At 35.6% G+C, this 72089-nt stretch overlaps 1 protein-coding gene across 2 annotated transcripts; it reads right to left on the bottom strand.

Moving 5' to 3' along the window:
* Window positions 1-16974: 16974 nt before the first annotated feature.
* Window positions 16975-71848, bottom strand: HSPA4L (heat shock protein family A (Hsp70) member 4 like). 2 transcript variants are annotated; one of them, XR_009533153.1, is made up of 20 exons: window positions 71507-71848; window positions 60467-60524; window positions 58363-58503; window positions 54706-54828; window positions 51812-51911; window positions 51317-51450; window positions 49067-49311; window positions 48848-48924; window positions 47832-47983; window positions 47255-47361; window positions 46137-46270; window positions 44309-44508; window positions 38204-38302; window positions 36133-36270; window positions 32332-32457; window positions 31926-32033; window positions 29380-29499; window positions 24813-24974; window positions 18738-21565; window positions 16975-18500 (listed from the first exon to the last, which is right to left on the bottom strand). XR_009533153.1 is itself a non-coding variant. In XM_060105791.1 (19 exons), exons 1-19 carry the CDS (start codon window positions 71611-71613, stop codon window positions 21374-21376), a joined length of 2523 nt encoding a protein of 840 aa, XP_059961774.1. In that variant the 5' UTR covers window positions 71614-71848; the 3' UTR covers window positions 18557-21373. The 2 variants fall into 2 exon arrangements, 1 of the variants encoding a protein (XP_059961774.1); XM_060105791.1 differs by lacking the exon at window positions 16975-18500 and having other exon boundaries at window positions 18557-21565.
* Between the last annotated feature and the right edge of the window lie 241 nt (window positions 71849-72089).

Raw genomic sequence — 72089 nt, 5'->3', positions numbered from 1 at the left:
CCTCAACCACCAGAACACAGGCACTAGTCCCCCCCACCAGGAAGCCTACACAACCTACTGAAACAACCTTAGCCACCGGGGACAGACACCAAAAACAACGGGAACTACGAATCTGCAGCCTGCAAAAAGGAGACCCCAAACACAGTAAGATAAGCAAAATGAGAAGACAGAAAAACACACAGCAGGTGAAGGGGCAAGATAAAAACCTACCAGACCTAACAAATGAAGAGGTAATAGGCCGTCTACCTGAAAAAGAATTCAGAATAATGATAGTAAAGATGATCCAAGATTCTATTTCCGAGATCCAAAATCTTAGAAATAGAATAGACAAAATGCAAGAAACAGTTAACAAGGACCTAGAAGAACTAAAGATGAATCAAGCATCGATTAAAAACACAATAAATGAAATGAAAAACACTCTAGATGGGATCAATAGCAGAATAACTGACGCAGAAGAACGGATAAGTGAGGTGGAAGATAAAATAGTGGAAATAACTGCTGCAGAGCAAAATAAAGAAAAAAGAATGAAAAGAACAGAGGACAGTCTCAGAGACCTCTGGGACAACATTAAACGCACCAACATTTGAATTATAGGGGTTCCAGAAGAAGAAGAGAAAAAGGGACTGAGAAAATATTTGAAGAGATTATAGTTGAAAACTTCCCTAATATGGGAAAGGAAATGGTTAATCAAGTCCAGGAGGCACAGAGAGTCCCATACAGAATAAATCCAAGGAGAAATATGCCAACACACATATTAATCAAACTGTCAAAAATTAAACACAAAGAAAACATATTAAAAGCAGCAAGGGAAAAACAACAAATAACACACAAGGGAATCCCCATCAGGTTAACAGCTGATCTCTCAGCAGAAACTCTACAAGCCAGAAGGGAGTGGCAGGACATAATTAAAGTGATGAAGGAGAAAAACCTGCAACCAAGATTACTCTACCCAGCAAGGATCTCATTCAGATTTGATGGACAAATTAAAACCTTTACAGACAAGCAAAAGCTGAGAGAGCTCAGCACCACCAAACCAGCTTTACAACAAATGCTAAAGGAACTTCTCTAGGCAAGAGACACAACAGAAGGAAAAGACCTACAATAACGAACCCAAAACAATTAAGGAAATGGGAATAGGAACATACATATCAATAATTACCTTAAATGTAAATTGACTAAATGCTCCCACCAAAAGACACAGATTGGCTGAATAGATACAAAAACAAAACCCATATATATGCAGTCTACAAGAGACCCACTTCAGACCTAGAGACACATACAGATTGAAAGTAAGGGGATGGAGAAAGATATTCCATGCAAATGGAAATCAAAAGAAAGCTGGAGTAGCAATTCTTATATCAGACAAAATAGACTTTAAAATAAAGACTATTAGAAGAGACAAAGAAGGACACTACATAATGATCAAGGGATCGAACCAAGAAGAAGATATAACAATTGTAAATATTTATGCAGCCAACATAGGAGCACCTCAATACATAAGGCAAATACTAACAGCCATAAAAGGGGAAATCGACAATAACACCCTCATAGTAGGGGACTTTAACACCCCACTTTCACCCATGGACAGATCATCCAAAATGAAAATAAAAAAGGAAACACAAGCTTTAAATGATACATTAAACAAGATGGACTTAATTGATATTTATAGGACATTCCATCCAAAAATAACAGAATACACATTTTTCTCAAGTGCTCATGGAACATTCTCCAGGATAGATCATATCTTGGGTCACAAATCAAGCCTTGGTCAATTTAAGAAATTTGAAATTGTATAAAGTATCTTTTCTGACCACAATGCTATGAGACTAGATATCAATTACAGGAAAAGATTTGTAAAAAATACAAACACATGGAGGCTAAACAATACACTACTCAAAAACGAAGTGATCTCTGAAGAAATCAAAGAGGTAATAAAAAAATACCTAGAAACAAATGAGAATGGAGAAACGACGACCCAAAACCTATGGGACGCAGCAAAAGCAGTTCTAAGGGGGAAGTTTATAGCAATACAATCCCACCTTAAGAAACAGGAAACATCTCGAGGAAACAACCTGACCCTGCACCTAAAGCAATTAGAGAAAGAAGAACAAAAAACCCCCAAAGTTAGCAGAAGGAAAGAAATCATAAAGATCAGATCAGAAATAAATAAAAAAGAAATGAAGGAAACAATAGCAAAAATCAATAAATCTAAAAGCTGGTTCTTTGAGAAGATAAACAAAATTGATCAACCATTAGCCAGACTCATCAAGAAAAAAAGGGAGAAGACTCAAATCAATAGAATTAGAAATGAAAAAGGAGAAGTAACAACTGACACAGCAGAAATACAAAAGATCATGAGAGATTACTACAAGCAACTTTATGCCAATAAAATGGACAACCTGGAAGAAATGGACAAATTCTTAGAAATGCATAACCTGCCAAGACTGAATCAGGAAGACATAGAAAATATGAATAGATAAATCACAAGCACTGAAATTGAAACTGTGATTAAAAATCTTCCAACAAACAAAAGCCCAGGACCAGATGGCTTCACAGGCTAATTCTATCAAACATTTAGAGAAGAGCTAACACCTATCCTTCTCAAACTCCTCCAAAATATAGCAGAGGGAGGAGCACTCCCAAACTCATTCTACAAGGCCACCATCACCTTGATACCAAAACCAGGCAAGGATGTCACAAAGAAAGAAAACTACAGGCCAATATCACTGATGAACATAGATGCAAAAATCCTCAACAAAATACTAGCAAACAGAATCCAACAGCACATTAAAAGGATCATACACCATGATCAAGTGGGGTTTATCCCAGGAGCGCAAGGATTCTTCAATATATGCAAATCAATCAATGTGATACACCATATTAACAAATTGAAGAAGAAAAACCATATGATCATCTCAATAGATGCAGAGAAAGCTTTCGACAAAATTCAAGACCCATTTATTATAAAAACCCTCCAGAAAGTAGGCATAGAGGGAACTTTCCTCAACATAATAAAGGCCATATATGACAAACCCACAGCCAATATCGTCCTCAATGGTGAAAACTGAAACCATTTCCACGAAGATCAGGAACAAGACAAGGCTGCCCACTCTCACCACCCTTATTCAACTTAGTTTTGGAAGTTTTAGCCACAGCAATCAGAGAAGAAAAGGAAATAAAAGGAATCCAAATTGGAAAAGAAGAAGTAATGCTGTCACTGTTTGCAGATGACATGATACTATACATAGAGAATCCTAAAGATGCTACCAGAAAACTACTAGAGCTAATCAATGAATTTGGTAAAGTAGCAGGTTACAAAATTAATGCACAGAAATCTCTGGCATTCCTGTACACTAATGATGAAAAATCTGAAAGCAAAATCAAGAAAACACTCCCATTTACCACTGCAACAAAAAGAATAAAATATCTAGGAATAAACCTACCTAAGGAGACAAAAGACCTGTATGCAGAAAATTATAAGACACTGATGAAAGAAATTAAAGGTGATAGAAATAGATGGGGAGGTATACCATGCTCCTGGATTGGAAGAATCAATATTGTGAAAATGACTCTACTACCCAAAGCAATCTACAGATTCAATGCAATCCCTATCAAACTACCACTGGCATTTTTCACAGAACTCGAACAAAAAATTTCACAATTTGTTTGGAAAAACAAAAGACCCCGAATAGCCAAAGCAATCTTGAGAATGAAAAACGGAGCTGGAGGAATCAGGCTCCCTGACTTCAGACTATACTACAAAGCTACAGTAATCAAGACAGTGTGGTACTGGCACAAAAACAGAAAGATAGATCAATGGAACAGGATAGAAAGCCCAGAGATAAACCCATGCACATATGGTCAACTTATCTTTGATAAAGGAGGCAGGAATGTACAGTGGAGAAAGGACAGCCTCTTCAATAAGTGGTGCTGGGAAAACTGGACAGGGACATGTAAAAGTATGAGATTAGATCACTCCCTAACACCATACACAAAAATAAGCTCAAAATGGATTAAAGACCTAAATGTAAGGCCAGAAACTATCAAACTCTTAGAGGAAAACATAGGCAGAACACTCTATGACATAAATCACAGCAAGATCCTTTTGGACCCACCTCCTAGAGAAATGGAAATAAAAACAAAGATAAACAAATGGGACCTAATGAAACTTAAAAGCTTTTGCACAGCAAAGGAAACCATAAACAAGACGAAAAGACAACCCTCAGAATGGGAGAAAATATTTGCAAATGAAGCAACTGACAGAGGATTAATCTCCAAAATTTATAAGCAGCTCATGCAGCTCAATAGCAAAAAAACAAACAACCCAATCCAAAAATGGGCAGAAGACTTAAATAGGCATTTCTCCAAAGAAGATATACAGACTGCCAACAAACACATGAAAGAATGCTCAACATCATTAATCATTAGAGAAATTCAAATCAAAACTACAATGAGATATCATCTCACACCAGTCAGAATGGCCATCATCAAGAAATCTAGAAACAATAAATGCTGGAGAGGGTGTGGAGAAAAGGGAACACTTTTGCACTGCTGGTGGGAATGTGAATTGGTACATCCATTATGGAGAACAGTATGGAGGTTCCTTAAAAAACTAAAAATAGAACTACCATATGACCCAGCAATCCCACTACTGGGCATATACCCTGAGAAAACCATAATTCAAAAAGAGACATGTACCAAAATGTTCATTGCAGCTCTATTCACAATAGCCCGGAGATGGAAACAACCTAAGTGTCCATCATCGGATGAATGGATAAAGAAGGTGTGGCACATATATACAATGGAATATTATTCAGCCATAAAAAGAAATGAAATTGAGCTATTTGTAATGAGGTGGATGGACCTAGAGTCTGTCATACAGAGTGAAGTAAGTCAGAAAGAGAAAGACAAATACTGTATGCTGACACATATATATGGAATTTAAGGGAAAAAAATGTCATGAAGAACATAGGGGTAAGAGAGGAATAAAGACACAGACCTACTAGAGAATGGACTTGAGTATATGGGGAGGGGGAAGGGTCAGCTGTGAGAAAGCTAAAGACAGGCATGGACATATATACACTACCAAACGTAAGATAGATAGCTAGTGGGAAGCAGCCGCATAGCACAGGGAGATCAGCTCGGTGCTTTGTGACCGCCTGGAGGGGTGGGATATTGAGGGTGGGAGGGAGGGAGACGCAAGAGGGAAGGGATGTGGGAACAGATGTATATGTATGACTGATTCACTTTGTTATAAAGCAGAAACTAATAAAAATAAATAAATAAATAAATAAAAATCAAAAAGGACAAACATTTATCCAAGCTCACCAAGAAGAGAGAGCACCCAAATAAAATAAGAAATGAAACAGGAGAAATAACAGCTGAGACTACAGAGTTAAAAAAAAGTCATAAGATAATACTGTGAAGAATTACATGACAATAAATTTGACAACCTAGAAAAAATGGATACGTTTCTAGAAATATACAGCCTATCAAAACTGAGTCAATTAGAGGGACTTCCCTTGTTGCACAGTGGTTAAGAATCCCCCTGCCAATGCTGGGTACATGGGTTCGAGCCCTGGTCTGGGAAGATCCCACATGCCGTGGAGTACCTAAGCCTGTGTACCACAACTACTTATCCTGTGCTCTAGAGCCTACAAGCCACAACTAGTGAAACCCGTGTGCCTAGAGGCGATGCTCCGCAACAAGAGAAGCCACTGCAATGGGTAGCCAGCACACCACAACTAGGAGTAGCATCCACTTGTTGCATATAGAGAAAGCCTGTGCACAGCAACAAAGACCCAAGACAGCCATAAATAAATATTTTTTTTTAATTAAAAAAAACTGAGTCACTTAGAAACATAATTTGAACAGACTGATCACTAGAAGGGAAATAGAATCTGCAATTAAAAAAAAAAAAACTCCCTGCAAACAAATCTCCAGAACCAAATGGGTTCACTGGGGAATTCTACCAAACATACAAAAAACAATTTATACCTATCCTTCTCAAACTATTACAAAAAATTGAACAGGAGTGTACACTTCCAAATTTATTTTTTGAGGCCACCATTGCTGTCATACCAAAACCAAAGACACTAGAAAAAAATTACTGACGAATATCTGTGATGAATATAGATGCAGAAATCTTCAAGAAAATATTAGCAAACTGAATCCAAAAATACGTAAGATCTACACCATGATTAAGTTGGATTCATTCCAGGGTCATAAGAATTGTTCAACATACATACATCAATCAGTGTGTTACACCACATTAACAAAAGGAAAGACAAAATCCACATGGTAAACAGACACAGAAAAGGTAGTTTACAAAATTCAACATCCATTCATGATAAAAACTCTTACCAAAGTGGGTATAGACGGAATATATCTCAACATAATAAAAGCTATTTATGACAAACCCACAGCCAACATAACACTCAACGGTCAAAACTGAAAGCCTTCCTTCTAAATTCTGGAGGAAGACAGGGATGCCCACTCTCACCACTTCTATTGAACATAGTATTGGCAATCCTAGCCACAGCAATCAGACAAGAAAAAGAAATAAAATATATCCAAATCAGAAGGAAAGAGGTATAATTGTCATTATATGCAAATGACATGATACTATATATAGAAAACCCTAAAGACTCCACACAAAAACTACTAGAACTGATAAACAAATTCAGCAAGGTAGCAGGGTACAAGATTAATATATAGAAATCTGTTGCATTTCTTTACACTAACAGTGAAATACCTGAATAAGAAATTAAAAATTAAAAATCCCATTTAAAATCACATCAAAAAAAAGAAAACACCAAAAAACCTAGGAATAAACCTAACCAATGAGATGAAAGACTTACAAACTGGGAACTATAAAACACTGATAAAGGAAATCAAATATGATTCCAGGAACTGAATTTATGGTTACCAAATGGGAGGGGGTTATAAATTAGGAGTATGGGATTAACAGATACATCTGCAGTCACCCTATTTCTAAATAAGGTCACAATGTGAGGTACTAGAGGTTGGGACTTGAACACATCATTTTGGTGGAACACAGTTCAACCATAACACACACTTAACAATACTCCAAAATATATGAAGCAAAAATGGAGAATTCAAGGGAGAAATAGTTCTATCAAAATATTTGGAGTCTTCAGTACCCCTCTTTCAATAGTAAATAGCTCAACTAGACAGAAGATTAAGAAGTAAATAGAGAACGTGCACAATAAATTACTGATATACACAGTAAGTTGGGTCAACCTCAAAATAATCATGCAAGTGAAAGAAGCCAAAAGAGAATAGACTGTAATATTCTATTTATACAAAATTCTAGAATGAGATAAACTATTCTGATAAGAAATTCAAAACAATGGTTGCCTATAGTGGTATCAGTATTAATATACAGAGCATAAAGAAAATTCCTGGGATAACTGAAATGTTCTAATCCTTGAGAGGGCTTTATTACACAGGTGTATGCATTTGTGAAATCACATCAAATGTTAAGATTTGTGCATTTCACGTCATGTAAATTTTACCTTAAAAATGTAAAGAAATATCAGTACCTCTACTTAGCAATATGGGTGTTTAAGTATGAAGTTTACTGATAGCTACGTCTTAGAAGTTTGAAATGCATAAAAAACAAGATATATTGATGAATTGATTGGTAAGATAGTTATGTGATAGAGCAAATATAGCAATCAGAATGTTTGTGGTGAAGGTGAATTATGGATGCTCCCTACACAGTTCTTCCAACGTTTTGCTATGTTTGACGTTTTCAAAACAAACTATTATAAAAATATTTAAAGCAGTGTGCTTCATTTTCATCTTCATCTGGCATTTTTTCCTGCTTAACAATATTACATTTATTTTCTGCTTAACAAAACCAAAGATCAAGGAATAAATGGTTGCTATTTTAAGCCATTTAGTTTTGTGGTAGTTATGCAGCAATTATTGAAGTAATTGCTGACTAATAGAGAACACAGTTATTTTTACATTATCTCAGTTATCACAATTTGTAGTTTTTTTAATTAAAATACTGTTTGAACAAAAATAATCAATAAGCTCTTAAGAAATGTAAACTGAATAGGATTAAAAGCTTTAGAACATATCATTGGGTGTCTTGTGGATTCCTAGAGGTATATCTATTTCATATTTGGGTGACCTTGAAAAAGTGTTTGAATTTTAGTAATAGATTTCTCTATACTTGTAGTTTCTATAAATGCAGTTAATTTCCAGAGAACAGCTGATTTTTATATACTAATAGTCTCATTATAGGAAGACAGCCATGTGAAAATAGCTCCCAGGCAGAATATAGTTATCTGAAGATGGAAGCAGAAGTTGGAGTTATGCTGATTTTTATATACTAATAAGATCTTTTTCTTTGTGAAACTAGGACACAACATGCAATACAAGAGTATGGTAACATAATCACTACTTCCAGTCCACATGGAAAATTTTGTTGAGACAGTTGTTTTAAAGTTGTCTTTGAGTTTCTTTGAAAGTAAGAGCCATTTTATTTTAATACTTTTTATGTTGTAAAATATAGTATACATGCTGAAAATTACATTTCAACACTTCTGAACAGTTTGATAAATAAAGTGAACACCCATATTACAAAGTTCAAGAAATAGAATGTTGTCCGCACCTTGGAAGTTCCTTTCTCTTCCTGATCACAACCTTTTCTGTTTCTCCAAAGTTAACCACTATCCTGACTTTAATTGTAATAATCTTTGCTTCCTTATAGATTTATGCTTGTATACGCATCTCTAAAAAGTGTAGTTTCATTTTGCCTGGTTTAACACTTTATGTAAGTGGAATTAACATAATATGTATTTCATGTATGTGTATTTCTCATTCAACATCATGTAAGAATCATCCATGTTGCATGTAGCTGTAGTTTATTATTTTCACTCCTGTATGGTATCAGAGTATTAGAGTATGACTATATCAACGTTTATTTATCCATTCTACTATTAATGGACATTTTGCTTGTTTCTTGCTTGGGACCAAAGCCAATTATACTGCTGTGTAAATGTATTACCAGCATGTATCCTGGTGTCCATATGCATGAATATCTTAAATATCTTGAACTGTAGTGTGTGTAGTATATTCAACTTTACTAGATAAATGCCAGCTGTTTTCTGAAGTGGTTTTACTAATTTATACTTACACCAACAACAGTGAGAGTTTCTGTTCCTCCATACCCTTGTCAACACTTGATATTTTCAAACTTTGAAATTATTGCCAAGCTAGTGGGCATATAGTGTTATCTCACATTAATTTTAATTTGCATTTTTCCTGGTTACAAATAAGGTGATAACATTTTCATGTTTATTGATCATTCCTTTAGTGAATTGCTTATTCAAGGGTTTGCCCTTTTGTCCAATAGGCTGTCTTTTATTTTATTAATTTATTTTTATTATTTTTTTTGGCTGCGTCAGGTCTAGCTGTGGCATGTGGGACCTTCATTGAGGCATGTGGGATCTGTCATTGCAGCACACGGGCTCTTCAGTGCGGCATGTGGGCTTCTCTCGAGTTGTGGTGTGTGGGTTTTCTCTCTCTAGTTGTGGTGCAGGGGATCCAGGGCACGTGGGCTCTGTAGTTGTGGCGCGTGGGCTCCAGAGTGCATGGGATCTAGAGTTTGCGGTGAATGGGCTCTCTTGTTGAGGTGCATGGGCTCAGTAGTTGTGGTGCACAGGCTTAGTTGCCCCATGGCATGTGGGATCTTAGTTCCTGGACCAGGGATTGAACCCACGTCCCCTGCATTGTATGGTGGATTCTTTACCACTGGACCACCAGGGAAGTCCCTAGGCAGTCTTTTAAAAAATAGATTTGTAGGAATTTTTTGCTGGATTCTGGATACCAGCTATTTATCATTTATTTGTTTTTCAAATATCCTCTCCCACTTTGTGACTTATCACTCATTTTGCATCTTAATTGAATTTCTTAATTTCATGGCAGTTGAATTTTTCAGTCTTTTCATTTAGTATTGGACAAATCTTTTCCCACCTGGATGTCATGAGGTATTTTCTTCTAAAAAGTTTTGATACAAATATTGAATCATGAAGTTGTACACTGGAAATGAATACAATGTTGCATTTAATTATACCTCAGTTAAATGAACAAACCTGTAGTTTTGACTTTCACAGCTAAGTCTTTAGTCTACTTGGATTTGATTCTTCTTCTTCTTTTTTTTTTTTTTTTTTTTTTTTTGCGGTACACAGGCCTCTCACTGTTGTGGCCTCTCCCATTGCGGAGCACAGACTCCGGAAGCACAGGCTCAGTGGCCATGGCTCACGGGCCCAGCTGCTCTGCGGCATGTTGGATCTTCCCGGACTAGGGCACGAACCCATGTCCCCTGCATTGGCAGGTGGACTCTCAACCACTGTGCCCCACCAGGGAAGCCCCTTGATTCTTCTTTATACTGTGACATAGTACTTAGTTATGTGTTTTCCCCCATGTGGATGACAACTTTCCCCTGTACCTTTTAGTGAGAGTCTGACCTTTGTCCAATGTTCTATACAGTCACCAAATGAATGGTCTTTTTGTGGGCCCTCTATTCTGTTCCATTGCATTCCTGCACCAATATTACGCTACTTTAACTAAAGCTTCATAGCTTTATATGTATAATGCTGTAGCTGATACCCTGTTTTTATTTTTCTTTAAGAGTGTCTGCAGTTCTTGGCCTTTTGCATTTCAATATAAATATTAGCTTGTCATTCTCCAAAAGACACCTGCTGAGATTTTGACTAGACTTGCATTGCATTGAAATTGGAAGTGTATTGAGTGTATGTAGCAATTTTGGGAGAACTGTCATTAACAAGATCAAGTCTTCCAATCTTTGAACATGGTATTTTTCTTCATTTAGGTCTACTATAATGTCTCAGTAATGTTTTATAATTTTTTCTATGTAGATTATATAGAGACCTCTCACAGAGGTCTTTTTTTTCCTGAAACGTTATCTTTTAATCTTTGTGTTTTCCTGTTTTTACAGTATTTTTACAATGAGTATGTTACCTTTTAAAATTTTTATTTATTTGAGGTATAGTTGCTGTCCAATATTATATGTTTGAGATATACAACAGTGATTCATAATTTTAAAGGTTATACTCCATTTATAGTTATTATAAAATATTGGCTATATTTCCTGTGTTATACAATATGTCCCTGTAGCTTATTTATTTTATACATAGTGGTTAGTTTGTACCTCTTAATCCCCAACCCATAACTTGCCCTACCCCCCTTCAGTCTCTTCATGATAACTACTAGGTCGTTCTCTATATTTGTGAGTCTGTTTCTTTTTTGTTACATTCACTAGTTTATTTTTAAGATTCTACTTATAAGTGATATAATACAGTATTTGTCTTCTTCTGAGTTATTTCACTTAGTGTAATACCCTCCAAGTCCATCCACATTGTTGCAAATGCAACATTTCTTTTTTATGGCTGAGTAGTTTTCCATTGTATATATACACCACATTTTCTTTATCCATTCATCTGTTAATGGACATTCAGGTTGTTTCCATATCTTGGCAATTGTAAATAATGCTGTTATGAACATTGGGTTGCCTGTATCTGTTCAAATTAGTGTTTTCATATTTTTCATTTATATACCCAGTGTGGCATTGCTGGATTATATGGTAACTCTAAGTTTTTTAAGGAACCTCTATACTGTTCTCCATAGTGGCTGTACCAATTTACATTCCTACCAACAGTGCAAGAGGGTTCCCTGTTCTCCACACCCTCTCTGGCATTTGTTATTTGTAGAGTTTTTTATGATGGCCATTCTGACTGGTGTGAGGTGGTACCTTATTGTAGTTTTGATTTGCATTTCTCTAATAATTTGTGATGTTGAGCATCTTTTCATGTGCCTATTGGCCATCTGTATATCTTCTTTGGAAAAATGTGTATTTAGATCTTCTGCCCATTTTTTGATTGGGTTTTTTTTTTATATTGAGCTGTATGAGCTGTTTGTATGTTTTGGAGATTAATCCCTTGTCAGTTGCTTCGTTTGCAAATATTTTCTCCCATTCTGAGGGTTCTCCCATTCTGAGGGTTGTCTGTCTTGTTCATGGTTTCCTTTGCTGTGCAAAAGCTTTTAAGTTTCATTAGGTCCCACTTGTTTACTTTTGTTATTTTCATTACTCTAGGAGGTGGATCAAAAAAGATCTTGCTGCTATTTATGTCAAAGAGTGTTCCGCCTATATTTTCCTCTAAGGGCTTTATAGTGTCTGGCCTTACATTTAGGTCTTTAATCCATTTTGAGTTTATTTTTGTATATGGCGTTAGGGAGTATTCTGATTTCATTCTTTTACATGTAGCTATCCAGTTTTCCCAGCACCACTTATTGAAGAAACTTTTCTCCATTGTATATTCTTGCCTCCGTTGTTATATATTAGGTGACCATAGGTGCATGGGTTTATCTCTGGGCTTTCTATCCTGTTCCATTGATCTATATTTGTTTTTGTACCAGTACTGTACTGTCTTGATTACTGTAGCTTTGTAATATAGCCTGAAGTCAGGGAGCCTGATTCCTCCAGCTCCGTTTTTCTTTCTCAAGACTGCTTTGGCTCTTTGGGGTCTTCTTTGTTTCCATAGAAATTGTAAAATTTTTTGTTCTAATTCTCAGAAAAATGCCATTGGTAATTTGATAGGGATTGCACTGAATCTGTAGATTGCTTTGGGTAGTATAGTCATTTTTACAATATTGGTTCTTTCCTGGGCTCTCTACTCTGTTCCATTGATTACTGTAGCTTTGTGGTACAGTTTGAAATCAGTGACTGTGCTACCTCCAACTTTGTTCTTCTTTCTCAAGATTGCTTTGGCTATTCGGGGTCTTTTGTGTTTCCATATAAATTTGAAAAGTATGTGTTCTAGTTCTGTGAAAAATGCCCTTGCTATTTGATACAGATGGCATTGAATCTGTAGATTACCCTGAGTAGTATGGTCACTTAAACTGTATTAATTCTTCCAGTCCATGAACACATTATCCCTTTACATCTGTTTGTTTTGTCCTCAGTTTATTTCATCAGTGTGGTATAGTTTTCTGAGCTCGGGTCTTTTACTACCTTAGGTAGGTTTTATTCCTAGGTATTGTATTCTTTCTGATGGGATTGTAAATGGGATTATGGGTAGATTTTTAACTCAGAATCAATCTCTTCAATGCTTATGTTTGTTTTCCTTGATTAACTTTGGTAGAGGCTTGTCTGTTTTTAAAAATATTTTCAGATACAGGTTTTGATTCTTTATTCCATTTACTATTGATTTCAGCTCATTTCCTTCTTTACCTTTAACTTCTTTAGGTTCATTTTGCTGTTGTCTACCTTTTTACTGGTATTTTTAGGTCATTACATCTTTTACATCATTTTAAGTATACGCATTAAAGCATACAGGCATACCTCAGAGATGTTGCAGGTTCAGTTCCACATGGTAATAAAGTGAATATGACAAAATGAGTTTCACACATTTTTTTGATTTTCCAGTGCCTGTAAGTTATCTTTGGGACTTCCCCAGCAGTCCAGTGGTTAAGACTCATGCATCCACTGCAGGGGGCACGGGTTTGATCCCTGGTCGGGGAACTAAGATTCTGAATGCCATGCTTGGTGCAGAAATAAAATAAATAAATTAAATAAATGAATAAATAAAAATAGTTATGTTTACCCCATACTGTAGTCTATTAAGTGTACAATACCATTAAGTCAAAAAAATACGTACATACCTTACGTAAAAAATACTTGATTGCTAAAAAACACCTACCATCGTGTGACAGCACACGGTTGCCATAAAGCTTCAATTTGTAAAAAAACAGTGTCTGTAAAGCACAGTAAAATGAGGTATGCCTGTATAAAATTCTAAATTATTGCTTCAGCTGCATGTTACCAAGTTGCATTTTATATGCAGGTTCATTTACTTAAAGATTGCTGAGTGCTTATTATGTGCATGCTAATGTACTGCAATGAGAGAAAGAGTAGGTCCAAGAGATTGAGGTTTAAGGGGTACAGCTGCCATTTAAAGCAAGTTTATATTGTCGTTCAAGTAGAAGTATGTTCTGATTTTCAACGGGATTTGACTTTTCTATAAGTTCATATGGAGTTTCTTTTGGCTATGGTGTCATGTTTACTAAATATTGCATATTTATGTAAAATACTTTTACCTAATAGCTGAGTGACAGTTCATATAATTATATTAGATCTAGGTTTTAAAGTTCTATTCATTTCTCTTTATACTTATAGCCTACTACCAGTTATCACCGTTACTGTGGGCCTAAACTTCTTTTCGTAGTTGTCAAATCACTTTATATATTTAGAGGCTGTTGTTTCAGAGTTATGTTTCTGGTGAATTGGTCTACCATTATTAAAGCTCTGTACACCAATACTCCCCCCCTTTTTTCCCCACTGTAAAGGAAACTTAATCTGATTAATAAGCTTCTTTTGATTGGCATTTTCTTATATTTTTTCATTAATTTACTTTCAACTATTACATCATTATGTTTAAGAAGTGTATTTGTAAACACTACACATAGTTCTTAAACTGCTAAGTTTATGGTACTTACGTTGCCATAACTACTGATATTTGGATTTCTGTTACTTTATTTCTCTTGTTCTTTGCTTCTCTTTGCCTTCAATAGGGTTAATATTCTTTACTACCAATTCCTAGTTATTTGTTCTTAATTTAACGTGAATCTTGTTATGTCTAAAACCAATGCACAAATCCTTTTCAGTGAGGTTAAACAGGAGACCAAATGTAATTGTGAAGAAAAGTAAGGAAATGCTGCTCAACAGAACTGCTTCAAATTGCCTTTTGGCATTTGCAGGATGCATGAACCATCCTGAACCGATTTCTTTACCTTTCAGCAGAGGGGAGAGCTTGAGGATAAAGTATTAGGAGGTACTTACAGTCAATGGACATTCCTTCTTCACCTCGGGAATGTTATCAACTCTTTGCTGTTTAATCACTAGGGATTGTGGGTTTAAAAAAAAAAAAAAAAAAGAGCAAAATCCTCTCCAGTTCTCCCCCAAATCAGGATAAGATGAACAGGAATGAACTGCCAATTGTTCAGCCTTCTAGACTTTGAAAGTATTCATTTCCATTTCATTGGAAAAGTAAATGGGGGTATAAATATTTTTCTGAGTTGAGGATTTATTATTCTTCTTATTCTCACAAATTGTTCAAGCACTAGAAGATTAAGCACCAAATGCTGTAATCTAGACCAGGGGACCTCAGTTGTTTTCTTATCCCAACATGCTATTTGGCACATTTTCAACTGGAATAGCAATTCTCAAAAAGAGTTTAGGAGAAACTTGAGCAGGGAGCTCCTCTTTGTGTACTGAAAATTTCTGAAGTCTAGTTCATTTACCTCTAGATTTTCTCTTCTAATATAAAGTTAAGTTATTCGCTGACAACACAGTATCAGCAAACTACTATTGTAGTTTTCAGAATCTTTATCATTTGATGGTTTAAAAAGTTTGCCAATTTACTCAGAACCCTCACTGCCAAGCAAATTTATGTAAATGACTCTGATGACCTGTCCACAAACCACTAAGTCAGTGAAGTTCACTATGTGAACATTAAGCCTCAGGTGTGTAAAACTCATGGTTCAAAGAGTAAGTAGATAAGTATATTTATAATTACATAACTTCTTGACAATGTGCACTTGCCATCCAAAAATGAAATGCATTTATCAATTGCTATTTGTTCACTAGTATGAAGATGCCATTTTATATACATGTAAAATGTTTTATATACTTTGATTCTGTGAAATGTAAACATTTTATAAATGTTTGTGAACCAAAATTGTATGCCACGTATATATTAGTGTCGTATATAACATTTCCGACTTAACATCACAAACCATTCTCATGTCTGCTTATTGAAACTGTTATATGCAGTTTATAGACACATCACACTTGATTATGATTTTCTGCATTGCAGTGGTCACTCTGTGCTAAAAACAAACTGGGAAATTGAGAAATCAAATGCAGTAGTTTTCTTAAAAAAAAAAAATTAGCTAGTAGGTACTAAACTGCCAGAAGGTATTTTATACTAATGACTGGAGTCAGAGTCACTATGTGTATAAATTATTTTAATAATGGTTGGAGAAAGGAAAAATGACTTGAATGCCATTTTAGTACTAAACAATTCAGTAACTTCATTAAAAATCTGCTTCTGTATTAAACAACAATGGCTTCATCCTGCCAAATATAACATTTTTTACTTTTAATATGAGTCTCCTTCCAAGACACTAAGCCATAAAAGTATTATTTCAGGGGAAGAAACCACAACACTTTAAAGTTTCCTTTGCTTAGCTCTCCATTTCTAATTACATTTTTACATCTACATTCTGGGTGGGTCCATATGATTTCAAGAGCATGTTAACTCAAGGTCTTGGAAGCAAAAAAATTAAGAAATTCTGAAAAAAAACAAGGAGGATGCACAACACATGTATGTAGTCAGAAAGCAGCAAAGAATTGAAGTTGTCTGATCTTTAACAACTATTTTGAATTTCTGACCCATTTTGTTACATTGATATCTGGATTAAAAATGAGGGACGTTGGTTACTTAATACACAGTACTCACAAAATTGACCTCTTTTGGTCTAGAACTACTTAAAAGTATTCAAAGGCCAGAATATGAAAAAATCTATTAAGCCACTATTAAATTTTAGAGAAATTACATATGGAAACTTATAAGATGGCTTTTCAAGTATAAATTTAAGAGTCAAAAAATTCTTAACAGTAAGATATGGTTTTAAAGTAAAAAGAAGACAGGTAATAAAATTAGCTATCGAAGTGATCGTAAAAGTATTTTTTTAAATCCATGAAATAAAAGACTTAAAGAATAATCCAAAATAAAACAAAATATAATTGAGAGAAATATAATGATTATTTAAGAGTCCAGAACTGAGAGATAAAACAAGATAACAGGAAAGACTAAGATAATTTCCATTTATAGTGTATATACTATAATGCAATTAAACTATCTAAAACATGTTGAAGTTCACTAATCTCTTTATAGGATGGGTAATCAATACACTTCCCTAATACTCATCATGTGACCTAGGACATGACGTAAATTAGAGATTCCAAAGCAAAGATCATTACCATTTATTTTTGTTGTTGTTGTTGATATGGATTTTGACACCTGCCTGACAGACTAAGTCAAATGTTCCTGATTCAATTATTAGTTTTCTTTCTTTGACTTGAAAGCTTCAAGTTATTTAATAATGTATCTTAACAGACATGCCTTTTCTCTTAATGCTTACTCCAACAATATGCTAGAGGTACCCCTAGAGATCTGGAAGGTGAAAGAGCCATTACCACCTATAGGTACTGACTACTGCCATACACATTTAGGGGTTTTTCTTCTAAGCAGTTTGTTAATACTCTAAAACAGGTACCCTGTTATTGTATGAAACAATTACCCTTGAATTTAACAAGGGAAAAAAAACTTAAGACATCTGGCTATATTATAAACCCAGAGCTGTTTGGTTAGGAAACATGAGTATATGGAAGAATATTAATTTTAGTTTACTGTGTATTAGAGATGTGAAAGTAAAATAACTAAAGCTTTTGGTTGTTTTGGTTAAAGACCTGGTCTTGATCTGCATTAAATTTTATTACTTTTTATCAAAAGAAAAGATTATGTGCTTCCTGGAAGTTGTTTTAAAATTATACTTTGGCTTAACCTTGACAAAAAAAAAGGTACTTTTAAAACTGTTTTCTCTTTTTTGATCAAAAAGTCTGTCTCTTCTGAAATTGACTAAGAAGATTAGTTTGGTAAATGACTGATAGTTATAAAACATACTGTAGTTAAGAGGATAATAAAACATTAGACTCAGACTTTATAAGCATCCTTATACCTGTGTCATTTGAAAAGTCATCAGTGGCTGACTTTAATCAATGCCATCAGATTTTAAATACTGATGTATCAATACAATTAGATAATGCCTCTCATTAAGTTTTACAGAATCCACTATCACAAAACCAGATTCCACTTAGAAGTTCTGAAGTCTAACCACAAAATAACATCTACTTTAGAACTGAAGTTTTTTTGTTGTCAGATTCTAAAAGTTGAGAAACATGAAGTTATATTTTTCTATCACTTCTAAATCTATGATATATGTAAAGTTAATGCCAAGACTTTAATTGTTGTGGACTACCAAATACCAACTATTAAAAACAAAACAAAATCCTAATGGGAATGTTTGTAGGCCTAGTATTACAATTCAAATTTATGAAAACGGAGGGATGGTTAAATCTGTTTTGGGTCAACTGATCACTGTATTCAAATGTCTATTATCTTTAAATATAGTCTTTCAAAACAGTTGAAGCTGTGCTAATTTGGATAAACTGTTTTAACATATCAGTTTATTATATTGACAATTGATCCCCCAAATTCACTTTAAAGACTTCTAGCTAGGAAATATAATCATAAGTATACTAAAAATTGACCCCCCAAAGTCTAAGACATCTTTATTTCTTCTTAAAGTCTAATTTTTACCTTTTTTTTTTTTTTTTTTGCGGTATGCGGGCCTCTCACTGTTGTGGCCTCCCCCGTTGCGGAGCACAGGCTCCGGACGCGCAGGCTCCGGACGCGCAGGCTCAGCGGCCATGGCTCACGGGCCCAGCCGCTCCGCGGCATATGGGATCCTCCCAGACCGGGGCACGAACCCGTATCCCCTGCATCGGCAGGCGGACTCTCAACCACTTGCGCCACCAGGGAGGCCCTAATTTTTACCTTTTTAAAATTGAGATTATCTGTTATTCCAATAGCCTCATTCTTTGGTGTGCTGTTTGTATCAACAGTTGTTTTAAAACTTAAGTATTCTGTATATTGCTAAGGAATTAAAACATCGAAGACTTTCTTTTGTTATATTATTTAGCGATCTTTGTTTTTAAAATCACCACGTGATTGGCTATCAGGAGTTGATTTCTAAAACCAAATAATTTACACTTTTCCAGAGTCGTAGTGTATTAGATTAATACGTTAGATTAATCATTTCCTATTAATCCTATTAATCATTTCCTACATACTTAGTTCTTATTTGCTTACTACAGGAAAGCATCCTATTTTGCAATGTATTTTTAAAAATAACTTCTAAAATAGTGGCTTTTTATTTTGAAAAAAGATCTTTTTCATCTAAGCACTGCATATTTCATACAGATTAAAATTAAACTGAGCCCATGCCTTCTACCCAAAACTAAATTAAGGAGAACATTTTTATTACTGTATTCAATAAATAATTATAAGGTTAAGGGCTTTTGAAAATCATTTAAGTTGAATAAATGGGTAGGAAAAGCATACATATTATCTTTGGATATAATTAACTTATTAAATGAAGTGTTACATGACTGCAGGAATTGGAATGTTATAATTCTGACTAAAACACAGAACTATATAAACTGACTTACGGAACTGGAAAATGTCAGGATGTACTACACAATTCAGATGCAGAAAGGTTTGCTCCCACATATTCCCAATTAGTTTTGGAAGTACAGCTCCTAACAAAATGGGTGGAGATTTTCTTCTTAAGAAAAAGCTGTGAACTCCCTATGTGTACTGTTATATATTCCCTTTCATAACTTTTATGCTCTTACTGAAGTGAACCTATATATTCAACATACAAACGAAAAGTAACAAACATGCTTTTAAAAATGTATTTCATCATTACTAATGGATATAATTACTTCATTAGTTTGAAAACATTAAAAAATATATTGGGTCTATATGATTTTTTAATGCAAAAAAGGGATATCTCCCTCAAAAAGGATGAATAAAAATCCCTGCAAAATGCACTGCTCCATATTTTCCTTTCAGTGCAGACTACATTGTAGAAACAGAATCTCTCTTAGAGAACTAGTTGTGAGAAGTAACGACTATCCCTAAAGATATTAAATTCTCAATTTTTATTAAGAAAAGTCCATATTAATTTTTTTTTAATTCTTAATATAAAGATGATGTAGCTTTGGGGAAGACTGAGCCTTTCAAAATTTTAACCTATGTCAATCTAGTTGGTTGGCATTAAGAACACAAGTGCCCATGCATTGTCTATGCTTCTTTTTCTTGTAGGTTGAAAAGTCATTTCATTCTGCTCCCATATCAAGCTTCTGCACAGAACTGAACAGTGTGAACAAGTCTGGTGATGAAGCACAGATTAAGTCTTTAAAATATCTTAATTTCACAGCCCCTCAACCCATATAATTTATATATGAAGCACCAAAACTGGAGCCAAGGTCTGAACAGGTAACGTAACAGCAGGAACTATAATTTAATCACACCATATCATATTACACTATGTAACATTCTATATTTTGCCTGTTGATGTGTAACACAGTTAAGTTTATTACAAGCAGTATTTCCTAAGACCTATGTTATAAGTGCTTCTTTTCAAGTATTACTGCTTATTTAGTGTTTATATGTTAACATTAAGTAAATCAGTGATAAATGTATATAATGCAATACACATTGTGCCGTTTCTCCCTGCCCTCTGTTAACACATTAACAAAATCAATTAAGAAGACCAAAACAACTATTAAAACTAAAACAAGGTTATCAACATCACAGATGCATGTCTGAGTAGGTCAACAGCATTTCCCCCTTAACATGAAGGTATTTTCATCAAAAATGCTTCATCATTTTGGGGCCAGCATCACTTTAGCAGCAGCTGGTCTTCAGGACAAGTAGATCAGAAGTTTCAAGTGCTAAAGACACTGAATTACTCTGAGAAACATCAATCCACATGACTAATGAAGCTAACTGCTGGTGTCATCTTAACATAAAATTGTGCATTTTCCATTTCAATGTGTGATTTAGTTCATTTATATGATGAAAAAGTTTTGAAGTTCTCACGGCACACCAACGAGATGGACTAATTTGTCAAGGAACCTCTTGTTTTAATATTTAAATTATAACAATACCATAACTAGAAAAAGGTCAGTGACTTGGTGGCTTTAAACCGCATCAGTTTCAATATTTGTTTTTCAAAATAATGATGCAATTAAATCTATGCTTCTTCAACAGTAGCACAATATATTATCCTTTCCTGAACAAAAGAGCTGAGGTTTATCCAAGTAGAAGCTTTAAATAAGGTTGCCAACTACTTATCAATCTTGCATGTTTGACATAAAATATATTAGGAAAGCTTAAACTGACTTGTTAATGTATATTCAGCTAAAGCTTCACATTAAGCAGCAATGGAAATGAACAGAGGTGCACTCAATATAAAACACTTTTCAAAACTACTCCAAAAAACAAATGACAAAAAGTGGGTTAAGAACAACTAAACATCTGTTGTGTGTACCAGATGTAAAAGAAGAAGAATGGACCCTGTGGTTACTTGCACTGTTTGAATTACGTGAAGGTGAAATTAAGACTTAGTCCACTTCCATCTCTCCAGAAGATTTAGTATGCTGTGTGCTGTCTTTTGTTGTATCTGGTTTAGTTTCAGTCCCACTCTGTCCATCCACTGGTCCGTTGTGTTCACTATTAGCTTTTGCCTTGTCTTCAGCAACCTCTACTTTTGGTTTGGGCTTATAAATTATGGGGTTACAGAAATGATCCAGTTCCTAAAGACATGAAGAAAATTGATTATATTAAAAATATTATATAACAAGTTACCATTAACATTCTAAAGTCCACATTAACCTTCTAAATTTCCACATAATTCCACATTCCTGAATAGCTGTTGGCTCAGCTAGATAACCAACTAATTCTTAAACTACCTTAATGAAGGATTTACCTTCTCGGCTAGTGTTTGTCAGGGGTGATAAGAAACTATTCAGCCTTTAATAATACATTCTGTATTTACTGTTCCTAAAATTTTTTCCTCATAATTTGAATACAGTTTATTTTGGAAGGAATGGTTTTTATTTTATTTATTTTTTTGGCTGCACTATGCAGCATGTGACATCTTAGCTCCCCGACCAGGGATTGAACCTGGGCTCTTGGCAGTGAGAGCGCGGAGTCCTCACCACTGGTCCGCCAGGGAATTCCCAGGAATAAATTTTAATTCATTCCTTTAAATTATGCTGAGAGCTCTGTTATGAAAATTACATCACGTAATACCTATTGCATAAATTAAAGTTTCTCAACATTTACATAAAAACAATTTTAATAAATGGAATTACATAAATATACACACTGACTTTATTTACTTTCTGAAAACAGCTCAGTAGCCTTTTCTGTTCAAGGAAAAATAAGCCATGAAAGTAAATTCAACTTAATAATTTAAAAGAGGTATATTTTCCATATCCTTGCTTTTTCTACACAGAAATAAAAGACCATTTCAGATAAAGCTACTGAAACACTTTAAGTTCTTTCAAGACCAGTGTCACAGATATTGGGATAGGGACGAAAACATAGAAAGTAATATCCTTGGGGAGTGTTTTAGTGCAAACTGTTCTTATCACACTCTGCATCTCATCTGATTAGGAGTAAATTACTATAGATTCTTTGCCAAACTTTCTCAAAAGGAAAATACTCTTATTGTTTTATGATTTTAAAAAATACCCGTTTTGGTACAGGAAAAGTTGCTCAACATCACTAATCATCAGAAAAATGCAAATCACAATGACATATCTCACACCTGTCAGAATGGCTATCATCAAAAAGAATACAAATAACAAATTTTGGCAAGGATATGGAGAAAAGGGAACCCTAGGTACACATTTGGTGGAAATGTAAATTGGTACAGCCATTATAGAAAACAGTATGGAGGTTCCTCAAAAAGCTAAAAATAGAATTACCATATGATCCAGCAATTCTACCTCTGGGTAAATATCCAGAAAAAATGAAAATACTAATTTGAAAAGATACATGCATCCCAATGTTCCTAGCAGCATTATTTACAGTAGCCAAGATACAGAAGCAACCTAAGTGTCCATCAACAGATGACCGGACAAAGAAGATGTGGCACGTATATACAATGGAATATTACTACTCAGCCATAAAAAAAGAATGACAATTTGCCGCTTGCAACAACATGGAAGGTATTATGCTTATAGAGAAAGACAAATACTGTATGTTATTACTTACATGTGGAATTTAAAAAATAGAGCAAATGAGTGAATATAACAAAAAAGAAATAGATTCACAGATATAAACAAACTAGAGGTTACCAGTGGGGAGAGGGAACTGGAGAGGGCAAAGATAGGGGTAGAGGATTAAGAGGTACAAACTAATATGTATAAAATAAATAAGCCACAAGGATACATTGTACAGCATAGGGAATACAGCCAATATTTTATAATAACTTTGAAGTATAATCTATAAAAACATTAATCACTGTGTGTACACTTGAAACTGATATTGTAAATCAAATATACTCCAATTAAAAACACCCTAGGGCCTCCCTGGTGGCGCAGTGGTTGAGAGTCCGCCTGCCGATGCAGGGGATACGGGTTCGTGCCCCGGTCTGGGAGGATCCCATATGCCGCGGAGCGGCTGGGCCCGTGAGCCATGGCCGCTGGGCCTGCGCATCCGGAGCCTGTGCTCCGCAACGGGAGAGGCCACAACAGTGAGAGGCCCACATACCACAAAAAGAAAAAAAAAAAAAAAAAAAAAAAAAAAAAAAACACCCTAAAACCTGTTTTTGTTTTAAAAATGAATCAAATACCTACAGACATACTGAACTAGATTAAAAAGAATCACCTGAAATTCCATCTCCTATAGATTAACATAACTAACCTTTTGGTGAACATCCTAGATGTATGTCCATGCACACACACATCTCCAAACATACAAATCTATGAACATGCTAATTGATACAGTGAGATTACAGAATCTAAAGTTATCTTTCCTTTTTCATTCAATATGTTGTATAAACCTATATATCTAAATAGATTTACCTCTGATATCTTAAATACTATATTTAATTGTTGAAATGTGTTGTAATATTGAAATATGCATCAAATTATTTATCTAGTTTCTTACTGATAGGTATTTAGGTTGTTGCCAGTTTTTTGCTATCATAAGCAAGGGTATTTATCTGCATATACTTATGCAACAGTCAAATTAAGATGAATTCCTAGAATTGTGATTTCTGCATTAAAGGGTAAACTCATTTTAAATTTCTATACATATTCTGAAATGATGTCCCAGAAAAATGGTAACAAATTTAACCAAGTTGCTCAGGAAGAGCGTCCATTCCTTCACACCTTTGGCAATTATGGCAAAGATTGTGAATGTAAACACACAACCAAATCAGAGAGAAGAGATTTGCATTTCTTAGATTAGTAATGAAGATGAACACCTTTTCATATGTTTATTGGATATGTATTTCTTTCTTTGTCAGTTGTTTTACTGATGTCTTTACTCATTTTTCTACTTAGATGCTGATCTTTATTATCAAGTTTGTCCCCGTGTTTTTCATAGTGTTTTCTATAACCTTTGACATTTTCAGTAGTAATGTTTTTTAAACTGGAAAGTTTATCTCATAAGTAAGATTTTACCATGGAATTTTACACATTTCAAACTATGTCAAAGACAAACATATATTGCAGTTTTACAATGGAGGCTCAGAAGTATTATACAGCCTAGAAAAATCGGACATATTTGGAGTTGTCACATTGCTTTACCTCATTCTGTATTACACTTAAAATCTAAAAAACAGCTTTGTGTATATGACTAATTAAATCAAGGAACAGAGATGTCCCACCTAGAATGTTTTTTTTCCTCAAAATTAAAGATTAGCCTCAAATTCCTGTTTTTCTATATTATATTCATCTGCCAAGTTGATTATTTCTCAAAGTATGGCTCCCATTAAAAAAGTTTAGTGACTGAACCCACGAAAAAGAGAAGTTTATAGTTTCTTACCTTTGACTTTGCAACTATTTCTGAAACTTTCACTACAGGATCTTGAGTGAGACTTAGTTTGTTCTGTGCATTCATCTTACTGTTCAGCCAACTCATGGCTTCACTGATATATTTTTCAGCTTTTTCCATTTCAGCAGGATCCAAATGATCGTACCTTTCATCCTGTTAGGAAAAAAAAAACTTTACTTAATGTAACAGGTTTTTCAATAAGCACCAATTTATTGATAATTTCTGCTTAAAAGAGTTAGACTCTTATTGAGTGTATACCTCACACATACTCATGTGAAGAAGCCATTTACAGACTACACAGAACTGAAGAAACTGGGAGAAAGAAAAATCAGTATGGAGTTTTAAAAGGAAAGGCCTGAAGAAGTCAGGTTTGGAAAAGAATGGTGAAGAGTATTAGAGGAAAAAGTAGTACTTGGCCAAGAAAGAAGCCGCATAGACTTAAATTTGTCAGGGAGTAAAGAAAAATAAGTTAAGCAGGCACATAGCAAGCTAGACAGAAAATTCTGACTGTACAACAGAATATGTTTAAGTTGTTGACAAGAATTACTGGGTTGGCCAAAAAGTGCCTTGGGTTTTTAAGTAAAAATAAAAGACACATTTTCCATGTTCACCAAGAGCTTCACTGAACAACGCATTCACCCTTTTGTTCCACTACCTTCTGCCATTTTTCAGGCAACGTCATAATTCCATCTTCCCCAGACTTTTTATCTTCTTGAGCAAAGAACTGTTCCAGGTGCCTTTTACAGTCTTCCAGGGAATTGAAATTTTTTCTATTAAGAGAATTTTTAAAGACCAAAATAAGTGGAAATCCAAAGGTGCAATATCTGGTGAATATGGCAGATGAATCAGAACCTCCCAGCCAAGCTGTAACAGTTTTTGCCTGGTCATCAAAGAAACACGTGGTTATCCTGATGGAAGATTATGCGTTTTGTGTAGACTAATTCCGGACGCTTTCTATCGAGTGCTGCTTTCAGTTGGTCTAACTGGGGGCAGTACTTGTTGGAATTAATTGTTTGGTTTTCCAGAAGGAACTCATAATAGAGGACTCCCTCCCAATCCCACCATATATGCAACATCACTTTCTTTGGATGAAGCCCGGCCTTTGGTGGTGTTGGTGGTGGTTCATTTCGCTTGCCCCATGATCTCTTCTGTTCCACATTATTGTACAGTATCAACTTTTCTTTGCCCCTCACAATTTGTTTTAAAAATGAAACGTTTTCATTACACTTAAGTAGAGAATCATGTGCGGAAATATGGTCAAGAAGGTTTTTCTCGCTTAACCTATGTGGAACCCAAACATCAAAGTGATTAACATAACCAAGCTGGTGCAAATGATTTTCAACACTTGATTTGTATATTTTGAGTATGTCGGCTATCTCCCACGTGGTATAACATTGATTGTTCTCAATGTCTCGATTTGATCGCTATCAACTTCAACTGGTCTACTTGACTGTGGAGCATCATCCAGTGAGAAATGTCCATCATGAAACTTCACAAACCACTACTGACAGGTCTGTTCAGTCATAGCACGTTCTCCATACACTGCACAAATCTTTTTTTGTTTTTCAGTTGCGTTTTTACTTTGCTTGAAATAATAAAGCATAATATGCCGAAAATGTTGCTTTTTTTCTTCCATCTTCATTATTAAAATGGCTACCCAAAATTCACCAATTTTGATGTTGTTTTTAAAATGCACGCTGATATGACAGCTGTCAAAATACAATCTAATAAAATTGTTTTGAATGAAGTTTAAGACAACTAAGCGCTAGTAGAGCCATCTTACAGAAAAAACCGAATGAAGCTTTTGACCAACCCAATACATAATAAAATTTTGTCTGAAAGACAACTGCAGCTGTCACATGTAGGCAACGATCTAAGATGGGATGATTTAGACCGGCAGCCTCGAAACCAGAAAGAAATGACAATGCAACATATAGAAAGAGGATCTCCTCCTCATTCATCCCTCTATCTGCATGCTTTATTTATTTATTTAATTAATTATTTTTTATTTTTTGCAGTATGCAGACCTTTCACTGTTGTGGCCTCTCCTGTTGCAGAGCACAGGCTCCGGATGCGCAGGCTCAGCGGCCATGGCTCACAGGCCCAGCCGCTCCACGGCATGTGGGATCTTCCCGGACCGGGGCACGAACCCGTGTCCCCTGCATCGGCAGGGGGACTCTCAACCACTACGCCACCAGGGAAGCCCCCTGCATGCTTTTAAAAAAATCTCTAGCCTGAACCTCTTCCCTGAACTCCCTACTCTATCCAACTTCCAACTTGAATTCTTATTTGTAATGTTTGAAACGATTTACCTCTGTTTCAAACTCATGATTACCTCCCCACCTACTCTTCCAAGTTCTCCCCATCTCAGTAAATGGCAATTTCACCCTTGCAGGCCAAAAATCCTTGGAGTCATTTGACTCCTCTTTCTGTTATATTTACATAAAATCTATCAGTGAATCTTATTAGCTCTGCCTTCAAAATATATGCAGCAGAAATCCAGCCACTTCTTCCCCCTCCGCTCTCCGGGTTCAGGGATTCGTAGCTTCTTGCTTGTGTTATTCTAATGTTTTAACTAGTCTCTCTGCTTCCGTAGCCTTTAAAAGATAAGTCAAAATTTAAAATTCTCTTCTCAAAAGCCTCCAGTGGATTCCTATCTCAGTGTAAAAGCCAAACTTTTATAATGGCCCACTAGGCCCTTCATGATCTGGCAACTGATAATCCCACCCTACACTGTTCTGAGCCACACTGGCTTCCTTACTGTTACTCCAACACATTCTCCCCTTTGCAACTGCTATTCTCCCTTTGTTAAGGACATTCTTTTTATAGTTATCATATATCTTGAACCCTCACCTCCTTTAATTCTCCCCTCACATGATGTCATCTTATTAGTCTGCGTTTCTGACAAATCTCCTCCACCTATGGCAGTCCCTTACTTTTCCCATAGCCCTTATCACCATCTGACTACTTCATAGTAACTCATTTATTGTCTATCTCTTCCCACTGAAGCATATTAAAAACAAGTTCAGTGTTTTGTTTGATGCTGTAGTTCCAGCACCTTGAAGAGAGCCTGGAACATAGTAACTCAAAATTCTTGAGCATAAGTGAAATCTTGCCTGCTTTGAATAATATTTTAAACCTGCATCCTCAAGAAGACTGCTACAGCTTGGCGAACACTAGGTTATAGTAGTTATATACAGATCTTCCAATACCAGATGTGAAATATTCTTGGTGTTTGTCTGCTTGTTCCTTCTGACTTTTCCATTATCCTTACATTCTATTTGTACTTATATGGACATTGACATTGGCAGGCACATTCACAATCAGTACCTGGATTATTCTTTTAGGTTGGCTGGATTGCACTCTTTATTTTACAGAATTTACAAATCTTTTATTTCTAATAAGTAATCACCCTCCACATTGTGTAGTGAAAAGCAGTATAGTTGTTAAGGGTCTGTATGTTTCAGATTGCTTAGGTTTTATCCTGACTGCATCTCTTAAACTACCTGTGTAATCCTTGACAAGTTTGCTTAAGCACTGCAATTCTCTTACATAATACATTCTTGTGAGAATAAAGTGAGATAATTCATGCAAAGTGCCTAAAATTTAGTAAGTGCTTGATAAATGTAAGCTCTGATAATACCCTGCCTAAATCTTTCTGGTGCTGGCCTCTCCAGCCCACTGATGCAATTTTAACATCAGTGGTAAAACCTGGGGGAATTATAGTGAATATCTATTTAAAACAGGAGTCAGCAAACTTGTCCTGCAGGCCAAATCCAACCTGCTGAATTTTTAAATAAAGTTATTTTGGAACACAGCCATGCCCATTCCTTTACACATTGTGTGTTTGCTCTTGCACTACAATGGCAAAGTTGGATAGTTGTATAGAGATGGTAGGCCTACAGAGCCTAAAATATTTAGTATTTGTTCATTTAAAGAAAAAGTCTGCTAACCTCTGATTTAGAGGGAAAAAATCATCAGCTTAATTTTGTCAAATCTTACTGTTACATCCAAATGGAGATATTATCTATATAACTAAACATTTCAGGCTGAAAAACAGTGGAAAGGTTAAGGGTAGTAAGATAGATTTGGGCACATATGTAAAACAATAAATGATACGGGAGTTACAGATGACTGAAAGACTGGAAGACAAAGTGCAACCAAAAGAAAAAGAGGCCAAGGGACAAAATGAATGCTAGCAGAGTCCATTTTCAAAGAGGCCTGTAAATTAAAAAAGGTCCAAAAAAACCTTTTGCACTATAATGAAACCCCTAAGAAGAAAACAATGAATTTGGTCACTGGATTAATTTATAATATAGTTTTAGGGAATTTTAAAAGATTAAAGCCATATATCTGCACTGTATTTGAAATTATCAGTATCCTTTACTGATAATTTTACAATAAAGAAAAAATGTTTTACGTTTGGGGCACAATGTCTCTGGAATTTGGTAGCAACAACTGCTATAGCTTTGTAGTTGAGAATTTTTAGATTTACCCCACCCTCTCTGCATAATACACACATTATCATAATCACCAGTTTACTTTATGAATTCAATACCTTGTTTCTGTATGCTTCTATAACTTTCATGACAAGTTGGATCTTTTTTCCCAAGTCGTTTAAAGCTTTTGGTCTCTCTTCATGTTCCATGTACCTCATTTGAATTGGCTGGCCATATTTCTGTTAACATAAGTTTTTTAAAAAGAAAAAGTTATTAACAGAAAACAACTTTTATTGGGCCCTTACAGAATGATGAATAGGAAAGAAAGCTGGTCAGATTAAAATATGTCCCCTCTTGTTTTCCTACATGGAGATGAGTTCCAGTGGTTATTTGCTTACTGAATCCTACACAGGAATGCCTATCTTTTCTCATTCATTAAGATTACCTCTTGATTCCTCTCAAATCCAAAGAAAAGCTTTAATTACTTTAAAGTTACGTGTTAAAAGTCTATAAAACCATTAAGAAAACCATAAGGACTATATACTGCGTGCAGAATTCATGTATTTGAAACTTGGTTTGAAATATTTATAATGCATATAACTCTCTAAAAGCAACATGATTACTGGGATTTCCTGATATTTAATACCTATTGAATATTATTTGTTATATTTATTCATTAGATTAGGATGTGTATTTTAAGTATAGTGCTTAAAAACAAAAAAACCCACTCAGCCCCTTGCCCCAGGTGCCTGGTAGGAGGGAGTTTCTAAATTTTAAAACAGCCTCCTATAACTCTGAGGAGGGGAATGCATTAGAAAAACAAATATTTTATTTCAAATCCTTTACATATTTAAATAAAAATCAGCTTATTTTAGAGCAATTTTAGGTTTCCAGAAAAGTTACAAAGGAAACAATAAAGAGCCAAGCACCTTTTCTCTGATGTTAACATCTTATACCTCGTGGTACATTTGTCAAAACTAAGAAACCGGGCTTCCCTGGTGGCACAGTGGTTGAGAGTCCACCTGCCGATGCAGGGGACACGGGTTCGTGCCCCGGTCCGTGAAGATCCTGCATGCCGTGGAGCGGCTGGGCCCGTAAGCCATGGTCGCTGGGCCTGCGCGTCCGGAGCCTGTGCTCCGCAACGGGAGAGGCCACAGCAGTGAGAGGCCCACATACCGCAAAAAAAAAACAAACAAACAAAAAACTAAGAAACCAACACTGGTGTATTACTATTAACTGAACTCCAGATTATGTGGATTTCATCTTTTTCTGTTCCAGGATACCATATTGCATTTAGTCTCTTTACACATTATACTTTTTATTGTTAATGTTTTTGAAAGCATTTTAATTCCTAAAAGCTATCTCAAAAAAACAGTAAAGCCTGTGAAAACATCTATAACATTGATTTCTATGGTTACTTATATATTTGAAGCGAAATAATCCATTCTGGGGGGTGCTGGGCTTTTCAGTTATTTCTATTAGCCTCAGCTGCTTGGTTTGCTCCTCCAGCCCCAAGTATATATATTTTAGGGAGATGGGGAGTAAAAACCACCAAGATAAAATAAAGCTAGTAAAGCTAGTTTTGCATTCATAAGCTTAGGTTTTCAAATTGCTTTTTAATTATTCCCTTTGAAAGTAATTTATTGGCATGAAGGTAATTTTTGCAAGGTATTAACTTCTTTTGCTTTTAAGTAACTTAGTTTGCACACACAGCCGCCGCCAATCCCTAAAGGGCTTCCTTTTCCTGTACGCTAGAGGTCCTTATTAATGTCATCACTTAGCATCTGTGTATTCACTTGCTACTCAAAGAATGGTTCAGGGACCAGCAGCATCAGAATCTCCCAGAAGCTTATTAAAAAGTGCAGAATCATGGGCCCAACTCAGATATACTGAACCATAATTTGCTTTTCAGTAAGGGCCCCTGGTAATTCATGTGCACATTAAAGCATTGCTATGATTCACACTAAGAAGGAAAGACTAAAATTTCCTGTCATCCTTCCAATCTGAACTTCTAACCTTTTAAAGCATTTTTTTTTCTGTGTGGGGGGAGCGCTGGGTAGCAAGCAGGAGGAAAAGAGTAATAGTGGTCCTTTCTTAAAGTCAGACCACTGACCTAGTAGAAAAAGGGCAGCTGGTGGACATCTCCTTATTTCTTTGTAACCTTATTTCTTTGTAAAAGGACACTGAAGATCAGGGGTACTATTTCTGAAGTTCTTTGCTGGCCTGGTGTCCCACTAATTTCACATTAGTTACAATGTGAAAATACGAAAGGGCAGTGTATTACTCCTCAAACTCAGAGCAGTCAAGGGGGAAAGAAGCAGAGCAAGGGTAACTCCTTTAATGGATAAGGGGTCAGGTTGACAAATCACTTCTTAATGACATCTCAGAAACATACGGCTTGTATGAAAGTAATATTAACACTCTGGTAATCTGCTAAATTTTTATATCTGAGTATCATGATAGACAAATATGATTATACATTATTTAATTTCAGTTATCATGTAGCATTACTCACCTCTCAAATTCAGAGAACACTTCCTCTTACACATACCTGCCCTAGTAATTTCTTATATATTTATTAAACACATAACTGTGCCCTTACACCATAATTTTTAGGACAACTTAATGTTCTGTTCAACACTAACATGGACTTTAAAAAGTTTACCTTTAGTTCTTGAAGCTTATCCACATAAATCTGTTTAGCTTGGTCCTCTCCTTCTTCATAAAGCCAATTTTCTGTGCCTTCCAATATTGCAGACAGTTTTCTCAAGTCCTAGTTACACATTTAAGAGATACTGATTGAAAATGCTCTCCTTAGAAATAAAAGTGATCAAGGAAGGACAAAATGTTTTTCAAGTGTAAAAAATTATTTTTTTCTGACTTTTTATTTATAAACATCTTTCTCACCAGCCTTCTGTAATTTGGAAAAATAACTAAGAACCATTCCTAAATGTGCTCAAAAAGACTGACAACAATCACACATTTGGTACATTTATTTACATAATTCGTATTAGCATTCTCAAGCAAATATTTAAATAGTTCTCATAAAAAACTACGAAACTTAGACTTACTTCTTGAGTGATGAATTTTTCATAGACAGTGCCAAGCTTGTCCCTAAAATCATATACATATTCTTCAACAGCATTCTTCGCATCATTTCTTTCTTTCTCTAATTTGTCCTGCATTATCATCTTCCCCTATTCAAAAAGTTTCAGATTAGCTGCCATGAAAACACTAGGGAAATACAAACCAAAACTGCAATGAAATACCACTTCACACCTACTAGGATGACTATAATCGAAGAAATGGAACATAAGTGTTGGTGATGATTTGGAGAACTTGAAACCCTTATACGTTGCTGTTGGGAATGTAAAATACTGCAGCTTAGGAAAAAACAGTTTGGTGGCTCCTAAAGAAGCTAAACAAAGAATTACAATATGGGGCTTCCCTGGTGGCCTAGTGGTTGCGAGTTTGCCTGCCAATGCAGGGGACACAGGTTCAAGCCTTGGTCTGGGAAGATCCCACACACTGGAGCAGCTGGGCCCATGTGCCACAACTACTGGGCCTGCAGTCTAGAGCCCCCGAGCCACAACTACTGAGTCCATGTGCCACAACTGCTGAAGCCTGCACACCTGGAGCCCGTGCTTCGCAGCAGGAGAAGTCACTGCAGTGAGGGGCCCCTGCACTGTGGCAAGGAGGGGCCCCCACTCACCGCAACTGGAGAAGGCCTGTGCGCACCAACAAAGACCCAACACAGCCAAAAATAAATAAAAAAATAAATAAATTCTAAAAAAAAAAAGAATTACACTATGACCCAGCAATTTCACTCCTAGGTATATAACCAAAAAATTGAAAGCAGGAACTCAAACAGTTATTTGTATGCCAATGTTCACTGCAGCATTATTCACAATAGCCAAAAGGTGGAAACAAATCACTTGATCTGTAACAGATGAATGGATAAATAAAATGTATATATACAAAATGGAATATTACTCTACTATAAAAAGAAATAAAGCTCTGATACATGTTACAAAGTGGATAAACCTTGAAAACATTATGCTGAGTGAAATAAGCCAGACACAAAAGGACAAATATTCTATGATTACATTTATATGAGTTATCTACCAAATTCATAGAGACAGAAAGTATTGATAGATTGGTTTACTGGGGGTTGAGGGAAGGGAGGAATGAGAGTTATTACTTAATGGTTACAGTTTCGGTTTGGGGTGATGAAAAGGTTTTGGAAAAGATAGTGGCAATGGTGGGACTCCCCTGGTGGTCCAGTGGTAAAGAATCTGCCTTAGAATGCAGGGGACATGGGTTTGATCCCTGGTCAGGGAACTAAGATCCCATGTATCACCGCTATTGAGCTCACGTGCCTCAACTACAGCCTTCATGCTGCAAACTACAGAGCCCACACGCTCTGGAACCCACACGCCACAACTACAGAGCCCACGCACCACAACTAGAGAAGAGAAAACCCACACACCACAACTAGAGAGAAGCCCGTGCGCTGCAATGAAAGATCCTGCATGCCTCAACGAAGATCCTGTGTGCCGCAACTAAGACTCAGTGCAGCCAAAAATAAATAAAATAAATGAATAATAAATAAATCTTTAAAAAAGATAGTGGCAATGGTTATATAACTGTGAATATAATTAATGTCACTGAATTGTTGTACACTTAAAAATGGTCAAAATGGCAAATTTCACATTATATATATTTTGCAATTTAAAAAATTAATAATGTAATACCAAAAGCCACTGAACTGTACACTTTAAATTAGTGAATTGTATGGTATGTGAATTATACCTCAATAAAAGCTTTTTTAAAAAAAACCATAGGGCTTCCCTGGTGGCGCAGTGGTTGAGAGTCCACCTGCCGATGCAGGGGACACAGGTTCATGCCCCGGTCTGGGAAGATCCCACATGCCACGGAGTGGCTAGGCCTGTGAGCCATGGCCACTGAGCCTGTGCGTCCGGAGCCTGTGCTCCTCAACCTGTGCTCCACAACGGGAGAGGCCACAACAGTGAGAGGCCTGCGTACCACAAAAGAAAACAAAAAAAACCCCATAGACTACGTCATTGTACATATTGTTGTTCAAATCCCAGGTTTCCCACTTACTACCTTTGAAATTGCAGCAAAGTCACCTAACCTAAGCCTCAGTTTTCTTATCCTAGAGCGCTTACTTCTATCTGTCTCATATGGCTGTTAATAAGATTGATGTAATTCACATAAAATATTTAGTACAGTGACTGACACATAACTGGTACTGAATAAATGTTGGCTTTGGTAAGTGACACAGTATAGCAGCTGTGATCTTGAGCTTTGGAGACAGCCTACCTGGCTCCAAAACAAAAGGTTACTCTCTGAACTTCGGTGATTCAGTCTACCTCTGCCTGTTTCCTCGTCTATTAAATGTAGATCTCTAACAGTTCTTACACTTCATAGGTTTGAGGATTAAATAAGATCAAAGTATTTAAAGATGTTAGCAAAAATCATTATTGTAAAATCAAAAGCAAAGAAAGAATCTGAAGACTAATAAACAAAATTTGCACTTTAACAAAAAACATAGTCTTTTAAACATAATACTACAATGCACTGGTATTTGTGAATTTAAAATAGTGAGACAGGAAATCTAAAAAAGAGTGGATATATGTATAGGTATAACTGATTCACTCTGCTGTACAGCAGAAACTAACACAACATTGTAAAGTAAAATATCCCTGTTCTGGGAAGATCTCACATGCCCCAGAGCAACTAAGCCATGCGCCACAACTACTGAGCCTGTGCTCCAGAGCCCGCGAGCCACAACTACTGAGCCTGCATGCTGCAACTAGTGAAGCCCGCGCACCTAGAGTCCATGCTCCACGAGAAGCCACCGCTATGAGAAGCCCGCGCACTGCAATGAAGAGTAGCCCCTGCTCACCACAGCAACAAAGACCCAACGCAGCCAAAAATAAATAAATAAAATTTTATTTAAAAAATAATTAAAAAAATAGTGAGCCGTTTAAAAATTTAAGAAAAAATCTTATACACAAAATTTATCATTAGCTGCACTTCCCCACAATTCATTCCTTTGAGAAAATTAGTCTCAAATCATACAAATTCAGAATTATTCAGGATCTCTAGAAATGCTTCACATAAAGTGTAGCCTTTAATAATTAATGAATAGGTGATATACTTAGGTACTAGAAAGAGCAGCATCGTAAAGTCAAAAATCTCTTGAGGAAGTTCTCAGAATAACATGCAGCAATTGGAGAATATGTGGCACTTCAGAGAAAACTGACCTTCTTTAATGCCAGTCAAGCCTGTAGAAATTAGTAACTACCACTTAAGTGTAAATTTTAATATAAAAAAATTACTTTTTACACACAACTTTTGGCAAAGAAACCACACTCTTTTCCTCAAGAGACTGTAAAATGAAACATGCAAATATGTAAAGAAAATTTCAAGAATGACAACAGATTCTAAAAAGTATTAAATGGAAGTCAGAAAACATTCTGAATTGAACCTTAATCTTTAAGGACAACACATTAGAAGAGGGGAGCTGGTAATACTTTCCTATAAAATGTCTGCTGGGTGTGCTACTGTTAAGACACAATAAAAGGGGGTAAGAATTACTAGTATTGGAAAGGCCTTTCTCTATAGTGGAGACAATCCATGTTTTTCATGTAACTAAGGTGAAAGTTACACTACATGACACAAATACAGCTCAGCATTTTGTCCAAAATAAAGTAGTTCAATAATCTATTTAATAATTCCTTATGAGTTATAGCCTGGTTCCACAAATTTGAGGGATAATCATTTACTTCTACAAAAATTTCAGAACACACTACCACCTATTTCAACATCAATTCTGATTTATATACCTCATTTTTAATGTAGATGTTGAGAAGATCTTGGCCCAATTGCCTACACAGGCTACTCTGGATAGGTAGATCAATACTCTTGACTCTTCCTTTTTTAATGGTCTGGTTTAATCGCTCTTGTTTATCTGAGGGTACAGACTGCAAAAGAAATGCAAGAAAAGTGTAAATTTCTAAAACTAGCTTAAAAATATATTTAAGAGACTGATTTCTGATGAAACAAAGTAAAATCAAACAAAACTATTATCATCTACTATACTTTAATTTAAAACATTATTTTAATATTGATAGTATTTTACACCCTGTATACACTAAATCTTTCTACATAAAAAATATTGTTCTGGAAATGCAAATTAAAACCACAATGAGGGCTTCCCTGGTGGTACAGTGGTTAAGAATCCTCCTGCCAATGCAGGGGACACAGGTTCGAGCCCCGGTCCAGGAAGATCCCACAAGCAGCGGAGCAACTAAGCCCGTGCGCCACAACTACTGAGCCTGCACTCTAGAGCCCGCATGCCACAACTACTGAAGCCCACATGCCTAGAGCCCGTGCTCCACAACAAGAGAATCCACCACAATGAGAAGCCCGTGCACCACAATGAAGACCCAACCCAGCCAAAAATAAATAAAATAAAAACCACAATGAGATGCCATTTCATACCCACTAGGATGACTATAATAAAAAAAAAAAAAAAGAGGAAGAGTTGGTGAGGATATAGAGAAATGGGAACCCTCATACATTTTTGACAACATAGTAAAATACTGCAGCCATTTTGGAAAACAGTTGGGCAGTTCCTCAAATTGTTAAACACAGAGATACCATATGACCCAGCAATTCCATTCCTAGGTACGCACCCAAGAAAAATGAAAATATCCATCCACACAAAATCTGTATGAGATTGTTCATAATAGCATTATTCATAATAGTCAAAAAGTAGAAACAATCTAAGTGTCCATCAGCTGATGAATGAATACATGTGGTATGCATCTGTATGATACAATATTACTCAGCCATAAAAGGGAATGAAGTACTGATATATCCTACAACCTGGATGAATCTTGAAAACATGCTTAGTGAAAGAAGCCAGTCATTAAAGGACTATATATTGTATGACTGTGTTTATATGAAATGTCCAGAATAGGCAAGTCAATGAGACAAAAAGATTAGTGGGTGCCTAGAGCTGGCAAGAGGAGGGTTGGGAGGAAAACAAAGAGTTACTGCTAATGGGTACAGGGCTTCTTTTTGGAGTGATGAAAACGTTGTTAAATTGTGATAATGCTTGCATAACTCTGTGAGTATATTAAAAACCTTTGAATTGTACTTTTAAATGGGAGAATTGCATGGTATGTAAATTATATCTCAATAGAGCTGTTGAATAATTAAAGGCAAACATATTGAATAAAAAAAAAATTTAGAAAAATGGGTTTCAGGTTTTATATTACTTGAGCAACTAGGATTTATAACTGAATCTTTATAGCATTTGGAAAAAATCTATACAGCTAACCATCACAGATTAACTTCTGTTCAGGTTAGAAAAATCTGTCAAAGATGATAGTTTAGAGCTGTAGCCACATTCATCTGGGTGACTGGGGCAGGGTGTTTCTCCCTTCTATCAGCAATCATTTTCTTAATAAAATAATGACTTAATAATAGAGTCATTTGTCCTTTAAAATTTTACTTCCAAAAATATTATTTTGCACAAAAAATGCTTTATGATATGCAGTAAAATGCTTAGAGTGGTTAATATTCAGATGCAGCATTCTTGCTAATTTAAGTTTTCTTCATTTGTCCTATTCCAGTTTCTATTTTCTGAGATTACATGATTTTTAATGAGAAAAAAAAATAATGAAAAACATCTTTTTTCCCACCAAAAAAATAATTTTACTCATATTAGAGTTCATTCTTTTAAAAATCTTCTATAGTGAATCACTGAAGTGTATTTATTCTGTTATATACTTTCATAATACGAAATTAAAAACACCAGGTGTATTAAAAGCATGAATTACACAGCAAATGTATTAACTCAAAATATCAATCTCAAAAAGACACAACCACAGTAATAGTATAACAAACCTTTGTTTTGGTTCCTGTATGATCAATTTCTTCTTCTGGAGTGTGTTCAGCATGACATTTTTGATGACCCTCTTCTTCCTGGTCAACCTGCATTTTATCCTGCAAAGAAAATATGTAATTGACAATATCTGGAGTCTGTCTTTCTTTTTTCTATTTGTTTGGTAATGAACAGCATCTTAGAGTTCAAGCCTGTTTTCAAATATGTGAACACAGTGAAGTAGAAGCTGTTTTTGAGAGTAACTATAAATAACTAGATTAACAGGTAGTAAGTAAAATGAAAAGATCTATTTGATGCTACGTGAATAAATCTTGTTTCATTCACCTGTGGCCAAATAACTGCAAAATAAATGGAAAATTGTTCTCAAGTCAAATTCACAAACCAAGATTCACAAAAAAAGAGAACATTAAACTTGACATGAAAAATGTTTATAAAGAACTTAATGTGGGAAAATAAAGAGAAAAAGATACAAAATTTAAGTATTACACATAAATTCAATTATATTTTTTAAATGTAGGAAAATACTCAAATGAAATGTATCAAAACTGTCAAAGTAGATGTCTCTGAATTATTACAATGTAAACTTTTAATATTTTTTTTAATGTCTAAAAGACAAATTTTCAACCCATAAGATTGCCAAGGTGGACTCTCCACTTGGCAAACAATCACAAGTATTAAGTTTTTCTGGTCTTTCTTAATCTTACCCACCACCATCTTCCTAAAAAGGAGAAAGCCTGGAATTCAAGAATCAGGATAATTTAGGTCTTCATATATATATATATATATATATATATATATGGAGTTAAGTATACATTTAATGTCCAGAAGGCTATCTTGAATAAATGCTTATTTGTGCCAAAGAGAAAAACAAGTTAGAAGATAATTTACACCACTGTTCTTCGTAGTTAAAAGGTCAGCTACTGAAATTCCACCCCCCATCCTCCCTGCCCTACCACCTTCCAACTCTACAATTTTCCCAACCCTATGATGGAAAAGCGGTGGAAAATGTGTTATAGTGGTGAGTTGGGGTAATGCGGAAAGACACAAATACATTAATAACTCTATTTCATGTAATACTAAGAAAACAATGCTGCCAATTAAGGCCAAAATACTTTATCACTTAACATTTTTATTTTATACTTATTGAAAGAGCTCTTCTATTGTGTATATATTCATATCTCTAAAAGAAATAAACCAAATAATATGGTTAAGGTATTTCTAAAACTACTTCACATTAAGAATCCAACTCTTCTAAATCACTTAATTCAGTTGTTGATATCTGAATTTTTCTACACAGTATTGTTCTCTGTGCCATCAAGAGCATTAGTGACCCATCCATTTGTTTAAAAATTGCTCCAGTATGGTCTCTAATGTTTTCTTATAAGCCACTGACACCTCTTCTACAAGTTTTTTTTTTTTTCTTTTTTTTTTTTGGCCACACCATGTGGCAGGCAGGATCTTAGTTCCCCGACCAGGTATTGAACCCGTGCCCCCTGCAGTGGAGTCTTAACCACTGGACCGCCAAAGGAAGTCCCCTATTCTACAAGTTTTATGATGTTTTTTTCTCTATCTTACCAGAAGGAGTCAATAGATTATTTTTGGACAAAAACCAGGACTGATATTCCTTCCTTGAATGGTCCTTAAGTTGTTTAATGTCAAGGGGTTGCAATTGCCTACTCGTGCCATTAGGAATAACAACCAAGTTCACACAGGTACAGACAGATGATGAGAACTTCTCATGATTACTGCCATAGGCAACAGTGAATATAAGATATTATCATTTGAATGACCCATCCCAATTTCAGATATATTAAGTGGAAAACTGTACATCTTACAATTGATATGAGAGTAATTTGTTAGTCTTTTTTTTTTTTTTTTGCGGTACGCGGGCTTCTCACTGTTGTGGCCTCTCCCGTTGCGGAGCACAGGCTCCGGATGCGCAGGCTCGGCGGCCATGGCTCACGGGCCAAGCCGCTCTGCGGCATGTGGGATCTTCCCAGACCGGGGCACGAACCCATGTCCCCTGCATCGGCAGGCGGACTCTCAACCACTGCGCCACCAGGGAAGCCCTTGTTAGTCTTTTAAAATAATTTTAAGAAGGTTCATAGGAATATTATCACTAGTGGGTAAGTTAATGGACGTGCCTCTAGACTTTGGCTTCTCTAATTGATTTTAAACTCCACGAGGGCTGAGACTGTCTTTTTATTCACTGCTATATCCAAACACAATTTAGGTACCTCTAGTTATTTGCTGAATAAATGAAAAAGCACTTAAGAATAAAATCCAGAATAATTATCTAATCTGTCCCTTGACCTACCTTCTCAATTTCTTTTTTTTTTTTGTCACTCTCCCCTTTTCTGTATTTTATATTATCAGCTACCTTAGTATCTGTAACAATAAAAAAGGATATCCTGCTGTCAGGGCCTTTGTTATTCTCTTTGTCTGGACAACTACCTACCTGCTCCTTACTCTCAAACTGCCTTTTCATTTTTCAGGCTAGCTTTCCTTTTCCTTCCTCACAGGTGGCTTTCCTCATCACTTAATTTCCACTATGCATCCCCTGCTGTTAATTTCCTTTATATTTATATGGTATCTTGTTGCTTCTAGCCTATCCTCTTCCATTAGAATGTAAGTTACAGATGGGTGGGGACCTTCTTTATCTTGCTTATTACCACTGTATCCTCAGTGCCTAGAACAGTACCTGGTACATATAAGTAATCAGATATTTTGAATTAAAAAATAGATAAACAACCTAAATTGTCAACAACTGGGGAATAAATTGTGGAACATTAGTACGATAAATAGTCTCTTTGATCCTTCACTGTGCCATGAAGCCTAAGTTGTAATAACTTCCTAATATGTCCAGATATTAATAAATACCTAGAAGAAAAGTGTCCATTTTCTGAGACATCCTTATACTGTACTGAAGAAAAGTTGGCAATCTATGTTATGGTTTTTCAGGAAAATCGAAGCCATCTTAATTTTTAATGAAAAAATGAGGCCGATAAAATAATCTCTCATAAATTGACTCTCATGCAAAGAAAGAAAAAAACAAAGAACTACAGTTGCTCACTGATATATGTCTGGGTTTCATTGACCACAGAGCCAGCAATGTCAGCAACTAGGGAACAGTAAAAAGAACTTATTATCCTCTTACCTTCTGCTGTAAAGCTTAAAACAATTAGCTTCCAGAGTCTACTTTGAATTTGTTCACATTTTGGGAGGGAGGAAGGGAGAGACTGCTTTATAATGGTATTTAAGCCTTAAGCTTTCTTTTTTTTTCTTTTTTTTTTTTTTTTTTTGCGGTACGCGGGCCTCTCCCTGTTGTGGCCTCTCCCGTTGCAGAGCACAGGCTCCGGACGCGCAGGCTCAGAGGCCATGGCTCATGGGCCTAGCCACTCCACGGCATGTGGGATCTTCCCAGACCGGGGCACGAACCCGTGTCCCCTGCATCGGCAGGTGGACTCTCAACCACTGCACCACCAGGGAAGCCCAAGCCTTAAGCTTCTAAACTTCTGGATACAGAATTAAAGGGAAAAGTCCTAGAGAGAACCATTAAGCAATACAGTACACAGGATATTTTCTATACAGTAGGGTACTCAACATCACCCCTTATGTTAAAAGCAACGATAAGGAAATAATTTACGTTATTAGCAAGAATAAGAAAATATAATTTATTCAACACCTATTGTATCAACTAAGGTAGGGATTTAAAAGGAGATTAATATATGTGAATGTGCTCACCAACAATGCTAAGTATATGATCCATAACGTTAGTTACCTTTTTTTTGGCTCTTGCTTATATAAATTATAAAGGAAATACTCAGGAACATCTCACTTAAGAAGAAGAAATACCTTATATGGAACACCAACTACCTGGGTTCTAGTAAGCCGAAAACACTCTTGTAAGCAAATCAATCTCTGAATGGCCAAAGCAGATGTTATAAATGCATACATTTTATTCACAAGTGAGTTTTTTAAGTCCACATTCAAGAGATCATCCTAAAGGACTGGTTAACTGGATTTCAAGCCCACAGACAAATAGAAGCAGCAAATAAGAAATGCCAGGAGAGGTAGAAAATGGGTGCCATACTCTCCTTGTTTTTAGTGCCCAGGATTCACTAACATTACACAGAGAAAACTAAAGGTCTAAAACATTACACAGAGACTTTGAAGAAAAAGAGGTGAAGAAAGTGAAATAGCTTTAAAAGAACTCACTCTAAAAGGCACTGTTGGTGGGAATGTAAATTGATACAGCCACTATGGAGAACAGTATGGAGGTTCCTTAAAAAGCTAAAAACAGAACTATCATACGATCCAGCAATCCCACTACTGGGCATATACCCTGAGAAAACCATAATTCAGAAAGAGTCATGTACCACAATGTTCATTGCAGCTCTATTTACAATAGCCAGGACATGGAAGTAACCTAAGTGTCCATCGACAGATGAGTGGATAAAGAAGATGTGGCACATATATACAATGGAATATTACTCAGCCATAAAAAGAAATGAAATTGAGTTATCTGTAGTGAGGTGGACGGACCTAGAGTCTGCCATACAGAGTAAAGTAAGTCAGAAGGAGGAAAACAAATACCATGTGCTAACAAATATATAAGGAATCTAAAAAAAAAAAATGGTTCTGAGGAACCTAGGGGCAGGACAAGAATAAAGACGCAGACATAGATAATGGCCTTGAGGACGCAGGGAGGGAGAAGCGTAAGCTGGGCCAAAGTGAGAGAGTGGCATGGACATATATACACTACCAAATGTAAAATAGATAGCTAGTGGGAAGCAGCCACATAGCACAGGGAGAGCAGCTCGGTGCTTTGTGACCACCTAGAGGGGTGGGATAGGGAGGGTGGGAGGGATACGCAAGAGGGAGGGGATATGGGGATATATGTATACGTATAGCTGATTCACTTTGTTATAAAGCAGAAACTAACACACCATTGTAAAGCAATTATACTCCAATAAGGATGTTAAAAACAAAATAAAAGGCATACAGAATGCTTTCAATTTTAGCAAAAAATAAATCTTAAATGGATTAAATGTCTGCCATACATTGTTGTGAACTACAATTAAGAAAATTAACTTTTCACCTATTACTCTTATGTTTATTTATGAAAAATTGACTGTATCTTCACTAACATATTAGGACAGTATTTCCTTCTCCTCAATTCAAGGAAGGGAGGATGTAATAGGAAAATAACACACGGGAAGAAGAATGAAAGAAAATGCCATGGTCCTTAAACAAAGTACTTTAAGGAGTAGTGGTAGAATTCTGATCAATCCGGAAGAAAATATTTTATAGTAGCTGTTAGTAAAAACAGACAAAAAGACAACTTTCACAAAAGGGAGAAACTGTCTTGAAATTTAAAATCTTAAAATCCATTCTTAACATGCAGAAATATATGAAAAATCTAGGGCAGACCTCCAATTATGATTTGAAAAAAATCCAACAAAAGCCATTAAAATAACTTACAAATAGTATACATAAAAAGATGAAAACTTTCTGTAATGGAACATAATAACTTTCTCCTAAGATTCCTTCATTCATAGTATGCCAAGAGTAAATACAATGTTAGAGTCATATAACTCTTTCATAAAGAAACTGTCAAAAATCTGTTTTAATGTTACTGAACCTACAGCACATTCTTCTGCTCAACTGCCACAGATATCTCCTAACTAAGCTCTGAAAATTTCTTAAGCATGTATTCTCAATCTAAAAACACACATGTATACAGTTCAGAATTTATCAGTCTGAATTGGATTTATCAGTAAGCTAGAAAGCTAGCTATAATAAATGTTTTTAATAGAAATAAAGAATTTAGGAAAGATGACTCCAGACACACATATGCATATTTTCCATACGCTATGAAAAATACACAAGCCTCCGAAAAGCACGTTACAATGTGAAAAGATGTAGAGCATTTAAAATAGAATTATTCTTTAATGATTTTATTTTTAAAAGTTTATATACTTATTCCTATAGCAGAACTTCAGAGCAAAACCTGATATTAATATTTTCAGCTATTAAAAGTACCAGGTAGAATTAAGATACTGCATATATTAGAGGAACCTTTTTGAAACAGAATTTCTACATACCACATCATCTTTGTTTTCATTCTTAAAAGAAGTTTCTGTCTCCATAGGAACATCACTGTGATCCCCTTCTATATTCTGCTTCTCAATTACTGATGCACTAGCCACACTGAAGATTCCATGGATGTTAATACGAACTTTAACCTTAACTTTGGAACTATCACCATCAGACTGTGGGAAAACATTCTGAATAGTGAAGCTCCCTTAAGGAAAAAAGAGCTTTGATCAGTACATGGGCCTCAGATTAACTTGTTCAATTCATTCATTAAATAGTTTTACTATCATCTTTCAGATGCTGGCAAAAGAAAATCATAAATTATCATATGCTGATTAATTTCTGTGGGACATGCATTTCCCCCAGATTACCTTTTTAATATACTAATAAACCTGGTATAAACACTCAGACAGGTTAAGCAACCTGCCCAAAATCATCAACAATAGGAAAAAGGAGAGTTGGGATCTTAACCAAGGACAATCTGACTGAAGGCAATATCACTTTTAAGTTTTACAATGTTGCTACACTAAAACCAAAATAACAAAACTCAATTTCTGAGTTTGAAAACCAAATAGATATTACCTTTTTGCTATAAACTTTGCAAATCATAATCATCTTGGTAATTCATAAATAAAGCAATTTAAATTTTTTTCTGGATTTTTCCTATAGCAAAACTGCTAAGTTATCCAGTCACTACTACCTACTGAGGTCACATCAATTTTTCACTTTAAGAAATCTGATGTTTTATTCTTCAGAAAAAAAAATCTCAAATATATAATGTTATCCATAGTAAAGAGACCTACCAGGCAGTAAAACTGTACATAAAAAATCTGGCTGACCTATGTTAGAGGTTGAATTGTGACCTCCCTCTGGCCCCAATTCATATGTTGAAACCCTACTCTCCAGTAACCTCAGAAGATGACCTTATTTGGAGATAGGGTCTTTACAGGTAATCAAGTTAAAGTGAAGTCATCAGGTGGGTTCTAATCCAATGACTTGGCGTCCTTATTTGGAGACAAATACATACACAAGGAGAACATCATGAGAACATGAAGACACCATCTATGAACCAAGAACAAACGCCTGGAATGGATCCTTCCCTCACAGCCCTCAGAAGGAACCAATCCTGCCAACAACTTAATTTTGAACTTCTAGACTCCAGAACTGTGAGACGATAAATTTCTATTGTTGAAACCACCTAGTTTGTGGTACTTTGTTCCAGAAGCCCTCGAAAACTAATACCATTTTCAATAATTTACTTCTACTGCTTTAAATAATGTACATGAAAAATTAATAGTCCCCTTTTTTAGTCTATCAATAAAAGTAGCACATATAGAAAAATTTTAAATATTCCTTCTCTTTTAAATGATGTAAATCATACTTTGTTTTATATCTTCTAAAAGATTACTCAGCTACAATGGATATTACAGTCTCCTATTTCCACTTCTGTATTAATCCAATGATTAACTGGATTCTAGTTGTTGCCAGTGAACATAAGTTTAAAATCAGAATAGGTAGTCAGTCTGGCAGCACAATTTCAGTTTACCGATTAAAGAGTTCTTCCATTAAAAAATAACCCTCACCCAAACTTTTCAGGTCAATTACACAGCATTTTAAATACGCATTTCAAAATGAATTAAAAAGATTCAAACTTGCTGTTATTCCAGAAATAAACTCTGAGCACTAAAAAGTGCACGTTTAGAAAAAAGTATGATTATCTTTCTTTAAAAATCCAGTGCTGGCTTAGCTGAAATGTTACTTTGTTTCCTTGATTCCAGTATTAACATATTTGTAAGAGGCTAAAATTTATGAAAAAAAATTTTGGAGTTCTCTTACCAATTCTTGGATCTGGATAAGGCACTTCATGTAAATTAGTATAAAATGCTTCTAGTTCAAATGGTTCTTTCTTGTGGAAAGTAATGACTTTTGAGAATGGGGCAGGATGGTTCTTACAGAATACTTCACATTCCCTAAAATGGAGTGGGAAAACAGTTAAAAACAAATAGAAAGTCGCCTATGAACCTAATTACAGAATCCATCTCATTTTTAATTCATGATAAGCAGCAATTTTAAAGACCTCTGTGCACAAATGTTAAGAAAAAGAATTACTGGTTTTGCTATAAATAAACATGCCTTTTGACAGGTTTAGGGCTCAAAGTTTTAGAACGTCTGACATAGTAACAGACAATTCTATCCTACTGAGAAAAATTATCTGAGAATAGGTATATTTTAAGGCAATATATAAGGATGTTTTTGCTCACATCTGAGGACCAAATTCTATCGATATTTTTTAAATTTGTGCAAAAATTTCAATTTCTTGGGGGTGCAGATGTATACAACACAGAACAAAATCTTAAAAGCAACTTCAAAACCTAAATACAGGTTTATTTTATTATACAAACTATACTTCTGAAAAGCAGTCAAATATAATATTTGAAATACAGATTTTTATTTTGGTAGGAAAGTAAACAATTTATATCCTGGGCAGTTCATGGAAAAGGAAATGTAAATGTCAAAGCATGAAAAGACTTGCAGCTCACAACAGTCAGAAATGCAAATTTAATAATAAAGTATGATTTAAAAGTGATGCTTTTATTTCGATATTCAAAGAAAATGACTGGATAGATATATACCCAGCTGTTAACAATAGTTACCTCAATAAAATGGGCTAAGGGAGTTGGGGTATGGCAAATGCAAGTTTTTAAGTTTTCATATTTCTATACTGTGATTTTTATTTGAAAATGAGAATGTTTTACTTTCATGAAAAAATACTAATTAAAAAATATGCCATAATGGTTTACAGATTATATATCATTTTTATATTCTCCTTGTTTCTAAGATAGTATTCTAAAGTGTTTGACAAGTTTAAGAAGTATAAATTCCTCTAATTTAGAATAGTAGGTTCAATTGATTATTTATGACAAGCTCTAACCAAGGCTTTAGAAGTAACTTACCCAGTCCCATCTTCAAAAGAGGTCTTCCATCTTAATGTGACTGAATAGGGAACAAGGTCTATTATGGAAAATTCACGCACTTTAAATGCTGGTGAGAGAATCGCACACTGAAAATAAGATGTATACCATATTTAAATCAACAAACACCAAACGTATCCTAGGTTACCATGATTGAACTGCTTAATAAAGTTCTATAATAAAATTGTTATATTTTAAAAATTTCTGGGTTTTTGGTAATAACTAGTTAAAATTTTAAAGTGTCAGAGCACTCTTTCTGTGACTTTACAAAAACTGATGTAAAATATGTTTAAATCTCAAAAAAAGAATTTTAAATAGGAATAATTATAAGAATTCATAAAATAAATGCTTTTTCAGTATAATTACAGACATACTGTCCTATGATAGTTTAAAAACAAATGGGACAGACACAACCCTTATATTTCAGGAATAATTTCAATTTAATTTTAGCTTATTGATAACTGGTTGGACAAGATAATATTAAAAATTTCTGAGGCCTATCACCATATTTCTGGCAAAATATTCATTCTAAAATTTAAAAAAAGACTAATAATCATACCTGTAATGCACACCCTCTTGCAACAGCTTCATCAGCATTTAATGTGGTACTTATGTCTTTAAGAAAGAATTTAGTGATTTGTTCCTTCACAGCAGGAATTCGTGTTGCTCCACCTACAATTTCTATACTACTTATGTCTTCACGTTGTAGGTCTGGAAAATGAAGGGTTTAATTGAGAAAAATAAGACAGTCTTTATAAAAATGTGAACAGTAGACCCCGGAAAGTACTTTTTTAAAAAAATGTATTTTTTTATTTGCTCAAAACAAGGTAAAATGGAAAGAAGATAAAAATAAATTTTGGAAAAAAGCAAAATTTAATAGATATTAATTATCTACTTATCAGGCACTGTACTTGGTCTAGATGAAGAAGTGACCACAAGGACAGACAAGCACCTCATGGATTTCAGAGTCCTTCAGTTTTAACTTCTACCTCACAAATCGCCACAGAAGGTAATTTTAATTGATTACAAAAAACTTTAACAAAAAGCAGTCATGTCCTCATTTCCACTTTCAATCAATCTTTAAAATCTTACATATAGACACCTTCAAATATAACTAGCATTAGTTTTATGATGTAAACAATATGAATCAGAAGCAGTTCTCATAAACTCTGATTTCTAGTGGCCCGGCTCTTATGAATAAACAATGAGTTATAATCTCCTTCTCTAAAACAAGAAATACAAGTCTTCAAAAAGCACATGAATTTTTTATTGCTTTTACCATTTTCTACCCCATTCAAGTAACACCATGGTACAGTTTTTTTTGTTTTTTTGTTTTTTTTTGTGGTACGCAGGCCTCTCACTGCTGTGGCCTCATCCACCACAGAGCACAGGCTCCGGACGCGCAGGCCCAGCGGCCATGGCCCACGGGCCCAGCCGCTCCGCGGCACATGGGATCCTCCCGGACCGGGGCACGAACCCGCGTCCCCTGCATCGGCAGGCAGACTCCCAACCACTGCGCCACCAGGGAAGCCCCATGGTACAGTTTTGATGGTTAGTTCAGTAACTTCCACTTACTAGCTTGTTCCATTACTGCTTTTAATGGTGGGTCAACTCTGGCTAAGAGGGAAGCACATAATTGTTCAAACTGAGCCCTGTGGGAAAATGAAACAAAATTCATTATTTGGGGATATAAAAATTGAGCATATCTTCTAAAATAACAGAACGAAGAAAAATCAGACATGAAATAAACATAAAATAAGGAAACACTTTTCAAACCGAAAGCATGCATGGTACCTGTTCATTTTACTAGAAACATCAAGGTCATTCATGAAACACTCAATGTTCAGTGGAAGGTCTGATGCATTTGCACTCATTAGCTTCTTTAGTTTTTCACATTCCTGATATAAGCGCAACAAGGCCCGAGAGTTTTCTTTTACATTTATCTTATATTTTGTCTTGAACTCATCACAGAAGTAGTCTACTAAAACCTCATCAAAGTTCCTGCCACCCAAATATGGATCAAAGGTAGTAGCCAAGACCTGTTTAATTGAAAAACCAGAACTGAATTTTCAGAAATATTAGATGTTTTCAGCTCCCCCTCCAAAATACCTTTTAAAATTAAAATCAAAACCAAAGAGCTTGACAAAAATCACAGGGGTACCAAATTTGGAACCACTTATATTAATTATCACTTATATTTAGCCAACATATCTATCCACTCTGAATTATCTGCTTTAAGTTATAGATCTATATACCTACATGAAAGAATAATTCTAATTCTGAAATAACTGAGTTACAATGACTAAAACTTCATTATCTCACAACCCATGGTTCTATAACAACACTGAACAGGTGGGCCAAAAACCAGTTTAAGAGAGCAAAGAAAGGGTCCTAAGTATGTAACCAAAAACAAAAGAGCAAAGAAGAGCCAATCCAAAGATTAAATCTAAAATATTGTAATTGGTCAACTTACAAATCAGGAATTAGTGCCCCCATCCCACATAAATATATAGAAGGAACAATAAAGCACGTGAGGGAACAAAAAAGAAAACAAAAAAAGTGAGGAGACACAAAAATTTAATATAGTAAGCTTGTTGAGCAATAGGCCCCAGTAAGCAGTCGAGTAGAAAAGAAATAGACGAGTCACAGCACTTCAACGATATAGTTCTTGAAAACATAGGACCAAGACATCTAGTCTCTCTCCCTGAGGTAGAGGGCAAAAATAACTACTTATAACAGTCACGAATAAAAAAGTAGAATCCCACTGTTGGTGTGGTTCATCAACTTTTTTTCACAAGGATGGGTGGTGGAATAGTGGTAAACATCACAGTAGGATGTGAGCACAGCCTGATTGGGATGTTATCCCAGATTAGCATGAAGAATCCATGGACAGACTTCTCATGAGGTCCAGTATTACCCAAAATTAGATGTAAAATTGTGTAGGTATGTGACTAGTGCAAATGTGCATCTTTCTGAGAGAAGGGCCATAGCTTTTATCAAACTTCCAAAGGGGCCTGTGATCTTAAAAATTATAGCTCTATACTCTAAGGTATTCACTAAAAAGGAAGAAAGGAAAATGTTCTTTTTTTTTTTTTTTTTTTTTATTTCTTTTTGCGGTATGCGGGCCTCTCACTGTTGTGGCCTCTCCCGTTGCGGAGCACAGGCTCCGGATGCGCAGGCCCAGAGGCCATGGCTCACGGGCCCAGCCGCTCCGCGGCATATGGGATCCTCCCAGACCGGGGCACGAACCCGTATCCCCTGCATCGGCAGGCGGACTCTCAACCACTGCGCCACCAGGGAGGCCCTAGGAAAATGTTCTTTTTTAATTAAGTTAAAATTCAACACTGAATACCAAGGATTAAATCAATTTGCAAAAAACTATTCTATATTCACTATGAGTCATTTCCCTTTAATTTTCTGATTACAAGGATGTTAATATAGTACTATAAACGGCAAGACGAAAGGCTCTAAAAGGTGCTGGATAACCCAAAGCATTTACTCTTCTGAGCTAATCTATACATGTGTGTAATGGGGGGAGAGAGAGAGTGTGTGTTAAGTCTGGTTAAGATAATCAATGTAGAAATGAATACAAAACCAAACAAAGGCTGTAAGAAGATAAGCATATAGAGGTAAATAATACCACGCTGTAGAAAATTTTGATTAGGACTCCAGGATAGAAAGGTTTCTAAAGACAATGGGAATCATTTTAGAAATGTTTCCTATGTACATTTATAAATATGTAATTTATGCTCCCCGATAGGTGACTGAAAACCTTTAAAATAGCTGACACATAATATCTACTATATGGCATTCCAAGCATCTTATAATCATTAACTCATTTTATCCTCAAAAATTCTATGAGGTACTTACTGATAATATCCTCAGGTGAGGAACCTGAGATTTGGGGAGGTTAAGTAACTTGCTCAAGGTCACAGTTTTTAAGTGGCAGAGCCAGGATTTAAACCCAAGCATTAATGTTCTCTATATAGTCTCATATGCTCTTAGACATTAAAATTAAACATAGCAAATCATTTATTTACTTACTTTAAGTTTTCCTTTGTTAAAAGCACAAACTGAGATCTGGTAGGCAGAATGTCCCATATCAATAAATATTACATTTCTTGGTTTCTCATCTAACGGAGGAAGATCCTGTTTATAAATTCCATATGCCAGTGCAACTATGTAAGAACAAAGAATTAGGTTAATTCCAGCCTAGCAATCACTTGGAAAACAATAGGTAAGTCACGTTGATACTACATTTTAACACGCAGTAGAGTAATACAAATTATTAGTTTCAAAGTAAATTCACTTTTCATAAATTGGTTAATGTTTTTTTCTCTACCCATCTATAACCCTACAGTATTAATGACTCTTATAGCCAATGAAAGACATGTTTAAACTCTGCCATAATGTTGTGCTCCAAAACGACAAGCTTAAATCAGTACATAATAGAGTTAAAAAATAAATGCTTTGTATAATTAGAAAAAAAACTATAATAATATTTTTCTGACAGTGATTTTCAAACTGCAAACTGCTCACCTGCAGTAGTTTCATTCATTAGCCTTAAACAATTTAAGCCTGCAACCTGGGCTGCAGCCATCACAGATCTTCTCTCAGCATCAGTGAAAAAGCTCGGAATCTGGTGTTGCAAAACAATAATTAAGTGTTATTAGTTCAATGTAATAGATTTTACTTAAACATTTCATCAATTGAAAAATGAACTTATGTACAGCTTAAGGCAAAGACTGGTGTTCTAATTAAATAAATGAGGAAAAAATACTAGTTTTTTTTTAAGGTTGGCAATTTCTACATCATAAAGTTTTGACCTAAAGTATGAACACAAATTTAAAGCAATTAGTAAAATAAAATTAATATTGTAGGATTTCAAAAATATGTTAAATACTTCTCATGTTGGTCTATAAAAATACTTATTTGTTAATCTTTAATAATGAAACATTAAAAACCCAAGAGTCTATTAAAATGAGATTGGTTAAATATGTTATATCCACATAATGGAATCCTATATAGATGTTAGAATCAGATCGATCTGAATTGTCATGGAATAGTATCTTTATTACATTAAAAAAAGGGGGCATGTAGAGCATGCTTTCACTTTAGTATATGTATGTACTACTAGAAGAATATATTCCCAAATGTTTACAATGGTTGTATTTCAAAGGGAGGGGGAACTGTATTGCAGGGGACTTATGATGATCATGTGTTTCTTTATAAATCACAAAAAAACATTAAATATATTTCTATTAAAAATAAGCTCTTAATTTTAAACTAATAATTAAGATTACATATACTTATTACTGTCAAACTAAGAAGCACTTTCATTTGGTCTACAGACAAATTTCTAAAAAGCTAATTAAGTATATCCATGTACAAAACTTGGGGCTCTTCCAATTTTAAGTAGTCTCCACCAATCTTAGTGCTTTTTGAATTTAGAAATTTCATTTAATAGATAATAACACAAAAAGAATTTGAATTTTGATAAGTTTGTATATCCTGATTTTGGTATTATCCTTCAGACAAAAATCTAAATTATAAGGTATGGTTCACTTAATTTTCACTAAGCACTTATGTACCAGTACTTTTCTAGCCATTAGGGATATGACAGTGTATAGAGCAGAAAATACTTCCCTTTGTACAGCTCACATGGGTCTACTGCACTGATTACAAAGTTAATAATGCCCAAGAAGTTCACAATGCCATGTTCTGATACTAATTTCTGACATGAAAGTAAAATCAAGTATGGCTAAATAAATAGGGATGGATTTGAATTTAAGATACATTTTTAAAATGTGCACCATTCTGACATATACTTTCAAGTAGCAGTATAATGGAAGAGTTATGACCACAAGTTATTTAACTTCTCTGTGTCTCAGTTTTTTCATCTGTGAAATTGAGGTTAATAATATCCTACCTACAGAGTGGTTCTGAGGATTAAATGGGTTAATACACGTTAAATGCCTTTAATAGGGCCTGGACAATGGTAAACTCTATCATTTACTATTACAAAATGACTGGAAAACAAAATACTAAGCTAATATTTTTCTCTCATTAAAAAATTCTATATACACCTGACAGGGACTTCCCTGGTGGCGCAGTGGTTAAGACTCCATGTTCCCAATGCAGGGGGCCCAGGTTCGATCCCTGGTCAAGGCTAGATCCCACATGCATGCCGGAACTAAGGAGCCCGCCTGTCGTAACTAAGACCCAGCACAACCAAATAAATAAATATTAAAAAAAAATAAATAAATACACCTGACAAATTTTAATTACTAAATTCACTGAAGAGTTCATAATACGATTCTATTTTTCTGATGACATGAGATTCCTGAACTTACGTAGTCAAGTTTAACAGTACTAAGAATATATTCACATTTAGGTGACAACATATAACTTAAAAACTAGTTATCAATACATAATGGAATCTCAAGAGATAAGACAGGGGGTAAAAGATTAAACGCTTTGTTAAGAATCTTTAAAAGACAGATCTTTTCTTTCTGAAAAGTACTGCATGATCTCACCTATATGTGGAATCTAAAAAAGTCTAATTCATATGATAGTGTAGAATGGTGGTTAACAGGGGCAGGGAGTGGGGGAAATGGGGAGACAGTGGCCAAAGGGTACAAAATTTCAGTTATGTAGAATGAATAAGTTCTAGAAATCTAATGTACAGCATGGTGACTACACTTAACAATACACTATTATATACTGGAAATGTGCTAAGAAAGTAGATCTCAGGTATTCTCACCACACAAACACAAAAAAAGTAACCACAGGAGATGGATACATTAATATGCTTGACTGTAGTGATCATTTCACTATGTATATCAAAGCGTCATATTGTTCATCTTATATACAAACAATCTTTATCTTAAAGGCTCAAGTGGATTTTGAGGGGTGATAAATGTGTTTATTATACTGATTGTGATGATGATGGTATCACGGGTGTATGCATATGTCAAAACTTCTGGAAGTATACACATTAAATACATCTAATTTATCATTTTAAAAAAAGGATCTTTTATTTCTGATACAGAATATACAGAATCTCAAATTCCCAACTGGGCACTTTCAACCTTTGACATAAATGTTAATAAGGTCCGTTCCTAGAGGTGGGACGTTAAGTGCTACCTGGAAAGATTCTTAGGGATAAGTGGCAGGTACAGCAGTCACCAACTAATCACATACATTAGTTTTTATTTTAAGATTCACTGATTATCACAGTTAACTTTATGGGAAACTCAATCCTGAACTTTATCAAATAAAATAATTTTTTAACATAAAAGTAAAAATGGATTTAGGTTATTTACTGGATAAGGGCAGAAGGAATAAAGAAAAGGGAAGAAAAATATTTCAATACAACATTAATACACTGGAAAATATGATTCAAGAGTGTTCATTACTGAGGTAAAACTTACTGAAATCACACAGTCAGCCACTGGTTTCTTCAAAGCATTTTCTGAAGTCTCTTTAAGCTTAGCCAACAGCATTCCAGTAACTTGCTCGATTGCAAAAGGTCTCTCTTCTTCTAGGTATCGCACCTAAAGCCAAAAGTGGAGATATTTATCAAGAGTCATTTATTCATCTAGTATTTTATGAGTACCTACCTTATACATGACCGATACACAACAGTGAAAAAGGCTAAGTCCTTGCTCAATGAAGTTATATACCAAAAGGATTGCTCTAGTATCATTGTCTCATCTCTGAAGTTCCAGTGCCTTACACATAGTATTACAACCAAATAAATTATCTATTAGAGTGTCTTTACATGCTCCAGATCCCCATCTCCCAGAAAAGCAAGTTTTATCATTCACTACTCTTATAAACAAATAAGGGGAAAAAGATCAAATAATCTTTCTTTTGGAAGTTAGAACTCTTCTTGGGTTTAAAATGAAAACTTTAGTAATAGTTTTGTGAAAAGGAAATGAGAACACAGCCAAAAGAAAAAATTCCTTATTTAAAAAAAAAGAAATTTAATATATATTACTGTATATAGATGTATACATGGAATTTTAAAATTATTTTTTAAAATAACCACTTCATCTCATACACAGGTTTAAGACTAGGTTGAATTTAAGCACCTAAAATGAAACTTTACAGTGCTTCTTGACCAAGGAATACACTGCTTTATTCAAGTAATCAAACCCTTTCATAATGACAACCACAATATTTATAAGCAATACAAAGTTACCTTAGAACCCATACAATAATACATTTAACTTACAGAAGAAAAGGCCATGTCTTTTACCTTTGTACTCCAATGGAGTGAATACACTAAACTTTGGAAGAGCTTTAAAGAACTTCTCAAGCACCACAGTGCATGTTTGTATATAAGTGTACAAGTATGTATAAATAAGTATATAAAATTTACTTTGAAACAGACTTCAAATTGATAGCCATTTGTTTCCAAATCAATTTACAAGTAAGTTCAAAACCAAGCATTACATGAAATTACTGTCTTTAAACATGGGAAGAAATCAAGCACGCTGAAACAAGGGAAAATGAATCAAGTACCCATGTGTCTTAGTCTGATTATAGGAGGCACAACAATACAGTATTTTTAAAAATAATATAGGGCTTCCCTGGTGGCGCAGTGGTTGAGAGTCTGCCTGCCGATGCAGGGGACGCAGGTTCGTGCCCCGGTCCGGGATGATCCCACATGCCGCGCAGTGGCTGGGCCCGTGAGCCATGGCCACTGAGCCTGTGCGTCCGGAGCCTGTGCTCCGCAACAGGAGAGGCCACAACAGTGAGGCCCGCGTTCCGCAAAAAATAAATAAATAAAATAATAATAATAATATAAAAGTTAGATGAAATAAACATCAAAGTTTATTCAAACAAATGTCAGAAAAAATAAGTGGATAAAATGCTTGAGAAGTTGAATGCTAAAGATCTTCAGTCTTCAAAAGATGAAGAAACTTAGTTTGACACAGGACTGATTAAAGTTTTCAAAGCCTCTTCAACTAGCTTACATGCACTCACTATGACTGTATAAAAATTGCATCACTTAAAAATTAGGTTTTGGCCTAGTGGTCCGGTAGTTAGGACTTGACGCTTTCACTGCTGTGGGCCTTGGTTCAATCCCTGAACGGGGAACTAAGATCCTGCAAGCTGCACGGCCTGGCCAAAAAAAAAAAAAAAAAAAAGATATACAAGGTGTTAAAAAACTTTACTTCAGACTACTCTGGTGGCATAGTGGTTAAGAATCTGCCTGTCAATGCAGGGGACATGGGTTCGAGCCCTGGTCCGGGAAGATCCTACATGCTGCGGAGCAACTAAGCCCGTGTGCCACAACTACTGAGGCTGCGTGCCACAACTACTGAAGCCCGCATGCCTCGAGCCCGTGCTCTGCAACAAGAGAAGACTTTACTTCTAATGCATTCTTTCATAAGACATGGCCACCAAAACTAGAGGGCAAAAAAAGATAGAGAAAGTTATGGAGTAGATGGTAAAAGTTCTCATCACAAGGGAAAAAAATTGTGCAGTGATGGATGTTAACTAGACTTACTGTGATCATTTTGAATGTATACATATATTGAATCATTATGTTGTATACCTGAATTAATACAATGTTATATGTCAAAAAAAATTAGGTTTTGGCTTTCTGTAAAAATTATTTTGTTTCTATCAAACTACTCACAAAGCATAACTTTTAATTTTCTTTTGAAAGAATAAAAGCAAAAGAATTTAAGTAGTTTAGAATAAAACTGCTCCACAAAGTCATTAACCAGAAGTTTTCATATCTAAAGGACATGTGAATATTATTCTTTATCTCATTTACTGCTCTCATGACCCATCCAGCTTCCTAGTCAGCAACTCCTGATCCACAAATTTCACCTCCTGATCCACAAACTTCACCATTTTTCAACTTGTCTTTAATCTCTCATGGTGTCTTTTTTGAACTACTGTAAGTTTCATGTCTCCTTACTATAACTCATCATCCATCCTGTAGTCAGAACCCTCTTCTAAACATGGAAATATATATCAAGTTTAAAATCAGCTATTAAAATTTTTAACTTTGAGATATAATTCATATCACATAAAGTTTATCCTTCTGAAGTACATAATTCAGTGGTTTTTAGTCTATTTAAAGCTCTACACTGATTACCATTAACTGTAGTACATTTTCATCACCCTAAAAAGAGTGACCCATTAGCAGTAGTAGTAGTAGATTTACCCATTCCCCCTTACCCTTAACTCCTAGAAACCACACATCTGTTTTCCATGTCTATTGATTTGCCTGATTCTGGATAGCCATAAAAATGGAATCATACAATATATGGCCTTTTATATCTGCCTTATTTCCAGTTAGCATGTTTTCAAGGTTCATCCATGTTGTAGCACATATCAGTACTTCACTCCTTTTTATGGCCAAATAATATATTCCGTTGAATAGCTATACCACATTTTGTTTATCCACTCATCAGCTGATAGATGCTTGGGTTGTTTCCACTTTCTGGCCTTTATAAATAATGCTATTATGAACATTAGTGTACAAATTTTTGTGTGCACATATGGTTCAATTCTCTTGTGTATATACCTAAGAGTAGAATTGCTGAGCCATGTAATAACTCTGTGGTTTGGGGTATTCTGTTAGTTTTTGTTAACCAATCTATAACTTTCTGTCTCAGGATGTAAAGTAAAAATCCAGAATCCATCTCTTACTTGGAAGAAGAGTTTGCTTTAATACTTCTATAATATGTTACAAGATTCTTCTAAATTAGAGAAGGCTCATTATAGAAATTAACATACTTTTGGGGTCTATTTTTCTAAATCACATATATTTCTGCCTTTATTTCTTAAAAGTGGTTCACCTCTAAAAGTTCTCCAAATAATAATCCTTTTTTCTTGACAATAAAAGTATTTGGATTAAAAAGATTATTATTCTAAATCAGATTTTTTTTTTGCATTCACTAAAGCATATTACAAAAACTCTCTGTATTTTTGGTATATAGGTACTGCATCCAGAGGAAAGGAGTTAAATTAAAAATTTTTTAAGTATTTAAAAACAGGCAATATTATCATATTTGGTTTCTTTAATTTGAACATATGTTTGCATTCTGGGAATATAAGCTTACCTTAACTCCTGCACTTCCATTAGACATCTTCTGCAGCTCATAGGGAAGCCTGATCCTTTCAGTTTGCACAACAGGATCATCAAATGATCGCCCATGAAGCTTTTTGAAACCATGAACTGTATTTCTTACATTCGTGACTATCTGTTGGCAGTAAACACTTCTATTTATCAATTACTTAATTAATGCAAAATAAACACTATGCTAATACTTGAGAATCACCGAGTCTCCTTATCCTATATATCCAAGTTCAGAATCACACACTATCATTCATTCTTCTGGTTTCTAATTGATAGAAAAATTACACTATTGCCCCTCCAACTCTGCTCCTACCTTAGGAATGTTAGATTCAAAAAAGAACAAAAACTTTAAAACTTTTCAAATAATACAATGAAAATCTATCTACAACTCATTTCTGGCTTTCTTCAACACTTTTGGGCTAATAAATTAGTATCTTTGATTTCTTTCTTTCCACTTTCATTTGTGTTTTTATTTAAACTATGTTTTTTATTGCCATGTTTTTCTTTTACTCTCAATATCTTATTCTTTGTGTTACTATGTTGCTTCCACTGCTGAAAACTGCTCCTAGGCTAGTAAATTAAAACTCCTTCCATGTAACATGATGCTAAGTTAAAGTGTCTTAATTTGTAAATAGCTTGTATTTTGGCAAAGTAATTTTTTTCTTTAACTAGAACATGTAGTTCAAACTATAGAATATTATTGAGATCCAGTTGTTGCCCTCTTAGTGATCTTTAAAGCCAAGTAGATCTTGATCTTCAATTATGAGATGAAAACTACTGGGATGTTGAATTACCATGTTGATCTCTTTAGCTTTTTTGGAGAAGTAACTCATAGTTTGCTTTCTTCAGAGAGTCTGAGGTCTACGATACACTTAGAACATCAGCCAGGGGACTTCCCTGGTGGTCCAGTGGTTAAAGAATCCGCCTTCCAATGCAGGGGACACCAGTTCGATCCCTGGTCAGGAAACTAAGATCCCACATACCGCAGGGCAACTAAGCCTACACACCACAACTGTTGAACTTGCGCGCCTCAACGAGAGAGCCCATGTGCCGCAAACTACAGAGCCCAGACGCTCTGGAGCCAGAGAGCCCATGCGCCACAACTAGAGAGAGAAAGCCGGCATGCCACAACTAGAGAGAAGCCCGCAAGCTGCAACTAGAGAGAAGCCCGAGCACTGCAACGAAAAGATCCCGCGTGCCTCATCGAAGATCCTGTGTGCCACAACTAAGACCCAACGCAGCCCAAAAAAATGAGAATTAAAAAAAAAAAAAAGAAGAAGAGGAAGATCAGCCAGAATACGAGATGTAAACTTTAGTGAAGGGGTCCTTTTGGCACAAACAACATTTGTTTATTTGTAATATGAAAATGGAAAAGAAAGAAAAAAACACATTCATACACAGGCTAACTGTAAGACAATCTTGATACAAAAAATCTTAAGCAAAAATTCGTGGATAAATGAGTCAATTGAATAATTGAGTACAAAAAGTCATGAGGAAAAATGCCCCATTAAACAGACTTATTTTGTAATAAAGAAGACTCAGGTATATATTAAAATGTAAGAAATAATTGTTAAGGGTTTTGGTTCATGGTAATAAAGTCCAAGGAAAATGAACCTATAGCATGGAATGTTAGAAGTGAATGTTTTATGCAAACGGATTTCAGAAGCCTAGAAATATAAATACTTAAACAGATTCCATGTAAAGTAGTAGTAAAATAGTAGCCACAGAGGATTACTCTGGATATTAGTTTCTCCATTTTTCCACCTTCTTTTGCAAAGACATCATTCACTTGTTGTAGAAGTATATATTCTAGATAGGAGGATATCCCTCATAGAAAGTGACCATACAAGGAAAAACTGACGCCATTTGGTAGCATACTCTGACTTCACAACTAAGATTTTTTAAAAATAAAATTCAAGAAATATTGTACAACCCAAAGCAAAACATATCTAATAAGATACAAAGATATTAGGACCAGTCATCTTCTTTATTCTCTTTTTTCACTCTCAAGTACATAAAATGGGAGCTTAGTTACCAATATGAAGTTAACTCTGCCTGTAAGTCAAAACATCACAGGAACAATTTACCTGGCTCTTAGCTGCATTTCCAATGGCTCGCGTTCTTGATCCCAAAGATATACAGGCTCTAAACAGGAAAAAAACAAAAAGTTTGTTCTCAAGGTATTTTTATACTAATGTGCTATTACTCTGCTTCTCTTTATACAAAAATGAATTAAAGGAATGAATATAATTATGTATTACTCAAAAAATAGGTTACTGAAATCAGAATTTTACATATTTTTTAACTTTCTTAAGTAATAGAATAGTGGTCAGAATAAACGTTAGAATTTTTCTTAATGTGCTAATACTTGGCAACACTGTATTGGTCCCAAAATTGTTTTTCAAATTCTACTGGTCTATGACTTACTAAACAAAACTAACTATTTAGTAAGGCCAGGCTCCTTGGATCTAAATCCTGGGTCTGCCGATTAACAGCTGAGTAACCTTGTAGAAATTACCTAACCATTATTTGCCTCAGCTTCCCATCAAGAAGATAGTGTTGATAATAATACCTACTCACAGAGTTGTGTGAAGATTAAGTGAGTGAATATAGGTAAATGCCTTGAACTATATGATTGTTGCCTTTATTACTGCAAATGTAATTCTGTTTATAAAAACAAGTGTAGAGTAACATTTTTATCAAAAAAACTTACAAAAATTTTCATGTTGTGATTCGAGAAAATGTTTTCATGGTTTCAGTTGTAATTACAGGTAATTATTCATTCAATCAAAAAATATTTACAGGCATTGTGTGTATACTAGCTACAATCACTGTGCTTGGAGAATTTAGTCTATCCAAAAAATCAACATATAAAATAAAATTATGAATGATACTAGCAAAGAGAATAATCACTTCTAGATAATAAGGTTTAGGAAAAGCAGGTGGAAGATGTGATTTCTGAATTAAGACTTGAAAGAAAAGAAAGCATTTTAATATGTATCTGTTTTGTGGAAAAGGACATTCCCAGTATATGTCTATTCTCAATATGACAGCCTGAGTGATCCTCTTAAAGACAAACTCCTCTGCTAAAAACCTTCAATGGTGTCCTATCTCCGCGACAGCCAATAAAGCCCTTCATGGTTTGGTTCTTAGCTGCTTTACTCTGTAACTTCAATCTAGGTACACAGGTCTCCTTGCTATTTCTGGAACAGGGCAAGCACATTTCTGCAACAGGGGCTTTGTACACGCTGTTCTCTCTTTCTGGAACACATGCCATGAGCTCTCACTTCTTTCATGTCTCTGGCTCAAATGTCAGCTTATCCGAGATACCTTCTCTATCTTATATAAATAACATTCTTGCTCCTCCCCAATACATACATCTCCTGTTTCCCCAATTTTATTCTTCTCCATAATGTATCACCATCTGTTACAATTTATTTTTTTACTGACTATCTCCACACTAGGATGTGAACGCCATGTAGGCAGATAATGTATGTCCCATTGCCTTGATCTGCACTATCCAATATGGTAGCCACTAGCCACATGTAGCTAGTAAAATTTAAATTGACTAAAATTAAAAATTCAGTTCCTCAGCATTAGTCACATTTCAAGGGTTCAAGAGCCAAGTGCTTAACAGCTATATATGGGTACTGGATATGCAGAGAACAGAAAATACATAGAACATACACTGTAGAATAGAAAGTTCTGGATAGCACTGGTCTAGATATCTGGTACATAACCAAGGTACTTACTGAAAGAAAGGGAAGATGGTTCCTAAGGTTAATGCTCACTTGGAGACTAGGAAGAATACAACTTTGCTAGTTTCATAGGGCATTTTGGTAGATACATCAGAGGGCCAGATTATACAGTGTCTCAAATGATATATTATAAATTTGAAATATATTTCAGTAGGTTATGAGAGTTCATTAAAGGTTTTTGAATAATAGAATGAACACTCCATGCTTACATATAATACAAAGTGAAAAAAAAAAAAGATCCCAGAACAGTGCTTTTCAAGGGCTGAACAAGATATTGTTATACTGGGGACACAGGATTTTTCAGGGAAGGGCAAGCAGTTAAGTTCATTCAGTCAATTTAACAGATGAATGCTGAGTAACTACTACATGTCTGGCACTCTGTTGGGTACTAAAGCTATAATAATAAGGGGAAAAAAGTCAGACGTCGTTTTGGCTCCCTTGGAACTTATATTGCTATAGAGTCACAAATGAAAGTAAACTAGGTGGTACAAAAATGGGTACACATGGTGCAATGAGAGTAGACAACAACACGAATTGACCTAAAAGAGGATCAGGAATGGCTTATTGGAGAAAGTGATGAGATTTGAAGGAAGAGTAAATGATGATGGATTCAATTAGGGGAGTGTTTGGTGGAGATCATTTGGACTACAGGAATGGGAGGAGGGCTAGAAGTTATCAATAATCTCTATCAGTATAATAGCAGCTGAGACAGAAGGAAAAGGAATTAAGAGATTTTAGGAGCTAAAACTCAAAGGACTTGGTGATGAACTAGGTCTTCGCGGTGCAATCCGGCAGCCACCAGACACACGTGGCTATCAGGCACATGAAATGCAACAAGGCTGTATAAATACCTCACACTAACCAAGTGTGCCACTGGAGCTCCAGCGCAGTTAGTCTGAATTGGATGTATTTATTTTAAGTGTGAAATACACTCTGGATTTTGAAGATTTAAAATTTTAAAAGAAATGTTACAGTATCTCATTAATTTTAAAACACTGATTAAATGTTGAAATAAGATTTTGAATATACTGATTTAATCAAGTGTATTAAAATTAACTTTGCCTGTTTCTTACCTTTTTAATGTAACTACTTAGAACATTTAAAATTATGTATGTGGCTCTCATACATTATATTTATTTTTATTGAACAGTGCTGGAATAGATAATAGGAAGAGGCAAGTGTCAAGAATAATGTCTAGGTTTCCAGTTTGCATAAGAGGGTAGATAGTGGTGCCATGCAATGGGACAGAAAACACTGTAAGAGAGACACGTTTGGGGATGGACCTTCACAAGTTCTATTTTGGACATGTTGAGATTGAGGTACCTTTGAGACATCCAAGCAGATATATATTTAGGACTAAAATGTTAAATGTGATGAACAGATGAATGAAATGGAAGTTACTTTTAATTATGATCTGGCCAAAACAGGATATAGTTAAGAATCAGTGGTTCAGGTGACATCTTCATTTCTCTTGCAAATAACTCCTTGATTCAACACAGTCTTTGCCAGAGTAGATATCTGCATACCTGATACAGCAATCAACACAGATGGTTGGCATTCCACCCTAAAACATCAGAGAAAACATGGACTTGCCATCTCTTAGCCTGTTTATAGTCCATCTTACTCTCAACTCCATTATTTGGATACATTTCTGAATACTTTTTTCAATACGAGGCTACCAACATTTCAATGAACAGAAAATCTTATTCTTAGGTTGATTCTCAAGAGTTTAACTTCTGTTAGAACACTTAGTTCCAAATAAGATTGATTCAACTATCTATCATTTATTAAGTGCTGTATTCACTGAAATATGTTTTGCACCTGTATCGCTTCACAAGGAAAGCTAAACAGTTATCATTATCAGATATTCTCTTAGGTTAAAAGCAGACAACTTTTAAAGTTTAAAAATTTAATGTTATAACTTGGAAATACCCAGTTTCAATACAGAGAAAATTCTCCTCACATACTAAAGTTCTTCAAATTCTTTCCTTCAATTCTTTTTTCAAAAAGATTCTAGAACACAGCCATTAAATAAATATCTGCCAAGGATTCTCAGAAAAATCAAAATAAGTTAAATACCTATTCTCTTTCAACACTTTTACCTGACCTTTAGTAATACCAAGGAAAATACACACATATTACGTTGATATAAAAGTTCTTATAGAAAAGGATATTCAAGTTTATCCAACTATGTATCACATAATTCAATTATATTATACTTTTTATATTATTTCAACTACTATTTAGAAATTCCATTTTATACCTAAAAGAAAAAAAAAAAGGAGAGTTCACAATGCAGCTTAAATCTATTATACCCAGTCTGATGTTGCCACCACAGTGGTAGTCCTAGATTCTCAAAGAATGCCACAAAACTCTAAACAAATAAGAAAAGCTTCTGAATGTCCTATATCACTTTTAGTAGAGGAGGGGCATAAAAATCAAATGACAGGATGTTACTTTAAGAAAGTTGTACTTGGGGCCTCCCTGGTGGCGCAAGTGGTTGAGAGTCCGCCTGCCGATGCAGGGGATACGGGTTCGTGCCCCGGTCTGGGAGGATCCCATATGCCGCGGAGCGGCTGGGCCCGTGAGCCATGGCCGCTGAGCCTGCGCGTCCGGAGCCTGTGCTCCGCAACGGGGGAGGCCACAACAGTGAGAGGCCCGCATACCGCAAAAAAAAAAAAAAAAAAAAAAAAGAAAGTTGTACTTGTATTTTCCCTTAAAATCTATGATTAATTTTCTGTCTCTCTTATAAAGCCTATTTTTATAAAGCCAAGCATGGTTAGGTTGGAGAAAACACATACTGCCAACAGACTATGAAACTTCTCACCTAAGAGGGCAACACTAAATTTGTTTGCTTCTTTATAAAGCAAAGGATTCAAAACCTCTTGATCTTACCAACCATTTACACTTTAAAAATAGCCCTATTTTTAGAAATCTCTGCTTTCCCTTGCCAGTCCCATGAGACCATAATTACTATTTATAGCCTCTTTGGCTATCATTGAGTGGATGCTAAGAAATACAATAGCTGAATTAATGATATGAGAGGACAATCAATTGGTTTAAATCAAAAGGTCCTCTCTTTGCATGACCAATTTGGCTCTGAATCAAATTGTCAACCGCTGATATGGTTGCCAAGATGTCTATAGAGCAGGGTTTCTCAAACTTGGTACTGCTGACATTTTGGGCTAATTTTTTTTGAGAGAGTGGGCCTATTTTGTGCACTAGAGGATTTCAGGAGCATCTCTGGCCTCTACCTGCTGGAAGCCAGTAGCACTCCTCCTTTCCCCCTCCCCGTGTGACAACCAATATCTTCAGATATTGTCAGATACGCCCTAGGGGACAAAATCTCCTCCAGCTGAGAACCACTGCATCATTTCCCAAATAGTGTTCTGTACAAAATGATTCCTTAGTGGTTCAAGTAAGTTGGAGACAACATTCTTAGAGTGTTTCAATGCCTATAAACAAATTAAGGGATCTGAGAGTTTGACAGTAAAGAAAACATCTAGTTATTATTTCTCAAAATTAACTATATGGAAAAAAGTTGCCCTAGAAGGGGTGGGGGAGGAATGTTCTCAAAAGGACTGATTGTTGCCATTTCCTTTTTAGCTTGCTACTTAAAAGTATAAAACTTCTAGGCATCTATGATTTAGTAATAATATAAACTTTCAAATCTTTCAATATGGACAATGCATAAAACATTTTAACAGATAAAAATAATAAAAATTCCTTTAATAGTTTCCAAATGCTTCTAGTAAGCGTAATTCACAAATTAGTTTATAACTTGAACCCATTAACAGAAATCACACATTTATATAGGTAGACACAATATGATTAGATACATTAAATGAGACATATTGTTTAAGTATTTAGATTATTAGATTAGATACATTATTTTAAAAGCTGACTATCTTACTTAAAATTCATCAGTTCAAAGACAACTAGCCATGCACAGTAATTTTAAGTCTTTTTTGCTTTGTTTCGTTTTGTTTTTGTTTGTTTGTTTTGTTTTTGCAGTATGCGGGCCTCTCGCTGCTGTGGCCTCTCCCGTTGCGGAGCATAGGCTCTGGACGCGCAGGCTCAGCGGCCATGGCTCACGGGCCCAGCCGCTCCGTGGCATGTGGGATCTTCCCGGACCGGGGCACGAACCCGTGTCCCCTTCATCGTCAGGCGGACTCTCAACGACTGTGCCACCAGGGAAGCCCTTAAGTCTTGATTATGACTGCCTAGAACAGAGGTTTGCAAATTATCCCTTGCCACTTATTTTTGCAAATAAAGTTTTATTAGAACATGGCAATGGTCATTAATTTGTATTTTAGTGACCACATACTAAAAAAACTACCAATGACATGAAACACCTTCAACTCGTAATAGATATTATGTAATTTGTACCTATCAGTCCTTGCCTTCTAGAAACTTTTCAGAATTTTTCACCCACAAATTCAAGGCAATGACTGGAGATTCATTTTGTTTTGTGCATAATATTCATACTAAAAGATTTTATAGTTCTAGCTTTGGCCATGCTAAAGTGTGAGATACCTGCCCACCCGCTCCTTTAGGCATAATTTCATTTTTTAAAAAAAGGAGGGTGTTGGGAAGCTGTTCATTGAATTTTTGTTTGTCAACAGCAAAATATTTTGAAATGTACACTAATGGTAGTGTATAGATAAACGGAATGCTGTACAACCATTAAAAAGATGAGATAAATTAGAGTCATATGATCAAGTCTGAGATGTCCACAGTATATTTTGAAAAAAGCAATTGCAAAATATGTATAATGTAATTCTACGTTAAAAAAAATCCCAGTTATATACATACACTTGCAAATGTATAGAAACACACTAAAGTTTAGGAGGTGTCTGGGAAGAGAAAAAGGAGATTTACTTTATGTAATTCTTCAGTATTTAAAATATTTTAAATCAAAGTTAATGTAAGCTAATAGTAAAACATACAAACAAAACCATTTCATATAGTACAAAGAATATTTAATTAAAAAACTGTAAAAATATTCTCTTACTCCAAACTGCTATTATCATAAAAAGTCCTCCTACCCAACTAGCCACTGTTAACGTCTGTAGTTCTGTCATTTTCTGTGTACAAAAATTTTTATTTTCAATACCCCAAGGTAAGTGATTTCTACTTTTGTGCACTGAAGAGGACATCTCACATATTTGTTATAAATAATATTTTCGCATATCTTCAGATTATACATACACTGGGAAAGAAATAGGGAAAAAGTAATGAAGACAGAAAAACAGAGAATTGAACAGTAAGTCGGATCCTACAGAATGTTGATGACAAAACAAATACGTACACCTAACAAAAATGTCTTGAAATAATAGTTTGATTGAAAGATCCATTTTCCTTATTGTAAAATAAGTTCATAAAAATTCAAAACATTAGACTATGTATTAAAAGCACACTCTATAATTCTACTGTCAAGAAATATCCATTGTTAATAGTTTATAGTCTTTCCACACTACTTTCCTCCATAGGTTTACACTAACTTATTTTGTGTACATATTTTTTAATGAATTTCTAAATTGAAACAAAGTTTTTACATGTTCTTAAAATAACTTAAAAGCATATTAAAACATTTTAAAACAAGATAATACTTCTTAAAAAATAGCCAAAAATAGATGACTTGACTGATATTAAAGATCCTTCTCTCTACAGTAACTGCCCAGACAATTTGTCCCGTTACACCCCCATGAACCCAATATATAGATACCATCCATATGCCAATGGATAATGTAAGGACATTGGGGTTCAGGGGTCAAAGCAGCCTGAAACTGAATCCATTTCACTGCTTACTAGTTCTTGGCCAAGATACTTAACTTTGCTTAAGGCTTCTTATGGAAAAAGATAGCTAGTATTATCAAACTCATAGAACTGGTGTGATATGTGTGACAGCGCAAACACAACGCTTAGCACATAGAAATCACTATTATCAGTACAGGCAGGCAGCATGTTTTAGCTGACCACATGCTTTAATCTGATACTGAATGAGGATTTCTGGCTGCAGTTTTCTTTTCCCATGTGTGAAACTAATCACTTTGATATAACTGAGTCTAGCATGGAAATTCCAATCCCTACATCTATACTTAACTGAGCAATACAAACATATCTAAGGCCTTAAGAATGTGCACACTCAGTAATTCTACTTCTAGGAACTTATTTGAAGGAATTAAGGGTCAAAAATTTAGTTATAAAGATAGTTATCGCAGCACTGCTTATAAAAAGAAAATATAAACAACCTGAATATCCAATAAGGGATGCCTTAAATTAAGGAAATTATTATACAGACACTAAAACTAATAGTATAGAAATATATTTTATATATAAAGAGGACACCAAATAGAATATAAAATATAATCTACCCTTGAAATACACACAGAGAAAACCATCTGGAAGCTTTATTTCTGGATGGAAAAATTATAATTTTTATTTTCATCTTTTAACATGCCTATACTTCTACAATGAACATGTACTATTTGCATAATAATTTTAAATAAAATATTCAGAAAAAATAAGTTAATATTTTATTCGATTTATGCATGTTAATTTCTTTCTTCCTCTTCAACTTATGCATGAGATAAAGAGAGGCTAGTACAAGCACTTCCAACTTCACAGAAGGTGAATCTGAAGAACAGGTTTAACTACTTGCCCTTGGTCCCTTAATTGTAGACCAAACTTAAGCAATTATCTTTTTCATTAAATTGTTCTTCATTTATACGTGGGATTCTCCCATGAATCCATAATCAAGTATGTTAATGAAACAAATGTGAAAAAGTATGGATGTTGAAACCAACTAAATCAAACATTTCCTACATCTTTTCCACAGGATCTTTTTATCAATATTTTATCCTATTTTAATCTATTCTATTCTATTCACCTCAGGTCATGTGGGATATTAGTTCCCTGACCAGGGATCAAACCCGTGCCCCAAGAAGTGGAAGCTAGGAGTCTTAAACACTGGACCACCCAGGAAGTCCTCACAGGATCTTTTTATAATGTATTTGCATCTCAGAAATACCTGTGTCATATTACCTTGATGTCAGCAACTGGAATATGGAAAAAAAATTTTTTGAAAAGCTACTTTATGTGTACTATTAAACACTGTGGTGTATTAGAAAAGTTACAGGTCCTCTAATAGTTATGCTTTTTGCAAGACAGGCATTTAACGAATAAATGTCTAGGGATCAGAAAGGGCTATGTTTTCACTCAAAAATGTAAGCCCTGCAAAGCAAATATACAGTATAAGAACACTGGATTACAGTGAAGTATTAGTTCAGTAACTATAAAAGATATATTCCTGAGATAAATGACAATACACAGCCACAGAAAGAAGGGAAGAGTTGCTGATACAAGCTAGGAATAGTCCTTCCACCTTTAGAACTTTCTACTTTGGATTAGGCTCATTAAATCTAGATATTAGAAGTGACTCTCTTACTCACAATCAGAAAGATCATTAAATCTCAGCCACACAGAATTTGCCAATGTGCTTAAGAATATTAACAGAGAGACTTCTAGAAGACTTAAATAAGCAGCCTAATTTCTAAATAACTCTCTTTGAAAGTTTGGCCAGACTCTTTAAATTTAAAGAGTCATGGACCCACTACTAAGATTTCTGAGCCGGGAAATGCAGTATCTGTTTTACAATTCTGGTTTATGATCTTTTAGGATAAGGCTTTAAAAGGGGAACGTCCATCCTACCTCTCACTTTTTCTCCATAGGCTAAGTCCCTGAAGCCAAAGACTGCCCCCATTAACCTTTACTCTGCTGAAAGAGGAGAGTGGAATTTCATAGTCCTTTTCTGGCAGAAGCCCATATCTGCTGTGGCTTAAAACAAAACGTTGTAGAGATGAAGTCATAAATAGTTCACAATTACTACTTCACCTTCTCATTGTGCATAAAAGCCAGAAAAAGATGTAAAAAGAAGAGTTCTAACAGTATGAAAATTTCTAACTATGAAAATTAACTGACCTATGCTCACACTTGAGAATACAAAGATCCAAAATTTCAGTGAAAGAAATGTAATGCATATAATCTAGAAAAACATGGTATAAAACCTTATAGAATATTCTTGGAAAGAAACCAAAGCACAAACTGATTCAAGTAAGCTATCGTCAACATCTCCTTGACATAATTTAAATTACTCATAAAAGTGTAGTAATATAATTATTTAAAGGCTTAGCTTAACACGGACAAGATTAGTCTTATATTTAAAGTATTGTATTTTGGACCATTCAGAACGGTCAAATTAACATGTTCAGTTGCCTCTCCATAGGAAATAAGATATGGACAGTTGGTTTCCTCATAAAATTACCGGTAACAGGAGTCTACAATAAGAAGCTAGTTTTTCGTACCCTGTCTTACTTAATTCTATTCTTTGCTAACTTCCCAGATCAGAGAAACAATGGAACGTATGGAAACATGTTTCCATGACATAATGCCACTCCTCCTAAGTGTTTCGTTAAGTGTTCGTAATGGAATCACTTCACAGTCATGCTTATACAGGGCAGCGGCCTCTGACTCTCCAACGGTTCATTCTGTAGAAATATACTTTTGGTAGGTTCTAACTCCCCCACTTTCCTTTAATGGATGAACATTACCAATACTTGAGGCCAACGACTCCCATCCCTGATTCTCTCCCTATTAATGTATCATTAACCTACGCCCCTGGAAACCGATCCGATTACCTCGAATTCTCAAGGACACTGAGGTAAAAACCTGAATATCTCAATCTCTTCTTTAAAAACAAACTCTTCTTTAAAAACAAACAAAAAAGGTTTTCTGGGTCAGATGAACTTGCAACTCATCTTCTGATATTTGCAGTCTAAGCTTTCATTTCCTACTTTTTTGAGGGAAAGCTGTCACGCTGACAGATGGGGAAAGGAGGAAGGGCAGAAAGAATAAACAGTTTTTCTACTGAGCGAGCGGGGAGGCCCGCCCGCGGCCAATAATCCCACACAAGCCCCACTAGGGGTAACCAAAGATCTTTCTCCAGTGTTCCGGACATCGTGGTGGTCCCACTCCAATCCCTTTCCCGAAAACTAAAGCAGGGCCGCCGGCGGACAGAGGCGTGGTGGGCGGCGTGGGGGGGTGGTGGAGAGGGGGCGTGGGTACAGAAAGGAGAGATGGGCCAGCTATCCGAGTTAAGTCCCTTGTCCTTGAAGGAAAAGCAGCTGTGCGGAGCGAGTACGCCGACTCCCACCTGGGCGCGCCAACCCGCGGTCCCTAGAGATCGCAGTTGATGCACTGCACCTGTCATCTCAGAATTCCGCGCATCAGAAGAAACCAGCGGGCGGGACAAGCGTTAAGGGTCGGGAGGAGACGTTTCCTAGGGTTATGACCAGACAAGGCACTTACGGGGTACACCTGTCGCTGTACTCATTGGCGATGGTTTCGATGCCGCCACTTCTCGCTACCGCGATGTAGCAGTTGAGAAAGCCGAGGTCAATGCCGACCACAGACATCCCGCTGCCTAATGGTCGGGGGGATGGTGCTGAAGCCTCTGTGCGGGGACCGCGTCCTCTTCTAGGCTGTTGCTCCTGGAACTGCGACTCCTACGAGAAGCAAAGGAGAGATGACCCGAAGTCGCTGCGCATTAAAACGAGGGCAGCGCGTCGGGGAACCCTGGAGGAGGTGGAGGCCGCCCGCGCCGCAGCCTCCGCCACCCAGGTCTCTCTCCACTGCGGCTCGGCCGCCTCCAACCGGCAGTTACTTGGGTCTGCGCCTGCGCGTTCGGTCGCTGGGGAGGCGCGCCAGCTCCCCCTCCGCGCCCGAGGCTGCTCCCGGCCTCGACTTCGGCCGCTTCCGTTAGCACTCGGGCAACGGCTGCCCTAGGAGCTGCGGGTTCGAGAAAGATCTGGAAAATGGAGGCGGCTGAGGCAGCCGGGAGTGGGAGGGAGGAGAAGGGGGAGCGGGGAGGATCGGGCAGGAGAGGAGGAGG

The sequence above is a fragment of the Mesoplodon densirostris genome, chromosome 1, assembly GCF_025265405.1.
Source record: "Mesoplodon densirostris isolate mMesDen1 chromosome 1, mMesDen1 primary haplotype, whole genome shotgun sequence".
Classification (NCBI taxonomy): domain Eukaryota; kingdom Metazoa; phylum Chordata; class Mammalia; order Artiodactyla; family Ziphiidae; genus Mesoplodon; species Mesoplodon densirostris.
Note: the sequence above shows the minus strand (reverse complement) of the source record. Positions and strands in the feature narration are given on the sequence as shown.

Coding starts and splice junctions, on each gene's coding strand:
- HSPA4L (XM_060105791.1), bottom strand. CDS start 71,613: ATGTCTGTGGTCGGCATTGACCTCGGCTTTCTCAACTGCTACATCGCG. Junction 47,362..47,831: donor CAAGAGGGTGTGCATTACAG/GTATGATTATTA, acceptor TCTTATTTTCAG/TGTGCGATTCTCTCACCAGC. Junction 32,458..36,132: donor ACATCTACATTAAAAATGAG/GTATATAAATCA, acceptor CTTTTTGAATAG/GGGAAGATGATAATGCAGGA.